Here is a 72,089-nt window from a genome sequence, read left to right on the forward strand (position 1 = left end):
TGTGGATTCCGTGGCCTCTGTCGTCTTCCGTCCGAGCCGCGTGTCCAACCCAGTGTAGTCGCTTGCTTCTGACGATGAGGACGATAACGTCTATAGCGCCTGGTTTGCTTCTGATGATTCCTGCTAATTGGCATCTCGATACAGTTCATGTAGCTCATCGTTGCGTCTGAGCCTCTAGTCACTCGTTTTTGAGTCCAACATCGTACCAAAGATCTTCTGCAACACTTATTTCGCAAATACGAGGAGTTTATGAAAGCCCTGCTTTCGGACACTCCATGTGTCACAGCCACATACGAAAGTTGTCCAGAAAGTAATGCACGACATTTTTTCTCAGCCGAAAACGATGCAACGAATGCGAAACGTTACGTATGTATTATTGGAAGCCTCCGGAGTGAGCGCACCAAGTTTCCGTCACTTCCGACAGATAGCGTATCTGTAAGACAGTTTCAAAATGCCGTTTGCAGGTGATGTACGTAACAAGTAACGTGCCGTCATTGAATTTCTCACTGCAGAAAAAGAAACTGTGGGGAACATTCACAAACGCTTGTGAAAAGAATATGGAGCATCTGCTGACGACAGAAGTACAGGGTGAGGTCATCAGTAGGCGGTTCGGCGGAGCTCTACGATTTGCAGCGGTTGGGGATACCATCCACGGCTGTCACATCTGATATGTTGCACCGAGCTGATGTTGTCATTCGCGAGGACAGACGCATTACGACTCGGCAGTTGGCGCTGCATCTATCAATCAGCAAAGGAAGTTCACTCAGTGAAGCACTGGCTCCGCCACTAGGACAAGGATTGATACCGACAGGGCATATACGCCCTTGTTTCACGCTGGAGGTAGGCCTTAGAACGGGATTCAGATTATAAGGAAAAATAGGGTGTGTAGGTAAAACACCATTCTTTCTTATGTGTAATTCTCATTATGTTCAGTAAAGAATTGTTGAAGAAAAAGATGCGGTGTATTACTTTCTGGGGAACCCACGGAGTACCACGGGTTGGATCAGAGGTTTATATAAGCTTATTTATTTTACGAACGTAAATTAAAATTTCAATTCCACTCTTAGTATTAACCTCCCCGTTAGAAGTGTTCAATGTGGCTATTCTCACAGAAACTACAATTAATTGCAACAGGTTAGAGTATCTAAGGTACCTAAGACTCAGTAAAGAAAACTAACTACTCGTATTATTACAACAAATGAATTACACAGGTTACATCTGGGCCGTATTAGATATCTCCTACTTTTCGTCGTTTAGTTGTTCAGTACTTCCACACCACAATAGTTGCGCAGATTTAGTTGCAGCTGTAATAACGAGCAAACGAACTTTCCAAGGATGTATAATAAATAGTAGGTTACATACAAATTATTCCAAATGTTTGAGAGTCATACTCTTAATAGCTGGTCAAACGTAGCACTCGAAAGCAAGAACACGAAATGGAAGGAAACGAATGGCAGCTGAAACGCGTTACTAATGCTGTTGAGTGCTTATTAGCAGAATGTTCAATGAGTGCTGCCACCTTCCATACGTTCAGTGTTACGAGCAATGGGCCTTATTTAAGACTAGTCCTTTTTTGATACACCTACCTTATAACACTTGTGATAGAGTAAGTGAAGTCTTGCATCTCGTGGTCGTGCGGTAGCGTTCTCGCTTCCCACGCCCGGGTTCCCGGGTTCGATTCCCGGCGGGGTCAGGGATTTTCTCTGCCTCGTGATGGCTGGGTGTTGTGTGCTGTCCTTAGGTTAGTTAGGTTTAAGTAGTTCTAAGTTCTAGGGGACTTATGACCACAGCAGTTGAGTCCCATAGTGCTCAGAGCCATTTGAACCATTTTTTTGAAGTCTTCTCAATAGACTTTGTTCTGAATACTTTGTCCGTAAGCGACGACATAATGAGGGCTGTGCCTGCGACTGTTGGTAAATACAAATAAAACATTTTTCAACTATGCGTTTCGATGGTTCACACCATCACCTTCAGGTGGTGAATTTTTTATTTACATGGCTGGTGTTTTTGAAGAGTACAGACGTCTTTTCACAGTAGCAGACTAAGGGCTGTGTAGGTTATTTCGCTTCTTTTGAGGGGCGGTAGAGTTGTAAAAAGTCTGTTCTTTTTCACCCACTGGCTTTTTTGAGGCCTGGAGGAGTGCTCGGATGGCCTAATGGTGAAGATAGTGTTCACGAAAAGCCTTACATCTGGGTTTATGTCCCAGTCCGGAATAAATCTTGGTTGGTCATAACATATTTACAACACTGGTTCACCATTAATGAACGGATGTCACTGAGACGATTGTATCGCCATTGATTACATTCCCAGCGATTCATTCACTTCATTATATCGAAGTTGGTATTGTTATATGCACTGATCATCCAGAACGTTATGACCAACGACCTATTATCGATATAAACCCATACAGACGATAGCAGCGATACCTGGCGAGGAATGAACGCTAGTCAGACATATGCAAGGTGCATGTACTATCATTGAGCGTGTTGTCCGTGTGTAGAATGGGGAAGGCGTACTATGTATCTGAGTTTGACCAAGGGCATACTGTGATGGCCTATAGGCTCGGCACGACCATTTCGGAAACTGCACAACTTGTCTGGTATTCGAGTAGTGCTGTGGTGTGTGTTTTCAACACTTGGCGAAACCAAGGTGAAACCACGTCCAGACGTTGAGGGGTTGGGCAGCCACCCCTCATTACAGATGTCGAACATCGTAGCTAGGCAGACTGGTAAAAAAGGACAGGCGGCAAACTGTGACGGAATTGACACCAGACTTTAATACTGGGCAGCGCACAAGTGTGTCTGAATGCACAGTGAACCGAACACTCCTAAAGATTGGTCTCCGCCGTCGACGACCCATGCATGTGCCATTGTTAACACCACGACATCGGAAACTACGACTGATATGGGCACGTGACCATCACTGGACATTGATACAGTGGTAGAGCGTTGCATGGTCTGACGAATCCCGATACCTTCTTCATCATGCCGATGTGAGGGCGCGAACCCGTCGTCTTCCAGGGGAACAGCTCCTTGACACCGCTACTGCGGGGTGGAGACAAGCTGGCGGCGGCTCCATTCTGGCCTGGGGAACATTCAAGTGCCGGCCGGAGTGGCCGAGCGGTTCTAGGCGCTACAGTCTAGAACCGCGCGGCCGCTACGGTCACAGGTTCGAATCCTGCCTCGGGCGTAGATGTGTTTGATGTCCTTAGGTTAATTAGGTTTAAGTAGTTCTAAGTTCTAGCGGACTGATGACCAAAGAAGTTAAGTCCCACAGTGCTCAGAGCCATTTGAACCATTTGAACATTCAAGTGGGCACCCACGGGTGCAGTGGAGCTCACGGAAGGCACCATGACGGCCAAGGAGTTGCAGACCACGTACACCCCTTCATGACCAACATGTTCCCCGACGGCAGTGGCATTTTCAACAAGATAATGTGCCAGGCGTGTGATGGAGTGGTTCGAGGAGCACAGTGGCGAGTTCCAGTTCATACGCTGACAACCCTGCTCGCCAGATCTGTACCCGACCGAAAGCATCTGGGATGTGATTGAATGTGCTCATCGCCCCCTGCCCGGAATTGACTGGTATTATGTGATTTGTGTATGCAGATTTGGTGTCAGATCCCTCCAGCGAACTCTCAGGGCCTCACTGCTTCCATGCCATGACGCGTCGCCGCTGTTATCCGTGCCAAATGTGGCCATATGGGCTATTAGGTAGGTATTCATAATGTTCTAGCTGATCAAAGTATTACTACCCAGTATAACTAGGTGTAATTACTGAGTAATCTAAGTGTGGAAATCTGGATCCTTAATTGGAGTATTTGTCTGTTTACAGAAATCTAGTTTCTCAAATCGCCGAGGTCCTGGAAGTTGGCAAGGGGGAAGAAAGTTAAAGCCTTCATATGTCCGGCTGTTGACTGCAGAATAAATATTCTCGCTCTAATGAAGGCGAGATGCTCTTAAGCAAAGAAGATGCCCAACATTTCAGCACAGAGTAGTACGCCGTGAACTCTAATTTTCCACTGCAGAAGAAGTTAATCCACACTCCGGTGAAGGGGCTAGATTTCGTTCAGAAAAGCTTAGCGCTCGCTGCTTTTTTCCAATTTCATCCCTGGCGTCTCCTGAGACGCGAGATAACGGAATCTCTAGAACCTAAGATCCGTTCTACACGTAGCTGTGCTAGTATTCAGCTTCCTTCTCATCAGATTCGAGTACCGCGCTCTCCCGACACGATACGATTTTTAGTGCTTGTTGGACATTGAAATATATTACCAAATCAAAGTGCATTAATAAGAAGACGTGCTGAAAAGTAATGCCTCCTGATTTTTATGTGAAAACTCGTAAAGCTTTTTAGACAAAACAAAATTTATTAACATTCTACATCTTTATTCGTAATATCTACATATTTATTCCTCAACAAAGTCACCATGGCGACGAACACTTTTCTCCCGGCGAGAGACTAGTTAGTTAATACCGTCACTGTAGATTGTGTGACTTTTTTTAACGGAGCCACAACCTCACATCTACTTGCACCGCTTCATCGCTGTCGAAGTCCACCAAGGTGCTCTTTAGGTTTCGGAAACAGATGAAAATCGGATGGGGTCAAGTCGGGATTGTATGGATGATGATCGATGACAGTTAATCCAAGACGTCGGGTTGTTGAGGGAGACGCAGGGCACGTTTGTGATCTGGCATTGTCACGCTCTAGGAGAGGCTGCCCTGTGTCAGGACGAACTGTTCCAGTTCGTGCTTTCAGTTTTCTGAGGGTCCCCCACGCAGCAACGTAGCTACACTACACACCGCCTCGTTACACGTTACAATTCGGAGCCGTCTAGTGGCAGAGGGTTGCAACTTGAGTCAGCGGAGCTCGGCGTCGACCGAGTAGTACGTATGACATGTAATACCTCAGCCGTTATTGAGAACAGGATAAAAAATTCGGGCACTTCACTTGTAGCACCCCATCGTAATTCAGTCGTTAGCGGACACACTCTAAGTTTGTGGTTTGGATGGTTAGTTCCACGTGTCATCATCATCACTATCATCAACATTTTAAAACTGTTCTGCTTCACTATGTGTTAGTCTTTCCATTTTCATTGATAAGAGTAATATTGTTATATTAAATTTACGTTAACCTTACTCATATGTAAGTCAAAGGCCTCGCCGCAGTGGTAACACCTGTTCCTGTCGGATCTCCGAAGTTAGGGGCTGTCGGGCTTCGCTAGCACTTGCCTGGGTGAACGTCCAGGCCTGGCAAACACTGTTGGCCACCAGGATGCACTCAGCACTTGTGAGGCCAATCGAGGAGCTATTTGATTAAGAAGTATCGGTTTCGGTCACGAAAAGTGACAGCAGCTGGGAGTGTGGTGTGCTAATCACTTGCCCTTCCATATGTGCGTCCAGTGACGTCTGTGAGTTGTGGGTGACACGGTGGTCGGTCGGTACGGTTGGGCCTCTTCGGACGGAGTTTAGTAGTTATTCGTATCTAGTTACAGAATCATATAGCAAATACATATACAAATAATGTGTGCTTATAGTGAGCAAGATTCAAATGCTAGTACATCCTTTCTATCAAATAAAAAAATAAAAAAATACTATAGTTGAAAAAGAAACTTTGTAATGCTTCCATTAACTACTTGATAGTGGTACGGATTGCAAGTAAGTGTTTACATAACCTTGGCACCTCAACATACGTTAGGTTATCTTTCATGAATTATGTCAAAATGGTTCAAATGGCTCTGAGCACTATGGGACTCAACTGCTGAGGTCATTAGTCCCCTAGAACTTAGAACTAGTTAAACCTAACTAACCTAAGGACATCACAAACATCCATGCCCGAGGCAGGATTCGAACCTGCGACCGTAGCGGGCTTGCGGTTCCAGACTGCAGCGCCTTTAACCGCACGGCCACTTCGGCCGGCTAATTATGTCAAAAAACCATCTTATTTCCACCCGCCATTCATCACAGAATAAATCGACGATTTGACTCCCAAGTACGTTAGTAGAAAACAATATCTTAATATCAAACTGCTTGTGTACACTGAAGCGCCAAAGAAACTGGTGTACGTATCCGTATTCAAATACAGAGATAAGTAAATAGGCAGAGACAAAAAGTGTCTGGCGCAGTTGTTAGATCTGGTTATCGAGATTTAAGTGAGTTTGAACGTGGTGTAACAGCTGGCGCACGAGCCGTGGGCACAGCATCTCCGAGGTAGCGATGAAGTGGGCATTTTCCCGAACGACGATTTCACGAGTGTATCGTGAATATCAGGAATCCGTTAAAACATCAAATCTCCGACATCACTGCGGCCGGAAAAAGATCCTGTAAGACTAACGACGACTGAAGAGAATCGTTAACGTGACAGAAGTGCAACCCTTCCGCAAATTGCTGCAGTTTTCAATGCTGGGCCTTCAACAAGTGTCAGCGTGCGAACCATTCAACTAAACATCATCGATATGGGTTTCCAGAGACGAAGGCCCACTCGCGTAGTCTTAATGACTGCGCGACATAAAGCTTTACGCCTCGCCTGGGCCCGTCAACACCGACACTGGACTGTTGATGACTGGACACATGTTGCCTGGTCGGACGAGTTTGTTACAAGTTGTATCGAGCGGATGAACGTGTACGGGTATGGAGACAACCTCATGAATCCATGGACCTTGCATTTCAGCAGGGGACTGTTCAAGCTGGTGGAGGCTCTGTAATGGTGTGGGACGTGTGCAGTTGGAGTGACATGGAACCTCTGATACGTCTAGATACGACTCTGACAGGTGACAGGTGCGTAATCATCCTATCTAATCACCTGCATTCATTCATGTTCATTGTACATTCCGACAGACTTTGGCAATTCCAACAGGACAGTGTGACACCCCACACGTCCAGAATTCCTACAGAGTGGCTCCAGGAACACGGTTCTGAGTTTAAACATTTCCACTGGCCACCAAACTCCCCAGACATGAACATTAATGAGCATATCTGGAATGCTATGCAAGTGCTGTTCAGAAGAGATTCCCACCCCCCGCCCCCTGGTACTCTTACGGATTTATCGACAGCCCTGCAGGATTCATGTTGTCAGGTCACTACAACACTACTTCAGTCATTAGTCGAGTCCATGCCACGTCGTGTTGCGGCACTTTTGTTTGCTCGAGGGGCCCTACACGTTATTGTACAGTTATTCAATTTCTTTCTCTCTTCAGCGTATTAAATATAGTCTCCGATACTGGAGGTGAGTTGACTATAAGTCGGCGTGATGTTGTTTACCATATAAAGAAATGGTCAAAATAATCACTGGCCGTTTGACCAAGTATGGCGTTCTGGTCTTCGTTTCAAACTACACCAACTTCCAATCAATTATAAAAATCATTCGATCACGGCATAATAGCCTAGAACATTTCAGTAAGCTTGACGTTTCCGGCCATGAACGTTAACGTTTTACTACGACTGAATTAATATTTGTTTTCAAAACGTAGTTTTCAGTATTTTTTTCAATGTTACTCAATAATTGTTTAGTCCGCTTCCCCGCCTTCTGCTGGAGTTCTGCTTTTATTCACCCCACCTCCCTCCCCTGCTTGTACCTTCAACGAAGGAATTGCAGTTACAATTCCGACTACTCATGGACGTGCAACATATATGTTTGTTTGTATATACATTTTACTGAAACTTTATGACGAGTTGTTATGCAACATTATGCAACATATTTTGAATAGTCGCACTCGTCATCTAGCGATACAGCGGGGGCTTGCAAACTGAACGGACAGCGGATCGAATTCCGGGCAGACCAAGTAGTTTTCCACTGTACATTAAACCTAGCATTAATCTCTCAATGATGTGAAGGTTCGCCAGAAACGACACGTGGTTCAGATTCCACGTTAACTGTAGGTCACCTTTCTCCAGTTGGATAACTATGGTATGTTAGAGACATGCAAATCGCCGTAGTGGCGTTCAGTTGAAAGACTTGCACCAGACCACTGAGCCACATGAAAATGTTAAGAGCAACTGATTACGGACCACTTGAAAGCTGCCTTGCGGTCGAATCAGTTATGACACTATATATACACGCTTTATTGAAATTGTAATATTCTCTGTAGCCCTTGTTTCATTCAAGCTGTAATTCAGTTACGTCAAGCAGTTCGTTCATGGCAGCCGGCCATAGTTAGTGTAACAAACTGTCATGTGTAATACTTACATATTATTACAAAGAGCAATGAACAAATATTAAACTAAAATGTTGTATTTATTATGAAACGGACCAGTCCAATTAATTCAGAATGTAGGGAAATCGTAAAAACTAAACGTGAATTATCGGCTGCCAGGTATTACTTAAGGACAGAATAACTGACTGTAGTCTGATTAAAGTTACTTGATAGTAGGCACTTCACTTGTTGGAGGTGTCTTCAACGCCAGAACTGTTAGCCGTTGGCACATCGCCACAGCAAATGGTCAGTTCACTTCCAGTTCCTTTTTTTTTTTTTTTTCTTGTCGCGTTTCGATCCTGAATCCTAGGTTCGGCACTTCTATTTCACATTTCATCACACTTGATAAACACACCCAAAACAACATACACAGAACGATGGCAACGAAATAACGCACATTTTGTACACACCACTAGACAAAGACTACTGAATTCCTTCGCACAAGACGCGATTTGGCTTCATTGTACAGGGTGGTCCATTGATCGTGAACGGGCCAAATATCTCACGAAATAAGCGTCAAACCAAAAAGCTACAAAGAACGAAATTTGTCTAGTTTGAAGGGGGAAACCAGATGGCGCTATGATTGGCCCTCTAGATGGCGCTGCCATAGGTCAAACGGATATCAACTGCGTTTTTTAAAAATAGGAACCCCCAATTTTTATTACATATTTGTGTAGTACGTAACTAAATATGAATGTTTTAGTTGGACCACTTTTTTCGCTTTGTGATAGATGGCGCTGTAATAGTCACAAACATATGGCTCACAATTTTAGACGAACAGTTGGTAACAGGTAGGTTTTTTAAATTAAACTACAGAACGTAGGTACGTTTGAACATTTTATTTCGGTTGTTCCAGTGTGATACATGTACCTTTGTGAACTTATCATTTCTGAGAACGCATCCTGTTACAGTGTGATTACTTGTAAATACCACATTAATGTAATAAATGCTCACAATGATGTCCGTCAACCCCAGTGCATTTGGCAATACGTGTAACGACATTCCTCTCAACAGCGAGTAGTTCGCCTTCCGTAATGTTCGCACATGCATTGACAATGCGCTGACGCATGTTGTCAGGCGTTGTCGGTGGATCATGATAGCAAATATCCTTCAACTTTCCCCACAGAAAGAAATCCGGCGACGTCAGATCCGGTGAACGTGCGGGCCATGGTATGGTGCTGCGACGACCAATCCACCTGTCATGAAATATGCTATTCAATGCCGCTTCAACCGCACGCAAGCTATGTGCCGGAAATCCATCATGTTGGAAGTACATCGCCATTCTGCCATGCAGTGAAACATCTTGTAGTAACATCGGTAGAACATTACGTAGGAAATCATCATACATTGCACCATTTAGATTGCCATCGATAAAATGGGGGCCAATTATCCTTCCTCCTATAATGCCGCACCATACATTAACCCGCCAAGGTCGCTGATGTTCCACTTGTCGCATCCATTGTGGATTTTCCGTTGCCCAATAGTGCAAATTATGCCGGTTTACGATACCGCTGTTGGTGAATGACGCTCGTTGCTAAATAGAACGCGTGCAAAAAATCCGTCATCGTCCCTTAATTTCTCTTGTGCCCAGTGGCAGAACTGTACATGACGTTCAAAGTCGTCGCCATACAATTCCTGGTGCATAGAAATGTGGTTGATGTACCATTCTCAATACCGACGTTTTTGAGATTCCCGTTTCTCGCGCAGTTTGTCTGCTACTAATGTGCGGATTAGCCGCGACAGCAGCTAAAACACCTACTTGGGCATCATCATTTGTTGCAGGTCGTGGCTGACGTTTCACATGTGGCTGAGCACTTCCTGTTTCCTTAAATAACGTAACTATCCGGCGAACGGTCCGGACACTTGGATGATGTCGTCCCGTTGGGCATTTTGATCACAATAGCCATACATCAACACGATATCGACCTTTTCCGCAATTGGTAAACGGTCCAATTTAACACGGGTAATGTATCACGAATCAAATACCGTCCGCACTGGCGGAATGTTACGTGATATCACGTACTTATACGTTTGCAACTATTACAGCGCCATCTGTCACAAAGCTAAAAAAGTGGTCCAACTAAAACAGTCTTATTTATTTACGTAGTACACGAATATGTAATAAAAATGGGGGTTCCTATTTAAAAAAAAACGCAGTTGATATCCGTTTGACCTATGGCAGCGCCATCTAGCGGGCCAACCATAACGCCATCTGGTTTCCCCTTCAAGCTAGACGAGTTTCGTTCTTTGTAGTTTTTTCGTTTGATGCTTATTTCATGATATACTCGGCCCGGTCACTATCAATGGACCACTCTGTATATTCAGTCAGTATCATCACAGAGACACAGAAGGTAAACTTAATACGATATGATACGAAACCAAATTTCTTGAAGGTAGCGTAGTAGTACAGTAACAGCTTGAAATACAGAAGGTCGTGGGGTTGAAACCCCTAACGTGATACTTTTTTTGTTTTTAAATATTTAGCAAAATGACTCTGATTACTATTACTTTTAATTAATTGATTTCAAAGCAGTTTTTTATTTTTAATCTTTTGTCGCATCGTTTTCATCAGCATATTGGCTTTATTTTCTCTTTTTTCCCCCTATCATTCCTTTTTCTTTTGGAATCTGTCGCCTATAGCTGTGTATGAGTTCCAACTAGGACTGCTCATCGATCGGGATCGCATCAGTTCGCATAGCAAAAGCGAGAAGTTACAGTTCGCTTTTTGCGCTGGAACTGAATTTTCTGTGTCTTGAGATTGCTTGTGTAGATAAGCCTTAATCGCCGTGATCAAAGCGAGCGTGATTAATAGTACTCGCATTCGGGAGGACGACGGTTCAATCCCGCGTCCGGCCATCCTGATTTAGGTTTTCCGTGATTTCCCTAAATCACTCCAGGCAAATGCCGGGATGGTTCCTCTGAAAGGGCACGGCCGGCTTCCTTCCCCATCCTTCCCTAATCCGATGAGACCGATGACCACGCTGTCTGGTCTCCTTCCCCAAAACCAACCAACCATTTGAACCATTAATAGTACTGCCGCAGGTCGCTGACGGCCGTTTTCTCGGATACATTGCACATCAAGAGGTTGTGGCTAGTGTGTAAATTCAGGGCTAGAGAACGCATTGTCTGCCTCAGTTCGGTCATTGGTCATCTAAAATCTGCTGTGGACAGAGCATCTCGCGTTCCCGCCAAACGTGACGTCAGCAGCTTTCAGCATCGCTCCGCATTACATGAACACCATTTCAGCACATCTGAAGTAATTTGCCATGCTTGCGTGTTGCCTTTAACTGAGCGGTAGTCGATGTGGCAACACTGAAGCGCCAAGTGACAGACGTCAGCTATCAAGTAATTTTAAATGGACTATAGTTTGTAGGTGATTGAGTGAGGAGCAACAGATACACTGTCTATCAAATGTCTGTCTGCCAACTGTAATATTTAGATTATGTAACTCAGGAGCTTGTTACATTCCTTGATTCATTGAAATAAGTCTTCATTAATTACAGACAACTATATTATAATTACATGAAAACGCAGCGATGTTCACTCTTAAATTTACATATTTCTGCCCGTAGTGCTGTGTGCACTGTGGGTTATACTCCAGTTAAAATTTCTTTGTGATTGACAAAGTGCAGTCGTGGGGAGCGGCATTGCCGGCTCGTACACATGTTACGTGCTCATGCGATCGATAGCTATGTGGTCACCACAAAGTAGTGCGGAAGGCACTAGTGGGGTCACTGCTTCTGTGTGTACGGCTGTGCGAGAAGGACAGGCTGCGGCGCATACGTCGCGAGGGTAGGCCTGTGGTCGCTCGCTCGCTCAGTTCAGCAGAGGAACTGCGTTTAACTTGTAAATACGTATTTACGATAAACCAGAATTGCATCTTCTACTGGAAGTCGCTATTATAGTGTCTTACTGATTGCTTGTACTACAACAACCGGATATCTATGGACTACTACTAATTTGTTATGGTTACACTAGGTACAATAGTCCACTCCGATAGCTGAGTGTTCAGCGCGACGGATTGCCGTCCTACGGGCCCGGGTTCGATTCCCGGCTGGGTCGGGATTTTCTCCGCTCAGGGACTGGATGTTGTGTTGTCTTCATCATTTCATCCCCATCCGGCGCGAAAGTCGCCCAATTTGGCGTCGAACGTAATAAGACCTGCACCAAGGCGGCCGGACATGCCCCGTAAGGGGCCTCCGGGCCAATGATGCCAAACGCTCATTTCATTTCCATTAGGTACAATAAAACTAAAATCATGCCAAAATGATCATTAGTTGAATGAGGCACTATACCTTGCGTGAAATGAGGACTGTTAAGCAGGAGGACTGAATGCTGTAAAGAAGCCGTTATACCATTTATGTCGAGGATAGATCTTAAAATTATAGCGTACAGCAAAGTTGTGTGTTTCGTTGTAGTGTTCAAAAAAATATTCGAATGTGTGTGGATTCCTAAGGGACCAAAGTGGTGAGGTCATCGGTCCCTAGGTTTACACACTACTTAAACTAAGTTGCACTAACTTATGCTACGAACAACACACACACACACACACACACACACAAACACACATACATCCATGCCGAGGGATGACTCGAACCTCCGGCGGGAGGGGCCGCGCATTCCGTCACATGACGCCTCAAACCGCGCGGCCGTTATAGTGGTTGTAATGAGTAAGACTCCATAGTAGCTGATTCCAGTAGAAGATACAATCCTCGTTTGTACGTAAATACTCAGTTTCGAGTTAACAGATTTAGAAACGCAGTTCGTCTGCTGGGCTCAAATGATTCTGAGCATTATGGGACTTAACTTCTGAGGTAATCAGTCCCCTAGAACTTAGAACTACTTAAACCTAACTAACCTAAGGACATCACACACATCCATGCCCGAGGCAGGATTCGACCCTGCGACCGTAGCGGTCGCGCGATTCCAGACTGTAACGCCTAAAACCGCTCAGCATACACGGCCGGCTAATAACTGCAGCAAGACGAGCATTCACTCACACTCAAGGGGTGAGAATAACTGAAGTTTTGATAACACACTATGCCAATAACGGATGCACTCCAGTTATATCTGAACCACTTTCACTACCGTTTGTGTCCGCTGCTCGTGGTCTAGTGGCTAGCGTTGCTACCTCTGGATCACTCGGTCTCGGTTTCGATTCCCGGCCGGCTTGGGATTTTCTCTTCCCGGGGACTGGGTGTTTGTGAAAAAATTGGTACTTTGTACGGGTGCTGATTACCGCGCAGCTAAGCGCCCCACAAATCAAACATAATTATCAACTATCGTATGTCTAGTTACTAGAACTGCTGTCACAATTCATTGAAATATTTTGTTTTATGTTATTTTCCACCACGCATTCATTTCCCATGATTTCATTATTATTTCTTTCGTGTGTCTTACTACGAGGTGCATTCAAGTTCTAAGGCCTCCGATTTTTTTTCTCCGGACTGGAAAGAGATTGAAACATGCGCATTGTTTTAAAATGAGGCTGCGTTCATTGTCAATACGTCCCAGAGATGGCAGCACCGTACGGCAGATGGAATTTTACCGCCAGCGGCGAGAATGAGAATTGTTTTAAATACTTAAAATGACGACGTTTTCTTTACTTGAACAGCGTGCAATCATTCGTTTTCTGAATTTGCGTGGTGTGAAACCAATTGAAATTCATCGACAGTTGGAGACATGTGGTGATGGAGTTATGGATGTGTCGAAAGTGCGTTCGTGGGTGCGACAGTTTAATGAAGGCAGAACATCGTGTGACAACAAACCGAAACAACCTCAGGCTCGCACAAGCCGGTCTGACGACATGATCGAGAAAGTGGAGAGAATTGTTTTGGGGGATCGCCAAATGACTGTTGAACAGATCGCCTCCAGAGTTGGCATTTCTGTGGGTTCTGTGCACACAATCCTGCATGACGACCTGAAAATGCGAAAAGTGTCATCCAGGCGGGTGCCACGAATGCTGATGGACGACCAAACGGCTGCCCATGTGGCATGTTGCCAAGCAATGTTGACGCGCAACGACAGCATGAATGGGACTTTCTTTTCGTCGGTTGTGACAATGGATGAGACGTGGATGCCATTTTTGAATTCAGAAACAAAGCGCCAGTCAGCTCAATGAAAGCACACAGATTCACCGCCACCAAAAAAATTTCGGGTAACCGCCAGTGCTGAAAAACTGATGGTGTTCATGTTCTGGGACAGCGAGGGCGTAATCCTTACCCATTGCGTTCCAAAGGGCACTACGGTAACAGGTGCATCCTACGAAAATGTTTTGAAGAACAAATTCCTTCCTGCACTGCAACAAAAACGTCCGGGAAGGGCTGCGCGTGTGCTGTTTCACCAAGACAACGCACCCGCACATCGAGCTAACGTTACGCAACAGTTTCTTCGTGATAACAACTTTGAAGTGATTCCTCATGCTCCCTACTCACCTGACCTGGCTCCTGGTGACTTTTGGCTTTTTCCAACAATGGAAGACACTCTCCGTGGCCGCACATTCACCAGCCGTGCTGCTATTGCCTCAGCGATTTTCCAGTGGTCAAAACAGCCTCCTAAAGAAGCCTTCGCCGCTGCCATGGAATCATGGCGTCAGCGTTGTGAAAAATGTGTACGTCTGCAGGGCGATTACTTCGAGAAGTAACGCCAGTTTCATCGATTTCGGGTGAGTAGTTAATTAGAAAAAAAATCGGAGGCCTTAGAACTTGAATGTACCTCGTACATTATGTCAATCTGAAGACGAAGTCTGGTTTATAGCGCCTTTAGTCAGTCTTTCCATTTATGCCAGTGTAGTTTAGTTGTTGTTCCTTTGTCATATAACCCTTAACTTGAGCCCGTATGAGTTGAGTAGAATAGAAATGGCTGTGATGTCATGATAGCCAGAGGACCTACGGCCATATTTCTTCTGCCAGTTCATCTATAACATACAGAAGTAAATGCGGTTTGTTCTCAGCCACATGATCGAGTAATTCAGCCTTTCTATGGTCGTTTAGTACGGTTTTTTTATTTTTGTAGCAAATCGATAGTTTCTTGTTTTCTGGAACTTACTGTTTGCTCAAGTTTTTGATGACTCTTTAATATCAACAAGAGATACAGAACGGTTCACAGATTTCAGTTCCGTATACCTTTGTTGAGAAATATCCAGTGCATTTTAATACACCGATCAACATCTAAAACAAAGGAATAATGGTTTATATAAATTCTTAGCTTTTTATTTTAAAGGATGTAGAAATAATATAACAAAAGTTTATTACTTTAATAAAAGTATAAATAATAATTAAATTCAGAGCTTTTTACTTTATGACCGCATTACTACGAGAACGTAGTTTTCTTAGAGAAATTGACAGTAAGGTAACAAAATTGTTTGTTTTGACCAAGCGAAACTACTTTCGTCCAGCCACAACTATGACTTCATTGACTGCTCTGGGAGAAGGCTCCCGAAGCTAGAACTCAAAAATATGTGTTCACTTTATTACATAAATGACAACTGTTATTGACTATTACAGCATCACTTGGTGCACAATTCAACAAACTGTTCTGTTGCGGTACAATGTTCAACGTTTAATTGGAAAAGTCCATCAGAAACTTTGCCTGTCACGTTGGTTCTCTGCTATGGCGTTGGCTCCTTCAGAATAGGTCACGAACTGGGCTGAGCTCTGGCATGCTCAACACTATATTGACCTCAACGTGAGGGTGCTGTTGTTGCTGAGAGAGGCGTAATGTTTTGGAGCGCCTCCAATACGTCGTTGTGGATTGCAGGGAGCCCTCGCTAATGTCTGTGGTACCGACTTGCGTTGCCAACTTCCGATCTCTATGCGGTACCACAAGGTTGAATGTGTATGTCAACAGTTGCATTAACTGCCCAGTGCTTTGCTTTTATACTAATGTGTCACAGTTTCGTTTCATTTGCTATTGTTACATTACACTATAACTCTAACGCCCACTTAGATTGCGGATGTGACTGATGTGATAAATTGTATGAGAAACAGAAATGCGAAACATGAATTTGGCATACTGCACGAGAACAACTTTGACTGTGGCACACAGTGGTGTACTTTGAATACATAAATTATATTTTACCCCATATTGTAGTGAGATATGGATCTCCTTCCAGAAACACGAAACCTGAATTTGGCATATTGCACATGAACAGCTGTGACAACTGTGGCACACAGTGGCGTACTTTGAGTATGTAAATTATATTGTACCCCTGATTGTAGTGAGATTTGGATCTCCTTCCACCCTTGAAAACCATTTCGGTACGATGGCTGCATTTCGTGTATAGTAACACATGACCTGAAGTCCATTTAACGTAAAACGACCACATTTTTCACTGCAAGCTCTCCAAATTAACTGCTGTAGGATTCTTTATTGCATTATTATTATTATTATTATCATTCTCATTATTGTTATTATTCTCATGTCAGAAACACACACATTATATCCAGTTATGGCTATATCACTTTTGCCCAAAACTTGTTCACTCCCAATGCATTTTGTGTTCCTTGATGACGTTCCTCTTCTGTGCAGGAGGCTGGACACAATCGTCATTGAAGCATATGTACAATATTGTCTTCTTCACAGTCATTCTGAATATCATTTTGATTAGTGTAGCCCTATCTTATCAAATTAACCTTTGATGTGCCAAATCCAGATCTCTCTACTCAGGGACTTGCAATTCGTCCATTTCTCGTTATAGCCAGGAGGTAAGGATTCAGAAACTCCTTTCCAGCCAGGTGGAAGACAGGTCAGAGCCCTCCATAATTGCAACTCAGCTGTTTCAGCGATGGTTCTAAGTACCGTCGATGTTCTAAGGAATCGGAAGCAGTGAACCGTCTAGAAACTAAGTGAGTATGTATATTAAGTCCCACATAATCAACGGAACATTTTTCTTCTACATTGTTATCCTGTTGTCTGTTAATTAAAAATAACAGTATATATAAAACATTGATAGTTTCAATGTTATCATTGATAGTTTCAATTTTGCTATATATATGGAGGCGATGTTTTATGTGTTTTTGTTTTGCGTTGTTTCCTTTTCTTTACCTTTTTCTGAGGAAACTATTTTCTAGCGCTGTATGATAAACCTATATTGTTTTTTTATTCTTACAACATCCCTGTGTTTCACATTAAAAATCAACAATTTTTGATTTTAACCTGAAAAAAACATTGATAGTTAGCAAAATTGAAACTATCAATGTTTTATTCAGGTTAAAATCGAATATATATAGCAAAATTGAAACTATCAATGTTTTATTCAGGTTAAAATCGAAAATTGTTTATTTGTAATGTGAAACACAGGGATGTTGTAAGAATAAAAAATCAATATAGGTTTATCATACAGCGCTAGAAAATAGTCTCAGAAAAAGGTAAAGAAAAGGAAATAACGCAAAACAAAAACACATAAAACATCGCTTCCGTACTTCGTCGAGAATATATGGAACAAGGTTCTGTTATTCACAAACAATATCCACATTTACCAATAATAATAGGAAATTGTAGCCTAGCTATTCTATTGAGGACAAAATAACAGTAATTACAGGGTGACAATTATCAAGCTATATGAAAAAACATAAATTAGTTCCAAACTACGGCGTGCACACACTTTATTCAACATGTAAACGTCACTATAGATATTTGGATTTAGGCTATGACTTGTTCGATATGCCTGCCATCATTGGCGATGATGTGACGCAGACGAATAGCGAAATTCTGTATGACCCGCTTAAGTTTCGAAACATCGATGCTGTGGATGACCTCCTGAATGGCTGTTTGCAGCTCAGCAATGGTTTCAAGGTTGTTGCTGTGCACCTTGTCTTTAATACAGCCCGACAAAAAGGAGTTGCATGTGTTCAGATACGGAGAATATGGCGGCTAATCGAGGCCCATGCCAGTGGCCTCTGGGAACCTCAGCACCAGAACGCAGTCCCCAAAGTGCTTCTCCAGGACATCAGACGCTCTCCTGCTTTGATGGGGTCGAGCTCCATCTTGTGGAAATCGGGGGTCACATTGGATAATGGGGATGAAATCACCTTCCAAAACCTTCCGTTCGGTAGTCACCGCGCCATAAATGAATATCGCACCCATTATTCCGTGACTGGACATTGCACACCACACAGTCACCCGTTGAGGGTGAAGAGGCTTCTCGATCGCGAAATGTGGATTCTCAGTCCTCCAGATGTTCCAAGTTTGCTTATTGACAAAGCCTCCCAACTGAAAGTGGGCTTCGTCACTAAACCAAACAATATTCACATCAAGGTGCTGTTCGTCAGTTCTGCGGACAATAGTATTGGCGAAACAAAACCACTCTTCCATGGCCCTGGTGCTTAATGGCTGATCGGTTTCAGTTTTGTATGGGAAGAGATGCAGGCCTTCAACAACAATTTGTCGCAGTGTCTCCCGGTTAATTCCCACCTGTTGTGCAGCTCGTCTGATAGATGGGGCTGGTTTGAAATACAGCGCGTGTCTTCTCGATAATTTCAGGCGTTTTCACCCTTTTTGCACGACCAAAATTACCAGCAATGTCCACACTAAAACTGCCCGTTCTCTCAAACTTGCGAATGAAATTCTTGATTGATAGCACACTTGGAGCGGTTGTCTTCAGCTTGAACCCGATTGCAAACGCAATTGGGCTGTTATTACTCTCATAGTATGCCTTCACAAGCGCTCTACGCTCAGGCACGCTGTACCGTGACATTTTCACGTGCAAATGGCCGACAACAACCAGGCGCGTGCGCATATGGATACTAATTCCCATCACGCCCCGTGGCCAGCAGTGCAGTTTGAGCGTCCTAAAGCAAACCGTTTAGACGTTATGACGATTTTATTTCATATACTCGTAGTTCAATAATTGTCGCCCTGTTTATAGCTTTTTTATGTTCATGCATGTAAACCGTATTTGTATCACAAGTAATTGCTTCGGTTACACAAAGGCGCATAAGTTACTCGATCAACTAATTTTTGTTACTTATAAATTGCGATTTATATTTCGTAAAGATACCAAATACACAGTGGACTACCACAGAACGATGTGCGGTTCAGATTATGTGCGGAACAGACAGAATCACAAACAAATAAAAAACAAAGAAACGTTGTCGACTTCCAGTTTGTCTTCACACATTCATTTACGTTTCTTTCTCTACCAGTGCTACCAAAACTAGCGGGATTCCTACCATTTACTACGTCACTTATCTACTGTAACAAAACTACCGAAGTGTAGTTTTGGTGGAGCGCAACTCTACTTGGCAGTTATACTACGATGTGCAGTGGTCTTAGATAATTATTTAGGCGTCTCAGAAGCCTTCAAGCTTTGTAGATGCTGTCTTCAAATCCAAGTTTTCTTAATTTCAAAACATAATAGTAACTATGACCACTAAAGGCAATCTCTGCAGTGAGACTACAGGAACTGAAGCTTTTAACAATATTGTTTATTTATAGTCATGTGATAAAGATCGTGAATTGGACATTTTTCTTTTCTATACTTTTGTATACAAACTAAAACGTTTACCAAAGTCTAATTTCAACAGTAGGTATAATTTCGCCTTATTCCATAAAAATATTTAAACAGGGTGATAGGCAGCCCCTACTGTTGTAAAAGAAAAGAAAAAAAGTACAAAAGTGATATTCACTCGCACCTCCTACCCCACACTCATCCATCACCAGTCAGGATTTCTAGTACCTTGTTAGTGGCATTCCCTCCTACTACCGTAAAAATTTTCAGACTACACGAACTGTTCCCGAACTTCGACGGTTTCTGCTCTCTACTGATTGGGCTCTTACGCAACCAGTATAGTCGGCTCTTTCGTTAACATTACTAATTTAAATTCCGTGGGGGTAACGAGAGAAAAACGACTTTTGTAAACGTTGCGCTTATACTGATTACGTTGACAATTCGATCGGTCCTACAAGCGTAGTAGTTTCGTAGTCACAAGACCTGACGAATACAACGATGTAATTTTTTATTTTATGACGTTAAAATTTACAAAATTGTTAAGTAAAATTTACCCAAAGGTCAGTCTTACAATTTTTAAGTGCTCGACTAAGCCGGTGGTGTAGTAAGGCCAGTCAACGAAGAATAAAAAAGGTCGAATGTGGGAAGTAATTCGTGCAGTTGCAAATTTTTGTACAGTGACTGTAGGGAGTGCCATGAGCATTCTGGAAATCCAGACTGGTGGGGCCTGAGTGTGGCAGTGGGGGTGCGTTTGAAGGTCACTTTCATACGTTTTTCTTGAATAACTCGAAAACTACGATGTCTAGCGAACATGTATCCCAACACGAAATGTAACTACATTGACATTAAATTCCCTACAAATAGGCCCTCTTCATTTTTTCTGCGGAACTAATAATTTGCGTGTAGCGAGTGCATGGTTTTTGAAGGCCAGATACAACATTGCGGGTTGCATAAAACGACATCGGTAGGGGCAGCTGAATCACCATGTATAGTGGCGCAACGCGAAAATTACTGGGTGTATGGCGGTCTTTTCCCTCCCCTCCCGCGCTTCCTGCTTGTCCCTCATGGACCCCTCCAAGCCCTTGTAAGCGCGTCCACGTCGCCTGGCAAGGTTTATGTCCAAAGAACACGCAACACAGCGCACACGTGGAGTCCGAGAAACAGCCGCGAGTGACTGACGCTCCTACCACTCGACTCACTGAAACATCAGTCGCAAAATAACTTTAATCGGAACGTCGCTAGCTGGTGTGGTGCGGGTCGCCTATTAAAATCCATTCATCGCCAAATATTTATAATTAAGAATTTATCATTTCTAGAAGGTTCTAGAAATTTATGTTCGTGATGTTTACATATAACCTAATATTCACTGTTTGTATAAATAGTAGAACTCTTCTTCCAGGAGGGAATAATATTGTGTTTGAACGTTGGTATCAATAAAAGTGCTTTCAGTGGTAAGTATTGTATTTCATTGACGACCCTGTTTTCGGATTTACATTTGACTGATTATGAATTGATTGCCTAATAATAACTTGTGCATGTGTCTGGTCGCCATAGCTGTTCTCAGTACTAAGAACTGCATGAGACTAAACCACCACCAAACTCTTCACAATCTTTGGTATTCTTGAAGTACCAAATCAGTCAGAAATAATTTTCGTCAGTAAGAACAAACCAATTTTGAAACTTCTTACTTCATTAATATGTTTGGAATTATCAGGTCTCCCCTATTCAGAGTAATTTCACCATTCACTATCCTGGAGTATTCCGTCGAATCTCATACCAGTATTTCAAGAAATGGTTCAAATTGCTCTAAGCACTATGGGACTTAACATCTGAGGTCATCAGTCCCCTAGACATAGAACTACTTAAACCTAACTAACCTAAGGACATCACACACATCCATGCCCGAGGCAGGATTCGAACCTGCGACCGTAGCAGCAGCGCGGTTCCGGACTGAAGCGCCTAGAACCGCTCGGACACATCGGCCGGCTATTACAAGAGATGAGGCCATAAAAGCATAGCATTTTGTTGTCAGTTATATTTAATTCAATGGCTCAAGTATTCTGATGAAATCCATTCTGTTTTCTGTGATACATTTCTTTGCACACACTATTACCAGTAGTATCACAAAGAGATCAGAGAACAATTCCACAGACTTTTTGAACGACGTAGTGTCAAATTCATTGACTAAAAGTAACATACTGAGAAAATAGTGGCAAAGAAGAAAGAAGCAATTTACAAAGCTCGCAGTTCCTTAAGCATCCTCCCGTTTGTGTGTTTCACCAACATAATCTACATCACTGTATGTAGACGTTCTATTTACGACTGTTGCAAATATTTGTTGACGATGCAGTTTCGACATTTTGTCATTTTCAAGCATAGTGTGGTGTTACAGCGTTAAATCCTGTGGTGTTGGTACATAGATTGATCAGCCAGAAATTATGGACACCTACTAATAGCTGGTATGTCCATCTTTGGCACAGATAATAGCGGCGACGTGTCGTGGCATGGAAGCAATGATGCCTTGGTAGGTCGCTAGAGAGTTTGCACCACATATGCAGACACAAGTTACGTAATTCACGTCAATCCCGGGGAGGGGGGCGATGAGCTCTGACGCCATCATCATATGCCTAACGCCACGTTCAATCACATCCCAGATGTGTTCGATGGGCTTCAGATCTGGCGAGTTATGGGGCCAGCACATCAATTAGAACTCTCCACTGGGTTCCTCGAACCATACCGTGACAGTCCTGGCCTTGTGACATGGCGCATTATCTTGCTGAAAATGTCACTGCCGTTGGGGAACGTGATCGTCATGAAGGGCGTACATGGTCTGCAACCAGTGTACGATGCTCCTTGGTCGTCATCGTGCGTTTCATGAACTGCACTGGACCCAAGGACGACAACGTTAATATTCCCAGTGCATAATAGAGCCGCTGCCAGTTTGTCTCCGCCCCGCAATACGTGTGTGAAGGAGCTGCTCCCCTGGAAGACAATGGATTCGCGCCGACCCATCGGCATGATGAAGAAGGTGTCAGGATTCATCAGACCATGCAAAGCTCTGCCACTGCGCGAACGTCCACTGCCGATGGTCACGTGCTCATTTCAGTCGTAGTTGCCGATGTCATGGTGTTAACATTGACACATGCACGGGTAGTCGACTGCAAAGGACTATCGTTTGGAGTGTTCGGTGCACTGTGTGTTCAGACACGCTTGTACTCTGCCCAGCATTAAAGTCTCACGTTAATTCCGCCACAGTTCGTCGCCTGTCCGTTTTACCAGTCTGCCCAGCCTACGACGTCCAACATCTGTAACGAAGTGTGGCGGCCCAATCCCACCACGTCTGGACGTAGTTTGAGCTTGGTTTCGCCACGTATTGAAGATACTCACCACAGCACTCCTCGAACAGCTGACAAGTCGTGCAGTTACCGAAATGTTCGTGCCGAGTCTCCGGGCCCTCACAATCTGCCCTTGGTCAAGCTCAAATAGATCGCACGCCTTCCCCATTTTACACACGGACAACACGCTCACTGACTGATACTAACTACATGCACCCACAGTGCGTGTATTTGACTAGCAGTCATTCCTCAGTAGGTGACGCTGCTACCGCCTGGACGGGTTTATACCGATAGTAGGTCGGTGGTCATACTGTTATAGCTGATCAAGGTAGTTCGCAGCAGTCTGAATGTGTTTACGCCTGGTGGTGTAAGTATACCCCTGTAATAAATAGTTTGAACATCGAGAATGACTGTATTTAATAATTAAGCAGAGACTCATTAAAATTTTACAATCTACACTAATAAGACTTTCCAAGGCAACACATGTTAGCCTGAAAATACCTCCTTTGCTATAGCAAGATGGACACGAGTCACCATCATAACATCTGCATTAAGGTTGCACATCATCTACAATTACAATTACAATTACAATTAGAGTATTCTCATCGGAAATGGGACTGGCCGTGGTTCCCGGCATCAGTGATGCTTTTTACGGATTTATTGTTAAAACTCGTACTGGCAACATGTTACAGTAGGGCTGTGGTAAGAGCCATTGATAGTTAAATTAATTGATTGTATTACACGAATTTATGAGTTCCAGTTGATTCATCTTTACGTTAAACGTATATTTTCGACATTATCCTTCACAGTTTATTTCCTTATACTATTTATTTAGGTAATCTGACAATCTTGCTGCGAAAATGTGAACAAACTGGGTGTTGAAAAATTATCTTCAGCATAATATACGTAGTTCCTCGTGCTGCCTGTAGAAGTCTTTAGCGTATAGCGTCTTACCTACATTCCACTTGCTAGATGGCTTAGCGGTATTAATCGTCACCGGTGCTTACAACTCCCCTCCCAGTTATTTTCACTTCACAAGCATTTTTTGTTCTTGACGTGTCAGACTTTATCAACACAAACTGCTAATTTATGTGCACAAAAGAAAGTTTGATTATCTACCCCCATGAGAAACACTGCAATTGGCAACCCAAAGTGTAAACCTTTGCCTTCAGTAATTATGTAAATTAGTGTATTAAAGTTTCTTTGAGATCGATATGTTTTGATAATACCTTTTTTATGTTATTTAGTTTTTATGTTACACTCTCTCAGCGCTGGAGTATTGTTGAGAGAGGAGTGGTGTGGTTCCAGTTGCCGTGTCCAAAAATTGAAAAGCCGTATTTGGCGTTATATTTAACGAGAGTAGGACTACCAATGGAAAAAAGAAATAGTCCACTGGATAGTTTCAGTTCTTTATTAATACTGAATTAAAGTCAGTTTCTGTGGACTCAGCCTTAAAAGTGCTTAAACTAAAGAATCATAAAACAGCCTTATAATGTGGCAATTATGATAGAAATTAAGTGTTCAGTCCTCTTTATTCCTGTCTTGTTTTTAATATAATCTTGTGTCAATATACATTGGTTAAAGATTCTTCATCAAGCAATGTAAACTCTTAGCTATTCTTCTGAATCGGAAAAGGAAAAAATATTCAATAACTTTGATCATTTGAATTAGACTTACATAACAATAACAATATTCTCTGGTTGAGTATCAATATTTCTCCTTTGAGCCCACTTTTTCAAGAATGTTGTGTTTCTTGGAAATAGTTTTGTGGAACTCTTGACAGGATAATTTTAAATTGTACAAAAACATCATCATCTTATGTACTTGTGTCAGTTTGCAATTCAATGCGTTCCTTTGGCGTTTATAAAAGGAAACACCATTTCAACGTTCACATTATGGCCTGTAGATGCAAAGTAATATTCTACCAGTTTCGGTCATTCCAAATAAAATTCTTCGTTCTTCCTTATACGTATTCTTCGCGCTTACGTCATTAGCTAGGAAAAGTGGAACAGGGTCCTTTTATATATTTGGCCGGACACGACCGTAGAAGTCCGGACATGTCTAGCTAAAGCTGGACACCTAGCAACCCTAGGCGTGAGAGAGAGAGAGAGAGAGAGAGAGAGAGAGAGAGAGCAAAGAGAAAGAGAGAGAGAGGGGGGTTCAAATAGTGAAGAGAATGTAACCTCGAGCTCCCATAAGTGAATAATTTTCTAATTTTCTTACACAAGGAGTATTGTTTCGTATGTATTATCCTCTCAAGTTGCGTGTAACAGCCGTACAGGAGAATGCAGCTGAATGAAACTAACGTTAAACTGCTGGAAGGTAAACTGTCGAAAAGAAGTGCAACTATTAGCCCGTGTGAACAATGGAACGAACGCGCGCTGCTATTTTCTTCATGCGATCCTTGTTTCTCTGGTTTTAATATAGTTCAATTAGTCTTCCTTGGTAATACTGTGACAGATGGGGGAGACGTCAAAAGTATATATAACTGCAATAAAAAACGCAAGCAAATGAAGTTGTAGCTGAAAGAATAACGAGGACTACGAAGCAATAACGAACCCGTCAAACGAGCACAGCTGGCGGCTCTTTGTGAGTAATAAGCATTCGCCGGCTGTGGGACTGCAGTCCGCTTCTGCAGCCGTTCGCCCGCGCAGACAAAGCTGAGGGATAATTACGGCCACGGCCGTACTCAACATGCAAAGACGTCTTCCCCTCATCGCTAGCTGATGTCGCTCATTACGCGCCAAAGCCATAAATTCACGCGTGTGTGTACTTCTGCGGTTTTTATTTATTTACAGAAGCACATGCGATGCTACTTTACGGTACAGTACACTTGCTGACTCTGTTTTAAGTCTTGAACGAAACATTCGGAAGACACACTTCGCCTCTGAACAAACTGCATCTATGTTCAAACGAAATGGGTAAATTGGTGTGTATCTTTTGGGGAGCGGAATGGGGTGGGGATTGGGGGTATGGATATGCTGTATCTAACATGAAAACTTCAACTACTAATCATCATACAGAAAATCCACAACAGACCAAAACTACTAATATTCAGAATTCAGTCGTCTGTATCCTCCACACATACATAACTTCGATCTCCTAAGCTGATGTTGCCCAGATATACGCTCCGCCAAATTTCTGTCGCTCCCCCTCGAATGCCACGCACTGTGCATTACTTTCCTCCATTCTTTATCCTGTCAACATAATCCCATCCCTCCTGGCTCACACTGAATACTCACACAGACAGCAAATTCTACTCCAGCAACCCCATTGTCCATTGTTTCCCCCGTAATTTCTAACACTACTACGCTACCGCCTCTAAACCGATACATCCCACCATATCTACACTTACATCCACTCCATATCATCTCCCAACAAAACTTCAGACAAACCCCTCTATATACTGTAAAATTCAACTCTTTCTTCCCTGTCCCACCCCACGTCAGAGGACCCCACCCCCTCTTCACGTTTCTCTACTCATTTTCTCTTCACGCCATGTCCCAACTGGAACCCCTTCTCCTTACTCCATTTGTGTCTCCCACCCATGACACTCACCTACTCTCGTCTCCACAGTTACAGCCCACTGGACCAGTTTGTTTATACCCATCCGCAATGACTGTACATACCCTCTATCCTTTCCCATGTAGGTCCCATAACTTACAGTGAATATCTTTTAAATGATAAATGCAACAAATATATAGGAATTCCAATCATAAACAACTTAAATTGGAACAATTGCGTTGAAAATGACGTGGGTAAAGCGAACGAAAGACTGTATTTTATTGGTGACACACTTAAAAGGTGCAACAGATCTGCTAAAGAGACAGCCTATACTAAGCATGTTGTAGCAGCACTGTAGTTTAAGATAGGGAAGTTAGATTTGGTGCAGTATTTCAGAGTGCACAAGTTAAAGCTGGGTGCAGGCTGGATTGCAGTAAGTTACGCTGACCAGCGGTTGCGAAGTGGAATGGAGGCCACTGGGGCCATCGAACCACTGAAAAGCATAAACGCAGCGATTCGCATGTTGCAAGCTGTAGGAATAAGGGCCCCAGACTCAGAGCGATGCATTAGCGAAACAGAGCCACGAAGCCGAGTATAAATAGGTGTGGTTTTGTAACAAGATTAATTTAAGTGTGGCAGCTCTCCTGGACGGTGGGGCGTGTCACACTACCAGCGACACATGTCAACAGATGGGGTGACAGCGTCCCAGCCCATGGCGGGTCATTGGTTCGACCCTCTGAGGCCGACGCAGGATCCGCAGCCAGCCAGGGTGAGCCACTCTTCGGCTCGCTACCACGGACAGTCGTCTCGGCTCCCGACACACGGCGGAGACTTACAAGGCGAGGGGCGCAGGTTCGGACGCCGAAATGGGAGCGGTCATTGCTGCCGCATTCCCAGCTATGCTAGCCGAGGAAGAAGCAGCAGCGCAGCTGGTCTACGGTTCCCGGCGGAGCAGTGCGTAGTCAACGGGGACGGTGGCCACTGAGTCGGCTGCTAGCGCAGCCATCCTGACGTAATTGGAGCTCTGCAGCTGGCGTACAACACCGGCTCGACACAGTGCGTTGCACAGGCCGCTGGGGTGCTACCTCAGCAATGCGGGGCCTGTGACGCGGACCGATGTCAACGAAGCTCTGTGGTGGAAAAAGTAAATCATTTGAAAAGCTCGGACGAGTTTTAATATGGCACCTCCTGGCACCCATCCACTACAATGTCCACTCTCTTCAGGAGTAGACTTACTACTACGTTGTGGCATCCTTACCAGATACACTATCTGACCAGAAGTATCCAGAAACGTATTAGTGGACATTAATATGAGATGTATTCACCATTCACTTTTGTGATGGCTTCAGCTGTCCTGGGGACACTCTTAATGAGGTGTCTGAATGTGTGTCGAGTAATGGAAGCCCATTATTCCTCAAGAGCTGAAACCGGAGGAGGTAGTAGTGCTGAACGCTGGAGTATGGAGCGAAGTCAACGTTCTAACTCACCCCAAATGTTTTTCATTGGGTCAGGTTGGGACTAAGTACAGGTCAGTCCATATGAGGAATGATACTGCCTATAAACCTTTCCCTCACGGATGCTGCTTTGTTACAAGATGCACTCTCATGATGATACAATCAATCATATTTGAACTGTTTCTCTATTGTAGGCAGTACACAGTGCTGTAATATGTGTTCATATCCCTCAGCATTTGGCGTTTTCTTAAGCTCACTAAGTGGAACCACACACTAACCACGAAAAACATCCCTGTACCATAACACCATCTCCTTTATACTGAACTGTTGGAATTGCACTTGATGACAGGTAATGTTCTCCAGTCATTTGCCAAACCCAAACGCTACCATAGGATTGCCACAGGGTATAGCATGATTCATCACTCTAAATAATTCATTTCTAGTCATTCACTGTCCAGTGGTGTCACTCTTTACACCACCTCAAGTGTTGTTTAGTACTGATTATAGAAACGTGTGGCTTATGACGAGCTGTTCAATCATTGTACCCCATTCTTTTTAGCTCCGTATGTACAGTCAGTGGGGTAGCTTGACTGCTGGTAACACCTTTGAAATCACAAGCGATTCTTTCTGCTGATTTCATCCAATTTTTGACAGCCACCCTTCGCAGCACTCGACGGTTCCTATCTGTCAGTGCATGAAGTCTGCTTGGTGTTGCTTTGGCTGTGGTTGTTCCTTTGCGTTTCCACTTAACAATCACATCGCTAACAGTCGACTTGGGCGTCTTTAGAAAGGTTGAAATGTCCCTGATGAATTTGTTACTCATATGATATCTACGGACCAGTCCGCATTCGAAGTCACTGCTCTCCTGACCGACCCATTCTGGTGTTAGAGCTCCGCTGCTACCCACGGGTGTGAAACTCATATAGGGACTTCCGATAACACGACGTTGGTTCACTACCAGGCCAGTTGGAGCGCTACAAGTTTATCAGTTCATCATCTCGCTTTCTTATGGCTGATTTTCGTCTTTCATGTTCTCGTTTCGGTTTTGTATTTAACAGGAGCCAGTTTCACCACATTGTGCTTCTGATTATCACTTCTCGTGTGTATTGCACTCTTTAATTTGCTTTGTGAATATTTTGCTCGTATTATGATTTGGGTTCCGCTCGCATCGGTAATATTGGGTGGAGCAAATGATTCCATATTTGGTTTTGTTTCATGTAAAACGGAAGCTGGTTTCGTCACGTAGCGTTCTGTGGAATTTTGTGTATTTGTTGCTGCTTACGAATCACTGTGTAAACTGCACGATTAGTATACTGTTTTTATTCTACTTTATATTTGTTTCCATCCAGACTCTATACTTTCTAGCAATTAATGGCGAGATCCCTGTTAGCAGGTTTTGACAGTTTTGTTATTGAACTTTATTACTTTTTGTCACGGAACGCGTATGTAATCCTACTTTGAATAGTGTTTCTTCTTACCACTGAGTGGCATACATTTCACAGTTGCTTGCAGGATATGGATGTAGTAGATGAGTATGCTTTGTAGTTTTGGTGACTAGAGAATTCTTCTTTGCAAATGCTAAAAATGCGACAGTATTTACGCAAATGTCTTCACGCGTTATTAACAGGTACTACGAGCAGTACATTTTAGCAGAAGTCAGGAAAATTTCAGTGGCCTGCATTAAATGTGAGAGTACGAAAAACGGATGTCAACAAAAATACCGTCGAGTAGGAGTGATATACTTACAATGCATTTAAATCGAGCAGTTCACACATGTATTCTTAAGCAGTAACAAACGAACTTGAGTCCACAGAATACCTTGCGAATAAACCAGCTTCTGTTTCATGTGGAACAGAAAACAAACATATAAGAATTTATCCCACCGAATATAACGACTGAGGATACACACAGGAACGTCGTAAATTTGGAACATAAATTTTACTTGATAACAACCACGCGGTTGAAATTTCAGTATTCGGTTTTAGAGATCACTACACTTTCCAGCCAGATGCCAGACCCACCTACAAAATAAAAATGAAAAATATTATCAACTAGTACTCGTATTTTGCAAAGCAAGAATGCAGATTATCACGCCATATTTTCCCGAATTCGAAGTTCATTGCCAGGCCACTAGGAGTGCTACTGTCGGTCTGTGTTTCCGTCTTGTAATATGCAAAGAGCCATACATAATCAACATGGAGAGGTTGTCTCTGCGTTACAGCGCTCTGGATGGCAGCAACAAGCAACACTGGCCGCCATATTTTGTAACGTGAGGCAAACCGAACATATCAGCTGGACAGATGCAGCAGATCCGGAAAATCCCATGTTTTTGTGATCGAAATATGAATTAAAATTATTTTGTTGATCATAAAGCAAGTCTATTGTATGTGCAGTGTACAACTGCATTAATCGTAATAATGATATTGCTGGAATGTCGAACTTTAGCTAGGTACTAGCATATTTTCTCATGTAATATATCTGAAACGTAACTGTCGTAATTGCCAAGTTTCTAAATGATATTACTGGATGTTTATGGTCCTTTGGAATGTCAGGCAGCTGACTTTATTGAAGTACCCTCCCGCCCCTACTGCATTTAGCGTGTCTTGGTGTATCGACAATATATCTGTTTTTGTAGATTAAAATTACGTGTTAAACAATAACTACAACAGGAATATGGGCTATGCTTGTATATAAACTCTAAGCTGTTCTTCATTTTTTATGCAGAATTCCTTTGAAAAACATCGAGCTAATACAATACTGGGTAAACAAAATAAGGCGGAACCAAGTGCCGGCCTACTCAGTATAGTTACTTACGCTCTTCTCATCGTAGAGCTTCTGATAAATGCTCGTTATCGAGATACAAAAATCGTAACGCAATGTTAGATGAAACATGACAGTCCTGTCTTTCATCAGAGCTGCTGGAAGCCACACAAAAAACATGACGCTAGAACAAAAAACTCTAGTCCACATTTCTGAAATTTTCCTCGACGGCAACGATAATTAAGCCTTCGAATTGCGTATTAAACTGTTTATTTACAACTACTATAGACTGCTTCCTCTATTAATACCAAAGAATTATATAAATCTATTTCTTTGATAGACATGGAAGACAGAACTTCCTAGTGTCAAACACGCTAAACGTCCACCAAGTCAAAGATGTAATAACTAAGTGACGTACCGAAATTCGTCAGCTTCTCTTGGGTAAGATACATCGGTAATTACAGAAACGCACGTGTTTAAATTAAAGTAACCAGAGTAACGCAGCAGCTCGCACATCGCAAACGTTACGCTTGACATTGCCATAGCACACGAAAAGTGCACATCATATTTAGGAATTATTTCTTGAAAGAAAAAATCATGATTAGTGGTAGTATTACAAACAAAACCACATGATTCCGTGCTAGCAGACGATTACATCACTTAACAAGACGTAACAAAAGATGGCTAAGTTTCCAGTTAGCTTGGCCACTCTATGTTGCTTATGTAGGTCGTCGGTAACATGGGCCTTGCACTTCTGATATTTTGGTGCTACTGAGAACGCAATACTCCCCACGTTCTTTTACACTATCGAATCCTCCGCTCGTGCCATCTAGCGGTCGATTCCGTATTACAGAGGGGTGACAGGGTGCTTTTGATCACATAGTGTAGGATTGACGAAGGACATCGAAAAAGTTCAAAGAAGGACAACTCGTTTTGTATTATCGCGAAATGGGGGAGAGAATGTCACGGATACGATAAATGTATGTGCATGTCAGCCATTACAAACATTATAAAAAATACACGTTTTTCGTTGCGGCAAAATCTTTTCACCAAATTTCAATCAACTTTCTCCTCCACATGCCTAAATATTTTGCTAACTCCTACAAACAAAGGGGCAAATGACTATCGTGATAACGTACTTAATAGCAGAGCTTGCACGGTAATATTTAGGTATACTATTTTCCCACGTGCTGTTAGAGTGTGAAACAACAGAGAAATATGCTCATAGTGATTGTACAAATCACTGAAGTGTGAATTATAGAGTAATCATGTATATTTAGATGTAGATGTAGAATTTTCAGTGAGCCACTCGAAGGTTTTAACTTTCCTACGCCCAGTTTTTATTTTCAATTAATTTTTTGTGTAAATTTTTTATTTATAGACGAAATAAGGAAATGATTTATTTCTTAGTACCTTCAGTGAAAATGATCTTTTTAATAATTTTAAAACAATATGTAAATGACTTGCGTTTTCAGAATATTATTTCAATTTTATGTACACTGATGGAAACAAAATCGCAGCACCAAAAATAATTAATATAAGGTAATGAAATTTAGAGAATACATTTGTCTAGGTAACATGTTTTAGTTATTAACATTGCAAGGTCACAGGTTAATGTAAGTACGAGATAAGCCATTGAAAAAGTGAAATGCTGGTACATTAATAACACGTTAGTTTGTGGGATTGAGTTCGACGCCTCTAGCACTTGGTCGGTCAATACAGGGACAGTTAATGCTGGTTATGTTGGCGATCAAGCAGACCAATCCAATATGTCGACACTCTGTGGAGCATGTTGGGTTACAAGAGGGGTATATGGGCGAGCGTTATACTGTTGCAAAAACACTCCCAGGAAAGCTGGTCCTGAATGGCAGCAAAGCATGTTGTTTCAACAGATTGACGTACAAATTTACAGTCGGTGTGCGTGGGATAACCACGAGAGTGCTCAGCTGTCATATGAAATCGCACCACAGACCAGAAATCCATTGTCTCTACCAAGCAGAAAGGTTGGTTGCAGGCCCTCAAGTGGCGTCGTCCTAACCAACACACGGCCATCACTGGCACCGAGGCAGAACCAGTCTTCATTAGAAAACACAACAGACCTCCACCCTGCCCTCCAATGAGCTCTCGTTTGACACCACTGAATTCACAAATGGAGTTGGTTTGGGATCAATGGAGTGCAATCTACAGGCAGTCTGGCTCGGAGCTGTACTTGAAGTAATCGATGTGTAACAGTTTGTTGTGTCACTGTGGTGCCAACTGCTACTCAGACAGCTGCTGTCGATGTAGTACGATGCGCCAGATCCATACGCAGTACGCGATGGTCTTTGGTCTCGGTAGTGTCACGTGGCCGTCCGGAGCCCGGTAGATTATTGTATTAATGTTAGGGTTGAAAGACTAACGTTGGATAGTAGTGCTAATAAGAAATTTTTTGAAGAACAAGGTAATATGGAGAAAGTTAAGCTGTGTAGTAGTAATAAGCTTGGTAAATTTAGTATTCAAGGATTTGATTCAGCTGGTGTTCCTTGGAGGAAGTATACTGATAAAAATTCAAATCGTTTTGTGACGTATAGTCGTCCAGAGAAATCTGTTCTTGTTAGTAAAGTTAGTGATTGGACAAGTATTGAAAAAGAGTGTGGTGCCAGAAATACTGTTTTTCAGACTAGTCCATTTTATGTAGGTGTTCTTGTAAGTGGTAGTGAGCCTAAAGCTGATGATAATATTCAGTGCGAGGTGAAATATGTATGTATGATGGTTAAGAACATTGTAACACTAACATTTTGTAAGAGGAAAGGCAATATAACATTTTAAATAAAAGCATATTGTTCTATCTCATGTCGGCGTTATTATTTTTTTACGAACACTGGGAACACATCAGACATTATCCTGATAGTCTCCGGCTGGCTTTCCTGGTTCCTGATACCGACGCTCGAATCGACAAACTTGCAAGGACATATTATGGAAACAAAGTAAATGTATCAGCAGCTCTTATTGTATTACAGGAGTTGTTGTATCATAAACCTAATTTGGGGAACCTGTAAAGGAAATTTAGAGAAGCGTATAGAGAATATATGTTTATGCCAAATGGTATAAGATGTGGTAGTAGTTACTACGATTTCAGTCATGGTGTTATAGACCTTTGTGGTATACGTATTAGAACCTTAATAAAGCTGTACCTCAGAAGTCATGCCACAGACGCACAACCTCAGGCCATCCTAGAAAATTGCCTCGTGGTTAAGGAGGGTGAGAGGAAGTAGTTTAGTGTTTAACGACCCGGTGACAACGAGGTCATTAGAGATGGAGCACAAGCTCGGATTTCGGAAGGATTGAGAAGGAAAGTTTCCGTTCCCTTTCGAAGGAACCATCTCAGCATTTGCCTTAGGCGATTTAGGGAAATCGTGAAAAACCTAAATCAGGATGGCTGGATGGGGGTTTGAACCATCGTCCTCCCGAATGCGAGTCCAGTGTGCGAACCACTGCGCTATCCCGTTCGCTGCCAACCTGGGCTTATATTTCAGCAAGGCAATGCCCACCCACACAGGGTGAGAGTTTTTACTGCCTGTTTTCATGCTTGCCAAACCCCACCTTGGCCATCAATTTCGTCAGATCTCTCCCCAAATGAAAAGTTTGCAGCATTGTGAGCAGGATGTTGACGATCTAACGCGCCAGTTGGACAGAATTTGGCACGATATCCCTCAGGAGGACAAAAAACAACTCTGTCAATCAATGCCAACCTGAATAACTTCTTGCATAAGGGCCAGAAGTCGAATACGCATTATTGACTTGCTCAATTTGTGAAGCATTTTCTCTTGAACAAATTGTCCCATTTTTCTGAAATTTTAGTCACGTTTTGTCTGTACAGGTTCATCACATCTACCGATTTCCGTCGCAACGTGGATAAATCCTTCGTGGTGCACCTTTTTTGTGTTATCGTGCATATTATAACTAAATTAAAAATACGGTCTAATCCTAATCTATTTTAATATAATTACGTTGTCTATGGTAAGTTGTATATGTTTATGACATTATAAAGACTCTCTGATTTTTGTTTTCTAGTACTGTTCTACAAAATTTCTATGTTTATTTAACCCTGTCTCTCACACGTGAGGGGCGTTTATGGCTCAAATGGCTCTGAGCACTATGGGACTTAACATCTATGGTCATCAGTCCCCTAGAACTTAGAACTACTTAAACCTAACTAACCTAAGGACAGCACACAACACCCAGTCATCACGAGGCAGAGAAAATCCCTGACCCCGCCGGGAATCTAACCCGGGAATCCAAGCGCGGGAAGAGGGGCGTTTAAAGGTATGTCTGTTACTACACCCCTCAGGCTGTACCAGCTCCTAGCCAGATGACATTGTCTCAGTCTCTGCGTGTTGTACTGTTGCGCTGCACTGTGAGACGATTAGATGAGGTTATGTACACTCCTGGAAATTGAAATAAGAACACCGTGAATTCATTGTCCCAGGAAGGGGAAACTTTATTTACACATTCCTGGGGTCAGATACATCACACGATCACACCGACAGAACCACAGGCACATAGACACAGGCAACAGAGCATGCACAATGTCGGCACTAGTACAGTGTATATCCACCTTTCGCAGCAATGCAGGCTGCTATTCTCCCATGGAGACGATCGTAGAGATGCTGGATGTAGTCCTGTGGAACGGCTTGCCATGCCATTTCCACCTGGCGCCTCAGTTGGACCAGCGTTCGTGCTGGACGTGCAGACCGCGTGAGACAACGCTTCATCCAGTCCCAAACATGCTCAATGGGGGACAGATCCGAAGATCTTGCTGGCCAGGGTAGTTGACTTACACCTTCTAGAGCACGTTGGGTGGCACGGGATACATGCGGACGTGCATTGTCCTGTTGGAACAGCAAGTTCCCTTGCCGGTCTAGGAATGGTAGAACGATGGGTTCGATGACGGTTTGGATGTACCGTGCACTATTCAGTGTCCCCTCGACGATCACCAGTGGTGTACGGCCAGTGTAGGAGATCGCTCCCCACACCATGATGCCGGGTGTTGGCCCTGTGTGCCTCGGTCGTATGCAGTCCTGATTGTGGCGCTCACCTGCACGGCGCCAAACACGCATACGACCATCATTGGCACCAAGGCAGAAGCGACTCTCATCGCTGAAGACGACACGTCTCCATTCGTCCCTCCATTCACGCCTGTCGCGACACCACTGGAGGCGGGCTGCACGATGTTGGGGCGTGAGCGGAAGACGGCCTAACGGTGTGCGGGACCGTAGCCCAGCTTCATGGAGACGGTTGCGAATGGTCCTCGCCGATACCGCAGGAGCAACAGTGTCCCTAATTTGCTGGGAAGTGGCGGTGCGGTCCCCTACGGCACTGCGTAGGATCCTACGGTCTTGGCGTGCATCCGTGCGTCGCTGCGGTCCGGTCCCAGGTCGACGGGCACGTGCACCTTCCGCCGACCACTGGCGACAACATCGATGTACTGTGGAGACCTCACGCCCCACGTGTTGAGCAATTCGGCGGTACGTCCACCCGGCCTCCCGCATGCCCACTATACGCCCTCGCTCAAAGTCCGTCAACTGCACATACGGTTCACTTCCACGCTGTCGCGGCATGCTACCAGTGTTAAAGACTGCGATGGAGCTCCGTATGCCACGGCAAACTGGCTGACACTGACGGCGGCGGTGCACAAATGCTGCGCAGCTAGCGCCATTCGACGGCCAACACCGCGGTTCCTGGTGTGTCCGCTGTGCCGTGCGTGTGATCATTGCTTGTACAGCCCTCTCGCAGTGTCCGGAGCAAGTATGGTGGGTCTGACACACCGGTGTCAATGTGTTCTTTTTTCCATTTCCAGGAGTGTATATCGGCTCAGAGCCAGGAATCTCCATCCACACTTTCTTTCCTCGCAGCGCTCCGTTTCATTGCCAGTTCGTCCTAAGCTACCTCATTGTGTTGCCATGATCTCCATTTCCTTATGCTTCGAGGACACATTATCTGATAGAAAATAAATGGCTCCGAGCACTATGGGACTTAACATCTGAGGTCATAAGTCCCCTAGAACTTAGAACTACTTAATCCTAACTAACCTAAGGACACCACACACATCCATGCCAGAGGCAGGATTCGAACCTTCGACCGTAGCGGTCGCTCGGTTCCAGAATGAAGCGCCTAGAACCGCTCGGCCACGCCGGCTGGGTGTCTGAGAGAAGTCAAGGACTTAGTTGGGTGATCGTAGCAAAGTTGCAACGTCACGTTCTTGACATAGTCAGTCCTTCGAGAGCGAGAGTCAGTAAGGAAACCAATCAGTGACCCAAAACCAGAAGCAAGTAGTGCATAGTGGCTGACGCAGGAAGTGCGGCACTGTACTGTAAATAACATTGCATGCAGAGCTGGCTGGCTGACCTCGGTAGTGGTGTCACAAACAGCGAAGAGTGAACTTTGCTCTGTCCATCTTAAGATAATCATGGAAATCAGCGCCGCACATTTTTACTAATGTTATTGAATTTTCTTTCAAACACGAAGTTAACCATACAAGTTCGAGTTAAGTGGTGTAATATACTAAGTACACAGGACAAAAAATTAACAACCTCGCAGGAGACACCGTACTAATGTCGTCTAATATCGCCTGTAGCCTTGATAATGACCTCAGTTTGTCGAGGAAGAGAATCCACAAGTTTCCTCAGGTACACCATATCAAGCCGAAGCCACTCAGTGGTGATTACCATCTGTAATGACAAAACTGTCGGCGGGACGTCAGACTCTAATTTTCCTTCTTTCCTTCGTTGATTAGATCCAGCAGAGTTATCAGATTTCGGGGGTACTGACTGCTACGTTTCATGCGCACTTCCAAATAGTCCTACACATTTGGTATGGGGGTCAGGACAGAGTGATTTAGCATACCAATAGTGATGTGATAAGATGTCCGAGGGTTGGTCAAAGAAGAAGACAGCTATTGTCATCTTGGAAGACAGAAGTATCCACAACACACTCATCATGAAAATCTAGTTGAAAGGGCAACGCGTGATCACAGAGAATGTTGAAGTAAACATCGTCGTGAACGTTTTGTTTTTGAACTTGAATTATGAATTTAAGAGAATGTTTGTAAGGTAGAACTTAATGTGACTTGAAATAGATGTTATCTAAATACACTGAGTTTATTTCTTGATAAAGACTGAACTCTAATTATAAATTTTGTTATGAATTTACCGTCTGAGAATTACGCCCTGAAACTGATATCTTTTAAGTTAGCTATGTGATTATGCACAATGGATATCATGCATACCTGTCTCGCATCTCGTGAACTCATACAATAAAGAACTTCCTCCATACACTGAAATAAAATATATTTGTATTGCTTCTTGTGGTATGTGTAGCGTTAAGTGTTGCAAACGTTTGTAATTACGACCTTGGGGTACCATGGAGAGCGATATGCGGATAATTATTGTTTTAGGTTTGAAGGAGCCACTAAGAAGTATTGTAAATCTCTATATTGTGAGCAAAATTGTCAAAATCAGTGGGGATTCAAATTACAGATGCTAATTATGTACACACGGCTAGGAGCTGAAGCCACACAATGTTTGACCACATGTCACTAAGATACACCAAGTTATACGTCAGCTGTGGTCACAAAATGCACCGAGTAAACACATAGAGGGAAAGTACAAGATGTTATAAAAAATACAAGAAATGAGGATGTCCACATGGATCTAAACACGTGTTGAATTACCAGCCGGCGCTAAGCAAAATACGATTCATATACATAACTCCAACCAATTGCAATTTTAGCACCATGGACTCGGATTCGGGAGGACGACAGTGTAAATCCGCTTTCTGCCATCCAGATTACGATTTTTTGTAATTTAATAAATCGCTCCACTGAATCGTTCCGAGCTTGTGTTCGATCTCTAATGATCTTGTTTCGACGGGACGTTAAAACCAAATCTTTGTTCCTCCCTTTTTAATTGCAATTCCGCAATCATAATACGGCCGAATATTGGCTTTCGTTATAATTGATAACTAACACAAAGAGTGACAGTGGTCAAGGAAGATAGTGGGCCTACGAAACAAACGTATTTCCGCAGTACAGGCCCACGTGCTTGCTGTGAAGCATTTAGAACAGTGATCCTCAAACATCTGTTCAGAAGAGCCAATACCGACATTGAGGGGCGGCATCGAGGACCGTATATACACCGATGTTGTTATTAATTGGTAGCCTACAGAACTTAGTATATTTTGAGCTCACCAGTAGAGTAGCTGTAGCAAGGGTGCAATAAGCTGGCCGCCGCCCCCAAGTACTGATCGTTAAAAGTAGGCACCATTATAAACGTTTCGTGTCGACTATTCCGTGTTTCAGACTGCTGCCACCCTCAGTGGTTCAAATGGCTCTGAGCACTATGCGACTTAACTTTTGAGGTCATCAGTCGCCTAGAACTTAACTACTTAAACCTAACTAACCTAAGGACATCACACACATCCATGCCCGAGGCAGTATTCGAACCTGCGACCGTAGCGGTCGCTCGGTTCCAGACTGTAGTGCCTAGAACCGCACGGCAACTCCGGCCGGCCCACCCTCAGTGACCCCAAATTTTTGACGCTGTAATTGCCTGACGAAATGCTGTGTTGTCTGTTTGAGCGGTCGTTAATTGATTAATAACTGTAATTGTGCTTATATTTAGATGCGTTATGAGACACAATCACAAATGATTACTAAAAGTTTTGAATCTGATTTTTCTTCTAGTCATTGTATTGTATTACAACAGCCTTAATTAATTTAATGTTGCTTGCTACAAATACGTACCACATTTGAAGATGACCGTATCCGTAGTGCACATTCACGAATCCATGTTACTTCCTTGTCAACATTTATACCATAGAAGCTGGTCAGAGCGAGTCACTTGATTTGTCGGTAAGGGGAGACAAACAATAAAAACTTTCTCTACTTGCCTCCTCTATCGCTCCAGAGACGGCGCAATTTACCCCTTTGTCGCTGAGGTAAGAGTCCTACTTTAACTCACTTCACGGCCGAATTCACCAGCATCAATTAAAATTAAACAAGTCTTAATATATTACTGTCACTGCAAGTATTTTTGTTTGTTAATGAATAGGAAAGCTGCACTCTTACGAAGCTTGCCATTTTGGATTTGCCTGTCAGTCGCTACATGCATGTTGTTATAAAATACGACAGAGAACCGCGAGCCACACGAATACTTGATTCGGGCCCCATGCGGGCCGCGGGCCGCAGTTTGACGACCATTGGTCTAGAATGACTTGAGTGACTGTGCTTTCGTATAGCAAAAATTGCAACATTTTCGCAGGTCGGAGTGGCCGAGCGGTTCTAGGCGCTACAGTCTGGAACCGCGCGACCGCTATCGCAGGTTCGAATCCTGCCTCGGGCATGGATGTGTGTGATGTCTTTAGGTTAGTTAGGTTTAAATAGTTCTAAGTTGTAGGGGGCTGATGACCTCAGATGTTAAGTACCATAGTGTTCAGAGCCATTTGAACCATTTTTTTTTTGCAACATTTGCATCCTCCCATTTAATGAGCCGTAGGCTACAGGCTTTCTACAGGTTTTCGTTACAGCTGCACAGCTCGCACCTCGATCCATCTAAATATCTAGGGACAGGTCCGTTCTCTCCAGGGGCCACCAAAAGGACAAGATCCTGTTCACACAAATCGTTTGCTTGCGACCAGCTTCACAGAAGAAAACCAGAAGTCTAATGCAGGCATGACCGATGTACAAACACTTTTCTGCTTCAGTTGTATCAATGTTTAAGAGTACGTTTTGTCTGCTGAAGTAGTAAGGTCAGAATGGTGGCAGTTTATGTATATCTATATTGCTACGTAAAGAAAAGTCCTAAAAAAGTCCTAAAGTTCTTGATCATTTACTTCCAATTTTTACTTCCAATTTCGGGCATAAAAGGGAAACGTTGTTAGCAGAAATCTCTTAAAGTTCTTGAGCAATTTACTTCAAAATTTTACATGATACTCTAATAAAGATTGAGACGGACATAGGCTATATATATTTTTTAAAAAACAGTGTGCAGATACTCAGCTAAAACAAACTGAGAGAAGAGAATGCTGTGCTGTGTTGCGAAAATGTGTGATTCTGTTAACTTTCGACAGGAAAACGTGTAAAGCATTGGACAAATGGTTTCTCTCAATTATATTCTTCCTCTCTATACAAAGTTTTGTAAGATGGCAAGAACTATGCCCCTTACATGAAGTTATTAAAAATCACCTAACTCACGTTGAGCGAACAGTAGGGCTGAACAAAAATGACTTTGCATCTTGTAGAGGGTATAGTATAGACGTATTGGAATAATTAATGTCGGGTGATGGTTATAAAGTAATTCGCATGACATGAAAACTTTGTGAAAACGTTTCGATTTACTGGAGGCTAGTTTACCCCAGGGAAGTATTCGAGTTGACCACCGTGGCCGGCGGTGGAGCGGCGAAAGGAAGCGACAATAGGCAGCTTAGGGCGGCTCAAACTCTTGAGAAGGCGGTAACAGTGCGCGGCCTCCAGCCGGCTTAAGATGAGTGACAGTGAGGGGGTGGTTGACTCCGACTCCATGCTGGTGTACTGGGAAACAGACAGAGAACTTGTATGCCTGTTGATAAATGTCCGTCGTCCCGTTTCGTGTGAAACATGCGAGAAAGCCGTGCAAAGCTACGGTGGAGCAGTCAACAGAGGTCAAAATATGCGTGTTCGTGACTATAGCAACTTCACGCTGAATTCACGGTCGGCAAAGTCTGAAGTAAATCAGGTGAAGAGCGACAGAATGAAATACGCCGGCCTCCGATGGGAATGTAGGACCAAGGAATTTGAAGCACTCTCCTGGGAGTGAGACTTCTGGAAAACTTGGTGTTGGTGCAGACGCTAACCTTGATGGGTGGCCTGAGGGGAGCTAAATAGAAGAAGTTGAGAGGAAGCGAAATTTTGTGGGAATTTGTTTACTTCCCAGAGCAGGCATTGGTCGGCGCTGGGAAGCGATGCATAATTAACGCGACTTGCGCTGCAATTGGCGTAAGTGATTTTGCTGGAGGGGAAACCGAGGCAAAGAGCGGACTGGCAGAAGTCGCGGTAGAGGTCTTCCATTCCCAGCTTGCCAAGAGTGTGGACGTGGCGTTCTTTACTCAGCTTGCCTGAGAAAGAGTGAGCATCTCTGCAGTTTAGGACTTAGCAAATGGAACCATTGAGCTTGGAGATAGAAAGTTTTGGTTCAGCTATTTACTGAGCAAGATAGCTAGGAGTGAATAGACGAGCACAGCCTTGCAGCACCACGAGGTCGGCCGACGTCCACACAACGTCGCCGCTCCGCCATGCTGTATTCGGTGATATTGCGCCCGCTCTGGCCACTGATTAATTTGTTGTATCACATCGGCAAAGTTTCCACGAGGGGTTTCATGGGCTGTGTACTGTAGAATTCTTCTCGCACTTCGCATTACGCCTCGGTCAGTCGATAGGAATTACTTTTGATTTATCGCGCTTTACTCCACGCAAACGCAATTTATTACCACTGCCTGTTAGGAGAGTCATGTAATGTGATGATTGAAGGTCGTGAGTTAAAGTAAATCTGTGCTAATCGACTCCATCTGTTTTCAATCAAGGAGTTGAAATCCCAAGTCACTTTCTTAATTAATTTTATGTTCACATTTGCATCTGGTGTTCAATAGCTGAATATAACATCAATGTGCACCCCTTTTTAATTAAAAAGGGATCAATTCTGAACCAATTAATGTCAACACTGCCACCGCAGTTCAATCAGGAGTTACAGGGCCATATTACTTTTTTGCGTTATCCGATATTGCGGCAGTTTTGCACTCTCTGTTGACTGTTAGTCAATTAGTTAGGGTGAACACACGCCAAAACGAGCTAAGTGATGGTATAAAAAACACCTACAAACCTATGTTTCAAACAAAAATTGTATACACAACAACATGCTGTTTTGTTTTCTTCTTCTTCGCAGGCAGTTTCAACAGAAAATAGGAAAGTAGTATTTACTGCTTATTGTCTAATGATTAGAATACAGGAAACAGAATCTGAATCGTCCGAAACATTGTAATTATACCCATTCGCAGATTATAAAAATGCGAAATACTATCCTTACAAACCAGGGAGCTGGAGAGGTCTCCTTCATACCGCGTGTACCAGTTATACCAAACGATTTTCCTAATCATTTTAAGCGACGTCATCTCCTAATCAAGGTTTCGTTGACAATAACAATAAACAAGGCTCAGGGTCAGTGGGAAGGTGGAAAGGAGATGTGCAGAGAAGGGAAGGTGGGGTAGGAAATGGACAGAGAGAAATGGGTCTAGCAGATGGACAGAGAGGAGGGGGACAGAAGGAGATTAAGACGTATATCCAGTTCACACACATATTTAGCAATTGCAAAGCATTGACAGGTTCGCTAGTTATCTTACATAGCGCCACCTTTCACTGGTTAATGCTCTTGGTAACCTGATAGAGTTGTTCCAAATCATGGTATAAAAAACACCTACAAACCACCATAGAACAACCTCCGTCCTGAACTAAGTCGTCCATACATCCCGGGTTAAATGCCTCATAGGATCGTCGGTGCAGTCAACGCCTAGCATTATCTGAAAATAGAGACCATCGCTACTTGTTGGACGACAGTATACAAAAACAGAGACCATCGTGACTTGTTTGACGACAGCACACAAACCAGTTAGCTACTGCCCATATTCTATGTTGCTTGGCATACTGAAGAGCAGGACGGAGTGGCCGAGCGGTTCTAGGGGCTACAGTCTGGAGCCGCGCGACCGCTACGGTCGAAGGTTCGAATCCTGCCTCAGGCATGGATGTGTGTGATGTCCTTAGGTTAGTTAGGTTTAAATAGTACTAAGTTCTAGGGCACTGATGACCTCAGAAGTTAAGTCCCATAGTGCTCAGAGCCATTTCAACCACACTGAAGATTTGCAGCTCATGTGTCGCTGTGAACATTGGAATTTTGCGAGGTACTTGACTCGAAATGTCCATTGCATACAGTTCCTTTCGCAATATTCTATCGTAAACTTGTCGAGATGGGTCTGCATACACTAACAGCAGCAAATGCTTTCGAGTTTAAAACCGGCTGTCAGAGACAAGGTGTGACACGTGTCTCCGATCCCTGTGGATTAGGAACGTTTTACGACCACTGTTCTTCTGCCATGTTACATGTCTGAGAATGATGAAATTTTCCTTATAGAAAGGGTGAATTGTCTACAATGATACACGAACAAACTGGGCAACTTCATTCGCAACGTAGCCACGAGTATGTGCAAATACGATAGCTCATTTTTGCCATAGTGGTATGTCTCCACATCCATCATTTCTGCGTTTATTCGATACAACCAGCAGGCACATACTCACCACCTTATAGCCATAACTTACGTCAGTGGTGGAGTGTCACATGTCCGCCTCGTAATAGTTCATCATCTACAGGGCTCAAAAGCGAACAGTGCGTATTTTTATGGTTGTGACTGATATTTTATCCAGTAAGCTTATAAAAGTGAATTGTAACACGTCTTTAATTCCAGCAAACAATATCGTGAAACACGGGCGAGCAACCGGCGGCTCGCAGGCCGGATGCGGCCGGCGAATTGTTTCAGTCCCGTTTGCGGAAGAAACTCGTGGAAGAGAGCGAGGGGTTCGCATTGTACTCCTCCTGGGACGCATTTTTGATATTTCTGTCAACGCTTAGCTCGCCATTGGTCTACAACTCATGACGTAATTTGAATTTCGGCTTAACTTGCGCACGCTCAATGCCCTTGGATTTTGACGACAAAGAGAAAATAACTTCCCAGTCGGCGCGCGAACTTACCGGCTATGTATTCATGTGCGTGCGAAGAGTGGGAGAAACAGTTCACTGCTTTGAAGGGGTGCTGGGAGAAGTATTTTCGCCTCTGGATCAATCCTGAAAACACACACAGTTATTTACTGCTTACAGCCTACGTCTGTGATACACACCAATAGATTACGAATGATTGTGGTAGGCGACAATCCAGGGAAATTACGGACTACTCGCAAATTTTACCGATTTGAATAACGGCAGTAGGGGCCATAACTTGGTGAAAAAATTAGTTATCGCTTGTCAGTTCATTCGTAAAGTTTTGTGCTACTTGTTTGTTGATTTTGTGAAAGTTTTTTGGTACCTCATTACTGAGTTCATTCCAGAAAGTCTGGCATTAAGATGAGAAAACTAGATTTCGAATGTCGTCAATTCAAGGAGAAACGGACAGAGGATTATTTGTTTACCATGTACAAAGGTAAACCTGTTTTCTTGTTGTGTAGTGAACACTATCTGTTGTGAAGAGATATAATATGAATAGCTATTTTTGTACCAAACATTTCTCAACAACAGCTTGCAGGACAATATTACAGAAAGGCGAAGTTAAAATACCAATTTCCAATTGTGACGCGGAACAGCAAATGTTTGCCAAAACGAGGACACAGTGTAACCACTCGTTTTAAGCTTGCTTCATAATAAGTAGAGAAATTTGCAGATCGTTAAAGCGAAAGATAATTCGTAAAAGAGTACCTCTGGGCAAACGCAGATGTGTTACGTCCCGATAAAGAAACAAAGAGAGTTCAAACAAATAAGTTTATTGAGATGAACAGTTGTTCGACAAACTGCTATGATGGCCGATGACACAAAAAGTTTGTGTAACGTACTACCACATTCGAAATATTTGTGATCGCTTTGGACGACAGCACTGACTCGTCAGATACAGCTCAGTTAGACATTTTTGTTGGTGGTGGAGATGTGGAGTGCAATATAACGGAGAAATTATTAACATTACAGCCATTGAAAGGAACCACTACTGGTGAAAATATTCTTGATGAAATAAAAAAAAACTCATCGAAACTTTGAATATGCAGTCGAGTCAACTCGCTGGAGTTGGTTCTGATGGAGCACCTGGGACGGTCTGTTCGCGAAAAAGTTTTATTAGCATATTTAAAAAAATGTGCTGAAATAAATATTGAGAAACCCAATTTAACAATTCTTCACTATACAGCGTTATTGATCAACAAAGTTTGTGTGCGACCGGCGAGCCTAGGTAAGAATGCGAATAAGGCTCATGGGTCACCAGAGGTTGCCGATGCCTGGACTACCGCGAAAAGTTCCATAACAGGAAATCGAATATTTACAGAACTGGAAACTACGTTTAAAAAAGTCAAATTCTTTGTTAAAGACATCAATCGAAAACACAGAGAAATAAAGAACTCGTTCGATGTTCAGATCGTTATCAAAGCCACTCATTCCGGATGTCTCAAAGAGTCAAGTTGCGCACCTGGACTCAAATTTGGGAGGAAGGCGGTTCATACCTAGGTCCCGCTACCAAGATTTAGAGTTTCAGTGATTTCCCTAAATCACTCGACCAAATGCCGATTGGTTTCTTTGAAAGATCACGCCGATTTCCTTCCCCATCCTTGAAACAATGCGAGTATGTGCTCCATCTGTAATGACCTCGTTGTTAATGGAACCTTAGACCCTAATCTTTCTTCCTTTATGGAATGAGCATCTCGATTCTCCATTACGATTCTTGTTGAGAAGAATGCCTTCGCTGCCGTTGGCGATATACTGCTATTGGTGTTTGCTGGTGCCATGTAATCTCCGTCCAATAACTCAGGTACAGCGGATATAAGCTACTTACACTCCCAGGGCGATTCTCATTATATGTCACAAATCCTGTATCGAGAATCCTCAAGGTCTGAGGATTTCTAACTGCAGCTTTCCCTTACAGTCGCAGGTCTTGGGCTATGATAAGGGTGCAGGGAAGCAATACTGTGTGGAAATATATTGAACCACAGACTTCAGGTGGGAAATCTCTAAATTACTTCGGATTTTTCGAAAATATCCGTTTTATTTCATCGCGCTCTGTGGAGAAACTTGATGTGAGCAAATTTTACATTGTCGGAAAAGTGGAGGAAAATTATGCTTGTTATACAAGAATGTCATGTATTAGTGCACAGAAAGCTTAGCTTTTTATGCCATAATTTAGAACATACCATCTATCATACTACAACAGATAGAATTTAGAAGCAATGTGACCTATTGCTAAGATTTTTTTCAGTATGAAGCTACTGTCTTAGATACATCTTCTGGAACTATTAACAACAGGTTACGTCAAGTGCAAACAGGAGATGGTAGTAGATGTGAATTGCCAGAACAGCCCAAAATTTTGGGGCAGTCAGCAATTTTGATCTACTACTGCTGAAAACCTTTTGGTTCGAAAAGTGGGGCCATTAAACTTAATTAATTAATTAAAATTTAACCGAATTTCATGAAATAAAACGTCAGAAAATGTATAAATTTTAACTGATGTGAAAATGATTGAAAAATTTCAAAATCTCACACATGAAACATTAAAATTTTTAATTTTTAATATTTTCAGGAACTAATAATTTTTTATTTCGCAGTTTTTGAAAACTAATAATTTTTTATTGTCATTTTTAAATGTCTCATACCTTACTCATTTTTAATAATCTTATAAATTATAACAAATAAAAATATGACTAAAAGATGGGATTAGTAATTAAAAAAATATTTTTGGTGAAAAAATAATAAGCCAAGAGGGAAAGAAGTTAAATGTCATATCTGCAAATATTATTTTAAACCACTTTTAATTATAGTATGTTTGAAAAGTAGAGAACTTAATGATGTACTGCAAATTTTAAATACTTTTATGGTGAAGATACATGTGAATTTGAATTCTAGAGTTATAATAAAAATTGTTAGAAATATAGGAAGAAACCGAAAAACCACTCTCTTCCTTTTTTTATAACTTCAAAAAAATTTGTGAACTATTATGTAAATACATATATAGATGAAAAATATTATTTTAGTTTGATGAAATATTTACCAAAAGTATTACAAGATTATATTTTTTCCTGTATTGTTTTTAAAATATTCTTCTTTAATAACTGAAGGAATATAAATATTTTTAAAAATTCTTCATTAAAATTCTATGCTAACACTGTAAGTTAAATTCTTTTTCCATAAAAATTATATAAGGAAAACTATCATTAGGAATTTTATTATTAAAAGTAGCACATAATTTCATAGTTGTTTTTTGATATGCCATAATATTTTTTGAGTCATATTAGCTACATAAATGTGATAATTTCTAACAAAATTATTTGGATATATATCAGTATCTCCCTTTAATTGTGTTACACATTTAATATCACCAAATGAAATCTGTGATTTTAAAAAAATTATGTGACAGGTCCTTATTCCACATTTCTTGAGGAAAAATTTCATTTCTTCCATTTTGTAGATAAATATTCTATAATTTAACATTATCAAATAATGAAGAATCAAACTGATGATTTTACCTTTTCTGTAAAAAAACAACAAAAATAAAATTAGGCATATGAAATTATACTGAATTACTATTATTTCTTATATCTATCTCAAAAAAATTTTTATTGCTCAATCTTTAGATTTACATAGGCTGTAATTCAAAGAAAGATACTGGCATATCTGGATTTTTTAATCTTTCTTGTTCAAGTTCATAAGTGGGATCACGTTTAACAATAGCAATTCTAATTTTCATATTTTCGATACCAATTTTTCCTTGATTTGGTGATGTATATTTATTTTTACTCCATCATCATTTTTATCAGACCATTTAAGAACATCATCTCCAGCACTAGAACTTAAAGTGTAAATAACAATTAAATTTCTTTCCCATATAATGTCTTTATATTCTTTAAGAAAACTGCCAAGCATTTCAAACGGATACAGTACTTAATTTTCTTTGGTTTCTATTTTACCATTATTAAGTATATGTCTTTCCATATAAATTGTATCAGAAAATGATGAATTACATTTAATAAAATTGATGAAGAAATAAAAGGATTTCTATTCTTCATAAAATATTTCCATTCTTTATAGTTACAGATAAAACAATTCTGCAACGTAATTGCCAATTAACTTTGTATTAGATTTGCAACGTATATAGGGTAAACTCGTCCATTAGTTTGCCGGCCGGTGTGGCCGTGCGGTTCTAGGCGCTTCAGTCTGGAACCGTGTGACCGCTACGGTCGCAGGTTCGAATCCTGCCTCAGGTATGGATGCGTGTGATGTCCTTCGGTTAGTTAGGTTTAAGTAGTTCTAAGTTCTAGGGGACTGATGACCACAGATGTTAAGTCCCATAGTGCTCAGAGCCATTTGAGCCGTCCATTAGTTTGAACGATTTTAAAATTCATATACAATTGAGCATGATCTGGAAGAACCTAATCATCTCCCATATTTATATTAATTTCTATATTTTTATTAGGTATATTTAAATTATCTTTACTTTTTTCATTAACAAGAAAGGAATAAACCTTATAGCACTCAACTTCGTTCATTTACATAGATAAAATAATTTATAATAATTTCATAAAAATTCAAAAAAATTAAATCGAACGTCTTATTAATAAGCTCCAACCATGCCAATGGCCTTGCCGCAGTGGTAACACCGGTTTGCATCAGATCACCAAAGTTAAACACTGTTTGGCTGGGCTAGCACTTGCCTGGGTGACCATCTGGTCTGCCAAGCACTGTTGGCAAGGGGGCGGTGCACTCAGCCCTTGTGAGGTAAACAGAGGAGCTACTTGATTGAGATGTAACGGCTCCACTCTTGGAAACTAGCATATGGCCGCGAGAGTGGTGTGCGCACCGCATGCCCTTCTATATACACATCCAGTGAGGCTTGTGGCCTGAGGATGGCACGGCTGCCGGTTGTTACTGTTGGGCCTTCATTGCCTGTTCGAGGGGAGTTTAGTTTATAATCCCCAACCATTATCATCAAGGCCTATTCCTCATTTTTGTTTTCGATACATTATTCGTCTAACTATGTTGCTGCAAATTTTTCACAAAATTAAGCATCTACTGCATACATTCTTTCTTTTCCCATTAATTGCATTTGTTTATCTGCTTCATATCTTTTTTTCTAAATCTTTATCAACTCTATACGCAGTATCACATTTCTAACAAGTTTCGTCTAATGTATTTGTTCCTATATCACATCTAGCTTATATTTCTTCTAATTTTGTTCCTGGGCCACAACAATTATAGCCAGAAATATGCATTTCAGAAAGCAGTTTGTTAATTAAAATATTAACTTATACTTATCCATACTATTCTGGTTTCCAAACTGTGTGAGGTAAATTATTCACAAATCTAATTAAATCAGGTATTCCTTTTGGATCATTTATAATAAAACCACTAAATATATTTGTAAACATTTTTGTTATTCCAACATTTTCTTTATAATAATATTTATTCCAGTTAGTTATTCTCCTTGAATGATTGTTAATCTATCAATTAAATCTCCAACGTTATTCATCTTAATATATACAATTTGTTTTTCCATTTATTTCATGATTAACCATTCACCAATAATTTCATCTTCTCTTGAATCAAAATATACTGATAATTAAAAAAAACTTCAATGGTTTTATCAAATATTTGTATTCATTACCTGTACTTGATTTTCTTTTATTTGGTTTATTATCAAAACATAATGCACATAAATGAAATAATATAGCTGTATAATTCGATAAATCAACTGGACATGTCATCGATATTAATTTATTTATTAGTTGATAGATTCATTAATCTGTCTGTTTCTCCATATGTTTTATCACCAACTGTTAATTTACCACCATTAAATTTTACTGGTATTTTGCCAACAAATTTAAATGTACTGACAGGTCTTAATCTAAAATCTGAACCTTCACTATTATTGATACACTATGTGTTCCAAAGTATCCAAATACCTTTCTGAAACTAACATACATGTTCAATGTACCCTCCATCGGTAATGCTGGAAGTAAATATGGTGTTGGCCCACCCTTAGCCTTGATGACAGCTTCCACTCTAACAGGCAGACGATCAATCAGGTGTTGAAGGTTTCTTGGGGAATGGCACATCATTTTTTATGGAGTGCTGCACTGAGGAGAGGTATCAATGTCCACCAGTGAGGCCTCACAAGAAGTCGGCGATCCAAAACATCCCAATGGTGTTCTATAGGATTCAGGTCGCAACTCTGTGCAACTCAGTCCATTACAGGGATGTTATTGTCGTGAACATGTCCGCCATTGGCTGTGCATTATAAACAGGTCCTCAATCGTGTTGAAAGATGCAATCGCCATCCCAGAATTGCCCTTCAACAGTGGGAAACAAGCAGGTGTCTAAAACATTAATGTAGGCTTGTTCTGTGCTATTGCGGCACTAAACAACAATTGTTGCAAGCCCCCTCCGTGAAAAACACGACCACACCATAACACCATCACCTCTGAATTTTACCGTTGGCACTACACTCGTTAGCAGATGACGTTCGCCTGGTATTCGCCATACCCACACCATGCCATCGGATCGCTACATTGTGTACCCTGATTTGTCACTCCATGCAACGTTTTCCAATGCTCAATCGTCCAATGTTTACGATCCTTACATCAAACAAGGCGCTGTTTGACAGTTACCCGCGTGATGTGTGGCTAATGAGCAGCCGCTCGACCATGAAATCCAAGTTTCATCACCTTCTGCCTAACTGTCATAATATTTGCAGTCGATCCTGATGCGATTTGGAATTCCTGTGTGATGGTCTGGATAGATGTCAGTCTATTACACATTACAATGCTCTTCAACTGTTGGTGGTCTCTGTCAGTCAACAGATAAGGTCGGCTGGTAGGCTTTTATGCTGTACGTGTCACTTCATGTTTCCACTTCACTATCACATTGGGAACAGTGGACCTAGGGATGTTTAGGAGTGTGGAAATCTTGCGTACAGACGTATGACACAAGTGACACTCAATCACCTGACCATGTTCGAAGTCCGCAAATTCAGCAGAGCACCCTATTCTGCTCTCTCACCATGTCTAATGACTACTGAGGTCCCTAATATGTGGTACCTGGTAGTAGGTGGCAGCACAATGCACCTAATATGAAAGACATATGTTTTTGGCCTTCCCCCATGAACCATGGACCTTGCCGTTGGTGGGGAGGCTTGCGTGCCTCAGCGATACAGATGGCCGTACCGTAGGTGCAACCACAACGGAGGGGTATCTGTTGAGAGGCCAGACAAACATGTGGTTCCTGAAGAGGGGCAGCAGCCTTTTCAGTAGTTGCAGGGGCAACAGTCCGGATGATTAACTGATCTGGCCTTGTAACATTAACCAAAACGGCCTTGCTGTGCTGGTACTGCGAACGGCTGAAAGCAAGGGGAAACTACAGCCGTAATTTTTCCCGAGGACATGCAGCTTTACTGTATGATTAAATGATGATGGCGTCCTCTTGGGTAAAGTATTCCGGAGGTAAAATAGTCCCCCATTCGGATCTCCGGGCGGGGACTACTCAAGAGGATGTCGTTATCAGGAGAAAGAAAACTGGCATTCTACGGATCGGAGCGTGGAATGTCAGATCCCTTAATCAGGCAGGAACGTTAGAAAATTTAAAAAGGGAAGTGGATAGGTTAAAGTTAGATATAGTGGGAATTAGTGAAGTTCGGTGGCAGGAGGAACAAGACTTTTGGTCAGGTGATTACAGGGTTATAAATACAAAATCAAATAGGGGTAATGCAGGAGTAGGTTTAATAATGAATAAAAAAATAGGAGTGCAGGTTAGCTACTACAAACAGCATAGTGAACGCATTATTGTGGCCAAGATAGACACAAAGCCCATGCCTACTACAGTAGTACAAGTTTATATGCCAACTAGCTCTGCAGATGATGAAGAAATTGATGAAATGTATGACGAGATAACAGAAATTATTCAGGTAGTGAAGGGAGACGAAAATTTAATAGTCATGGGTGACTGGAATTCGTCAGTAGGAAAAGGGAGAGAAGGAAACATAGTAGGTGAATATGGATTGGGGGGAAGAAATGAAAGAGGAAGCCGCCTAGTAGAATTTTGCACAGAGCATAACTTAATCATAGCTAACACTTGGTTCAAGAATCATAAAAGAAGGTTGTATACCTGGAAGAATCCTGGAGATACTAATAGGTATCAGATAGATTATATAATGGTAAGACAGAGATTTAGGAACCAGGTTTTAAATTGTAAGACATTTCCAGGGGCAGATGTGGATTCTGACCACAATCTATTGGTTATGAACTGCAGATTGAAACTGAAGAAACTGCAAAAAGGTGGGAATTTAAGGAGATGGGACTTGGATAAACTGAAAGAACCAGAGGTTGTAGAGAGTTTCAGGGAGAGCATAAGGGAACAATTGACAGGAATGGGGGAAAGAAATACAGTAGAAGAGCAATGGGTAGCTCTGAGGGATGAAGTAGTGAAGGCAGCAGAGGATCAAGTAGGTAAAAAGACGAGGGCTAATAGAAATCCTTGGGTAACAGAAGAAATATTGAATTTAATTGATGAAAGGAGAAAATATAAAAATGCAGTAAATGAAGCAGGCAAAAGGGAATACAAACGTCTTAAAAATGAGATCGACAGAAAGTGCAAAATGGCTAAGCAGGGATGGCTAGAGGACAAATGTAAGGATGTAGAGGCTTGTCTCACTAGGGGTAAGATAGATACTGCCTACAGGAAAATTAAAGAGACCTTTGGAGAGAAGAGAACCACTTGTATGAATATCAAGAGCGCAGATGGCAACCCAGTTCTAAGCAAAGAAGGGGCGGCAGAAAGGTGGAAGGAGTATATAGAAGGTTTATACAAGGGCGATGTATTTGAGGACAATATTATGGAAATGGAAGAGGATGTAGATGAAGATTAAATGCGAGATAAGATACTGCGTGAAGAGTTTGACAGAGCACTGAAAGACCTGAGTCGAAACAAGGCCCCGGGAGTAGACAACATTCCATTAGAACTACTGATGGCCTTGGGAGAGCCAGTCATGACAAAACTCTACCATCTGGTGAGCAAGATGTATGAGACAGGCGAAATACCCTCAGACTTCAAGAAGAATATAGTAATTCCAATACCAAAGAAAGCAGGTGTTGACAGATGTGGAAATTACCGAACTATCAGTTTAATAAGTCACAGCTGCAAAATACTAACGCGAATTCTTTACAGACGAATGGAAAAACTGGTAGAAGCGGACCTCGGGGAAGATCAGTTTGGATTCCGTAGAAATGTTGGAACACGTGAGGCAATACTAACCTTATGACTTATCTTAGAAGAAAGATTAAGAAAAGGCAAACCTACGTTTCTAGCATTTGTAGACTTGGAGAAAGCTTTTGACAACGTTAACTGGAATACTCTCTTTCAAATTCTGAAGGTGGCAGGGGTAAAATACAGGGAGCGAAAGGCTATTTACAATTTGTACAGAAACCAGATGGCAGTTATAAGAGTCGAGGGGCATGAAAGGGAAGCAGTGGTTGGGAAAGGAGTGAGACAGGGTTGTAGCCTCTCCCCGATGTTATTCAATCTGTATATTGAGCAAGCAGTAAAGGAAACAAAAGAAAAATTCGGAGTAGGTATTAAAATTCATGGAGAAGAAGTAAAAACTTTGAGGTTCGCCGATGACATTGTAATTCTGTCAGAGACAGCAAAGGACTTGGAAGAGCAGTTGAACGGAATGGACAGTGTCTTGAAAGGGGGATATAAGATGAACATCAACAAAAGCAAAACGAGGATAATGGAATGTAGTCAAATTAAATCGGGTGATGCTGAGGGGATTAAACTAGGAAATGAGACACTTAAAGTAGTAAAGGAGTTTTGCTATTTAGGGAGTAAAATAACTAATGATGGTCGAAGTAGAGAGGATATAAAATGTAGACTGGCAATGGCAAGGAAAGCGTTTCTCAAGAAGAGAAATTTGTTAACATCAAGTATAGATTTAAGTGTCAGGAAGTCATTTCTGAAAGTATTTGTATGGAGTGTAACCATGTATGGAAGTGAAACATGGACGATAACTAGTTTGGACAAGAAGAGAATAGAAGCATTCGAAATGTGGTGCTACAGAAGAATGCTGAAGATAAGATGGGTAGATCACGTAACTAATGAGGCGGTACTGAATAGGATTGGGGAGAAGAGAAGTTTGTGGCACAACTTGACTAGAAGAAGGGATCGGTTGGTAGGACATGTTTTGAGGCATCAAGGGATCACAAATTTAGCATTGGAGGGCAGCGTGGAGGGTAAAAATCGTAGAGGGAGACCAAGAGATGAATACACTAAGCAGATTCAGAAGGATGTTGGTTGCAGTAGGTACTGGGAGATGAAGAAGCTTGCACAGGATAGAGTAGCATGGAGAGCTGCATCAAACCAGTCTCAGGACTGAAGACCACAACAACAACATGTTTTTGGCGATGTTCGGATATTTTTGATCATATAGTTTATATTCTGGCATGGTTTCACTTATATTTATTTTTGAATACTTGACACTTGTTCTTTATCTTCTAACTTTTTCCTGTCTTTAGTCTCTTCTTCATATTATTCAATGATTCTTGTATTTCTTTTTCACCTAAATTATAATCTCTATCATATTGTTTGACTGTTGGTATGTCATATTTTTGTAGGTAATGGCATTGAAGATAATAAGGAACAATTTGTTTTGCAATTTCTTTATATTCTTTAATAGTGCTTAATACTTCATCTCCTGTATCTTCGATTGTATCAGTAACAGGTTCATCTTCTTTTTTATATTTTCATATTTGGTTCTAATGTGTTTTTTCATTTTAAATTCTTCTTTTCAATGTACCTTTATTTTTCAATTTCGCTTTGTGTTTTAACAGCTACTGAGTCATGTTTTGCAAACATTTATTAAGGATATTACACATAATAATATTATTTTTGACACTTATGTTTAACATTAGTTTTAATATTTAACATTTATGTTAATCATTTAAGTTTTTGTTTTTTTTAAATCTTTAATTTTATAGCTATATTTTCCTTCATTAATTCTGCTTCTTATGTATTTTGTAATAAATCCAAATTTACCATTATTCCAACTAATAGTACACATTTCTTTAAAAGCATCTAATTTTAAATCGCCACGAAAAATTTCACTTTATAAAAAAAGTTATTTTGTATCATTTTGTCTTAAAATATTTAAAAAATTGATATTACCTGTTTCTAATTGTTGTGGTATCTTCGAATATATTTGTTTTTATTTACCCCACTCTATTTCATTATTTCTTACTCTTTAACATATTGTTTAACAATAGCTTGATTTTCAAGAACAAAATCATCAAATAAAACAAATTAATTATCCTCACATTAATCTATCGATTCAATTTCTTCATTACTTTCAATAAAAGTAGCAACTTTTTCATTTTCTGTTTTTCAGTTTATTACACATTTTTATAAATTCCGAGTAGCTAAGTTCATCCAAACCTTCACAATAAATAACTAAATCATTTATTTGATCCTATTTTGACCATCCTGGTGCATATATATAATTATCAAGCATTAATGTTGTTTTTCCATGTCCAGTTAGAACAATTTCTGCAAATTGAATAGCGTGTGGTAAAAATTTGTCATGTTTAACTTCTGTATTTTGAATTCATATTTTTACTTTACAATCTATTTTTTATCTCTTTTATTCTAATAAAAATTTATTATATATAAATGAATCATCTAATTCAAATAAGTGATTTTTTATGAATTCACCTATAGAAGACAACAACACTAAAAATTGGCTATGATTGGTTTTTATATAACCTCATTAACTCCTAATGTTACATCACTAAATTAAAAGTTATATTTTAAAGGAAAAACAATAGATATTCCTGTTCCCATAGTGAGATTTTCAATTTGCAGTGGACAGTGCACTAATATGAAACGCCCTGGCAGATTAAAACTATGTGTCAGACTGAGACTCGAACTTCAGACCTTAATATTCTTGTTCATCAACAGTAATTAAAAAAAATTAGGAACAGTAATTCCTACTAAGAAACCTAATACATATATCAAAAAAAGATAAATTTTGAATAAAGATGTTATTGAAGGTGATTTTAAATTACATATTGATATAAAATTCAGTATTGGAGGATTTTAGACCTTAATAATCAAACTATTATGGCTAAAGCAAAAAGTTATTGCTAGTAATTTCCCACAAATGATACATTTCGACATAATTAATATTAATTTTAATTTAGGTAGATGAATATTCGTAAAATATAACGATAATTCTTACTGAGAAACAGGTATAATTACTTCTTTTAACCCAGAACTATTATTTGGCGCTTCTATAATTTACAAAGCTTATTTTCCTTCATTTGTTCCTAGTTATATAAAATAACAAGATTTAGAAATAACTGTAACTGTGACAATAGTAATTAGATCGATTTCAGTTTTGCTACTTTTACACTTAGAAATGAAGTAAGACAATTTTCAACATTTTTAAAACAAATTTGTTTTTTAAGATTAAAAAAATTAATTTTATTTAAAATTTATAAACTTTTAATCTAAATATATGAGTTATTTCATTATAGGTAAAGCTTTGCTGGCAATGGTAAAACTGGACCTGAAGCACTTAAAATAAAATGCAGCTTTAAATAGTATTGACAATTTTTTATCTGATGCACAAAAGGAAAACGACGTTAAAACTGTAGGAAATTTACATATTTCATTAGGTAAGACAGTTATAAAAAAGTTATTGAGGTTCTTAAAAAAACCAGTTTCTGGGTTAACAAAATATGAAACTTGATAACTACCACTATTATTTGCTGTATTACCATATGTAGCTACTGTTGGCACAATAGCTAGTGGAGTAGTTGGTGTACCAAAAATAATAATAGATAAAATCAAAAAGACAAAGAAATAGAAGACCAAAGAGATATAATTTAGCAAATGAGAAAAGGAACTAGCGTAAAAAATATCTAAAAATATTTAAAAAATAATAAACTTCGATTGAAAACCACTTGCTAAAAAATTGAAAATTACATATTTTAGAGACTTTTTTATACTTAATGAACTACCTAATGAATAACATTTTTGATATTTTGAAAAAATAATTTGTACTATATATCTGAAGGAATAAACAGGTAGATGAATTTACTTTGGTCATATATGTTTATTTTTTATTTAAACTGTTATCAGATATTTATAAAGATCAAGACATCTGAAATATAAACAATGCCCATTTTTGGAAATAACATAAAAATTATATATTGAATTAGAAAAATCTTATAACAAAAAATTATTAGAAAGGTTTAGAAGAATTTGATTAAATGTTAATATTAAAACTGGTAAATATGAGTTGAAGAAAATGAAAAAGACATAGATTGAAATTAGCAAAAATTAGTCAATTGTGTAATCGAAACAAAAGCTAATCCAAAAAAGAATGAATTTGGATTAGGAGAAATAGAATAAAAATATAATATAAAATTTATACAAATGAACTGGTAAAAAAATTTACCTACATAGGTTTGGATTGAATTATGTAGAATTTTTCATCACACTAAGACTTATATTTCTTTTAAAAATATATTGTTAATGCAAGTGGACAATACAATAAGTGCTTATGTCGCTCTTAGCAAACAATGTGTAGAAAAGTAATTACAATATTTTTAGAAATTTTTGTAAATGGAGTACAATTTATGATAGCTCTACAGATGATTATCATAAAACAAAAATAATTTCAATTTTACACTTAATTATTCTTTGGATGAATTTAATTGACTAAAAAAAAGTATATGATAAACAAATGATTGCATTTACATTTACAATAAGAAATGAATAAAATAATCATAATTCGTCTAATATAATTTTACTCATAAAAAAGAGTTTGGCATTGATAAGAATTTAAATGTATGTTTTTCTTTTAATGTTAATCATTTTGATATTTTGCTAAGTGTTTTTGGTAATCTATGCAAAGTAACAACTGCTAGCCATTAAATAAAATCTGTATGTAAACCAATTTATTATGTATGAGACTAGATGTTTAAAGTCAAAACTGTTCCAGTAAGAGTATAATTTATGTTACTTTGTCAAATTTAATTGTATATAATCAGGTCAGTACATAACAAATTCAAAAATGGCATCTTAAAATGTTAAAAATATTATTGAACTAGAATTAAATATGTATATAATATTACAAGATGTCAATATTTTAATAACAGATATGATCAATAAATTAGGTTGTAACTGAATAATCTATTTTTAGTTATTTTGGGAAATAAGCATAATAAATGTAATAATGGATATTAGAAAAATGAAAAAATTAAAATAATGTATTTCACTATATAGAATTCATGAAGTATTATATTTCCTTCATTTAATAAATTGTGTGTAACGAACTAATTTTAAGCAATTGCTAGTAATTTTTCCTTAGAAATAAATATGCAAATAACAACCTTTTTTAAAAGTATAATTGATCTACAACTAAATTTTTTGGTAATCTTAGTGACAATGAATATATTAATACTAAATATAGTAAAATAATTTGACAAAAGATATAATAAACTAATTGATGCATATGGGTTTCTTACTTTTATAAAGAGGCAGATACTAAACTACAAAGGAATACTAAATAATAAGTTTTACAATTGCGAAGTCACAAGTATAATCAATGCTCTTACATTTTTTAATTTTATTGAAAATATTTCACTGTACATGAACTTAATGATTATTGTGAATTTGAAAGTTCAGTTATAAATTTATTAAAAAAAGTAATTATATATATAATTAATCTCTTAATATAAAAGAAAAATCTAAAGAAGAAATTGGAACTTATTACCTTATTCTTAAATTTAAAGTGATGTAATCCCCCAAGAAATTTTCCAAACAATGTAAGTTTTTTCTTTTCTTTAAAGGATCTTTAGAAAGGAAAAACATTAATGATATTCAGAAATTAGATTTAAAATTAATATAACTATAAATGATTTTCCTTTCAATGAAAAATAGAAATGATATTCACTGAAAAATAACAAATCCTAAGAAAGAGAATCATAGTTATTCAACATATTTTTAAAAGAAAGTAATTCACACTACTGTTGGTTAACAAAGGTATCTAAACTTGTTTCATGTCATATCAATAAAAACAGGCATTGCAGATTTATTTGTGATTTATGTTTATTCCACATTAATAATAAAGATAAATTATTTGTCTACCAAATAACTGTCTAATTAATAAACTACTAAATCTATAAGTGAGAAAAAAGATCAGAACAGAAAATTAAAAAATTGTCAACTTATCCAATATATATATATATATATATATATATATATATATATATATATATATATATATGTGTGTGTGTGTGTAATTGAGAATTACACGAATTGATTGTAGAGGACCCAATTGGGGAAATTTATTTTGAAATGGTATAATGAAATGGTTAAGTTGTGAAGAGGAAACAATACGTAATAAATCCAAACATGAGCTTTGTGTAGAAAAATTTATACAAAAAATATTTAAAAAGTTTGTCATCACCATCATTTGACTGGGAACTGTATAAGGCCAATATGTAATACTGTTTACTTACAATTAAAACATCCTAATTCCTTACCAAATATGTTTACGTAATTAATAAGGCCATGTCCACCTTTTTGTGAAAGAACTTGTTTATGTTGGAAAAGAAATATATGTAACACCAAATAATGAAGATAATTGTAGTACTTTTGGTAAAAAAAAAACAGAAAATGCTACATTTAGATTTGTGGCTTCAAGCTTTGATAAATTTTCTTTATATTTAATAAAGAAGGAAATGAAAAATGTTACTAAATTTCTTCAGATGAAATAATAAATTTAGTTACTAAGATGGACATTTGTCCCTGTGATTATATAATATAAGTAATTGCTAGAAAGTCGAAGAAACACACTTTCGAGAAAAAAAGGAATTTTACAATAAACTGAATAAATGTAAAATATATGATGTAGGTTCTAAACATACACAATTAGTTTTGAAACACAAAATATCTTAGTACATATAATGATTTATATCTTAAATTTTATTGAATTGTATTGTATGGAACAGGGGCATAAAAATAATGAAGAGGCTGCCTCCCCACCACAGATTGCATTGGTACACAACCCCACAAAATGATACAGCAGTCTACTCACCCACACCCGCTCTGAACTTATTGGTATTGTGCGGTTCGAACCCCATTGGATCTCCCAGGAACGTCTCACACCAGACAAGTGTTACCCCAATGTTTGTGTGGTAGAGTAATTGTGGTGTACGCGTATGTGGAGAAAGTGTTTGCACAGCAATAATCAACATAGTGTATCTGAAGAGGAATAAGGGCAACCAGCCTGCATTCGCTGATGCAGATCGTTAAACCGCCTTAAAAACCATCCACAGACTGGCCAGCACACCGGAACTCGACATTAATCTGCCAGGTGGATTTGTGCTGGTTACAGGCATGCCTTCCCATCTGGAAAGCTATGCATTAGACTGCACGGCTATCCGTGTGGGCTTATAGCTTAAAAGTGATGTTTTATAATAAACTTTTTTTTTGAAAATTTTAGAAAAATATGTGTCAAAGCATATAATTTAGAACCATCTAGGTATTACACAGCTTGTAGTTTATGATTTGACACTATGTTAAAAATTACTGATGAACCAATTATATTATTAGAGGGTTATCATATGATTTTTATGATTGAATGTTGTAAAAGATGTGTTTATGCAATTAACAAATATGTCAAAAATTATGAAAAAAATTATATCGAGCTTTTTAATATATTTAGATACAAATAATCTGTATCTTATGCTATGAGCCAATATTTACCATATGGTGGATTTGAATAGTATGAAGTGAACTATTTTCAATTTTAAAAAATAACTGACATTTCACACACTACTAGACTAGGTTATATTTTTGAAATAGATTTGGAATACCTAAAATATTTATATGATTAACATAAAGATTTGCCTGTTGCCCCTAAGAATAAAATAGGTCTGGTATCTGATGAAAAAATTATTTACTTGTTCCGATAATAAATATAAATATGTTGTTGTTATGGAATTCATAGATTAGGTTTATCTTCAGGAATGAAAATAACAACAATAAATAAAGTTTTAAAATTTATACATTCTAATTAGTTGAAAAAGTGTATAGATTCGAATACAGAAATGAGAACTGCAGGAAAAAATATTTTGAAAATGATTTAGACAAATTGATGAAAAGTCAGTATTTGGGAAATGTAAGGAACATAGTGCATCTATTGTTAATCTCAGATTCATATAGTTATGATAAATTTATAGGTAAACAAAATTTAATAAATGTAACAATATTTGATGAAAATTAAGATCCTATCCACATGAAAAGAACTAAAACTTATTTAATAAACTGTTTATATCTGGATGGCTCTATTTGATTTATTAATAAATGATTTTCACTATAAATTATGGAACCAGTATGTTGAGATAATATCGAACTTTGTTATCATGATACTGACAGTTCTATGGGCAATATAAAATCGAAAATTCTTTTGAAAATCTAAAGTAAATGACGGATAATTTTGGTATGAGTGATTATCCAGAAAATTATATTTACAGTTTACCTCAAGTAAGTAAAAAAGTATTCGGACAAATGGAAGATTAATGTAATACAACCATAATGGAAGAATTTTGTGGTGTATGAGAGAAACTGTATGCTTATAAAGTTGGTGATAAGTGTGGGAAGAATGAAGAGGAGTAAACAAATGTGTTATTAAAAAGTTTACAGAATTTTCAGATTTGACAATAAAGAACATTAGAGAACAGTACAGAACTACTCGTATATGTTTCATACTAAATGGAAAACATGAAATGTAGTCAGTTTAAATCAATAAAAATTATTGAACCTATGAGACAATAACATATACAGGGTGTTACAAAATGGTACGGTCAAACTTTCAGGAAACATTCCTCACACACAAAGAAAGAAAATATGTTATGTGGACATGTGTCCGGAAACGCTTACTTTCCATGTTAGAACTCATTTTATTACTTCTCTTCAAATCACATTAATCATGGAATGGAAACACACAGCAACAGAACGTACCAGCGTGACTTCAAACACTTTGTTACAGGAAATGTTCAGAATGTCCTCCGTTAGCAAGGATACATGCATCCACCCTCTGTCGCATGGAATCGCTGATGCGCTGATGCAGCCCTGGAGAATGGCGTATTGTATCACAGCCGTCCACAATACGAGCACGAAGAGTCTACATTTGGTACTGGGATTGCGTAGAAAAGAGTTTTCAAATGCCCCAATAAATGAAAGTCAAGAGGGTTGAGGTCAGGAGAGCGTGGAGGCCATGGAATTGGTCCGCCTCTACCAATCCATCGGTCACCGAATCTGCTGTTGAGAAGCGTACGAACACTTCGACTGAAATGTGCAGGAGCTCCATCGTGCATGAACCACATGTTGTGTCGTACTTGTAAAGGCACATGTTCTAGCAGCACAGGTAGAGTATCCCGTATGAATTCATGATAACGTGCTCCATTGAGCGTAGGTGGAAGAACATGGGGCCCAATCAAGACATCAACAACAATTCCTGCCCAAACTTTCACAGAAAATCTGTGTTGATGACGTGATTGCACAATTGAGTGCGGATTCTCGTCAGCCCAGACATGTTGATTGTGAAAATTTACAATTTGATCACGTTGGAATGAAGCCTCATCCGTAAAGAGAACATTTGCACTGATATGAGGATTGACACATTGTTGGATGAACCATTCGCAAAAGTGTACCCGTGGAGGCCAATCAGCTGCTGATAGTGCCTGCACACGCTGTACATGGTACGGAAACAACTGGTTCTCCTGTAGCACTCTCCGTACAGTGACGTGGTCAACGTTACCTTGTACAGCAGCAACTTCTCTGACGCTGACATTAGGGTTATCGTCAACTGCACGAAGAACTGCCTCGTCCATTGCAGGTGTTCTCGTCGTTCTAGGTCTTCCCCAGTCGCGAGTCATAGGCTGGAATGTTCCGTGCTCCCTAAGACGCCGATCAATTGCTTCGAACGTCTTCCTGTCGGGACACCTTCGTTCTGGAAATCTGTCTCGATAAAAACGTACCGCGCCACGGCTATTGCCCCGTGCTAATCCATACATCAAATGGGCATCTGCCAACTCCGCATTTGTAAACATTGCACTGACTGCAAAACCACGTTCGTGATGAACACTAACCTGTTGATGGTACGTACTGATGTGCTTGATGCTAGTACTGTAGAGCAATGAGTCTCTTGTCAACACAAGCACCGAAGTCAACATTATCTTCCTTCAATTGGGCCAGCTGGTGGTGAATCGAGGAAGTACAGTACATACTGACGAAACTAAAATGAGCTCTATCATGGAAATTAAGCATTTCCGGACACATGTCCACATAACATCTTATTTTATTTGTGTGTGGGGAATGTTTCCTGAAAGTCTGGCCGTACCTATTTGTAACACCCTGTATATTTTAGAAAATAAAATACATACATCATCATTTGTCCATAATTTAATGACAAATTCTTAAAATTTTTGTATTTAAAAAGTTATATAATTATTTTATTTAAAATTGTATAAATAATTTCACTATATATGAAGAATAACGTTAATCAAAGTTCAGACAATTATATTTGATTTCTATAATTTAGAAATTTTATTGATACTCATCACCCAAATAATTAAACAACAAGCAATTGAAGGTAATGGTTTACAACATATTGATATTCGAGACGAAATAGTTAATGAATTACATAAATCACTCAGAAAAATTTATAAAAGTACATGTATTGAAAGTTAACAACACCACAAAACTTAGTGGGGGGACTTGCCTAATGTTGTCTGAGCTAGTCATAATAATACTATCAATTAGAATAGGGTTCTTTTGATTGTCAATAAGGAAGTAGTTAATGGACACCATATTTATAATTTGTAACTCTACTTTTACAGTCATTCATTCCTTCTACAGTGTATTTACTTTTCTTATAGTATTTCTGATATGATCAGTCCAGGGTAAAGGTTGACTTTTTATTGGTTGATTGTTGTCATATAACATGTGGCAGTTTCGATGTTTCTGCGGTTGTTTTATGTCGTTTTTTCTTCACTGGTCGCTGCAGACTAATAGGACACAATACTACTGTTTAACAACAGCAGAACATATTAAGAGAGTGAAATAGAATTGAATGTAGTTATTGCGAAATTTGTTTACAGATAAACAAGAAGCATTGAAGGAGAAGGTAAGAGTATTTGTTTCGTTTAGATATGATGGCAAGATAAAAATAAGTAAGTTTTGTATGCCATGCAAATAGCTATGTGAGCATCAGTTATTTATCATTATAATTCATTTTCTTTTGAATACAGGAAAGATTTATTTGTCACTGAGACACTAGGGGTAGGACTGACTTTTTGAAAGCACTTATATAGTGGTTTAGGATAAAAACTGGTTCTCCCAGTTTCACACTGTGAAGCCATCCACCCTGATGCACCATCATTTGTGAAATTATGGCGAAAATATTTTCTCGTTGCACACTGAACCATTGAACATAACATGAGTTTACCCAATTGCTCCGCTAAGGTTCTCAGCTAATAATCTAAAGGTTGTATGTTCAACACATACAGAATGGCAACTTTTTAAAAAATCCATAGCAAAATGGTTCTGATCTTTATTTTTATTCTTTTGATTTGGTTTTAAACATAATTATTTTTTTTTAAATTTCGCTTTCGATCCTTGTATGCCTCAGTTTAGTCATTGTATTAACTTTACTATTTTGTGCAAATTTAATGAAATTTATATAAAAGTTTGTATAAAAATGTGACTCTGGTAAGGAAGCATTTATTTTTTCTCATGGTGCGGAAATAATTTTAAATGTTTTTATGATGATAACCACCCAAAAAATAGACCCACCGTTTTGAGACTAATGTGTGCCAAATATACAGTCTGTAAAACTTTTGGTGAACAATTCCACTCTAGTTTCTTTCAGCAGATGTCAGAAGAATTCGATAGATATGGTGTCTTTTCCCACTGCTGCCAGTCTTTGCATAATTGAAGTATACACATATTCAGTGTAATTTCCCATTCATTATTATAATTAAGTATCACTTATGAACATGAGCGTCTTTCTAATGAGCATTCACAAAACTTTGTAGCTTCCATGTGACATTTCTACCATAGCATATGATCTTTACAAAACACATGTTATCAGCCCTGAAGCAACTGCTACCAACCCATAGCGCCCATCAACCCAGGGATCTTTATGTACACTCCCCAGCATATCCCTGTGGGCAAGACTTATTAACAGATTGTAAATACAACGTTTCATCTGCTATGTTGAATCGTTAGAATTTTTAAAAAATTTAAATATTATGATAGATAATAAAAATATCGGAATTACAATGGCATGAGCAAAGATTTCAAAGAAAAAAAAAAGACTGAGGAAAGAAAAGAAACTTCATATGATGATTAAAATGATATGGCAATGATTCGAAACGAAATAAAAAACAATTATATTTAAAACCAAATTAAGACCAAAGTCATTTCTATTGAGATTATAAAAAAAATAGCAAGCCACTGGAATGTAACCCAGAACCTGCAGTTTACGATCTAGAGCTTTGGTCACTTTTTGAAGTGAAACTTCTTTGGGTATGTGTAATATTTCAAGGTCGTTAGGTTTTGTGTCACGAATGTTGCATGTAAGGTGGGTCACATAACTAATAAACAGAAAAATGGTGATTGTGTGTGAACTGTACAAGACATTTATATGCCCTCACGGACTGTTATATAAATTTAGTTACAATGTGGTACCTCAGGGAACACAACAGATATCCTGTGTCGATGTAATTGAATTAATTTGGAGTAAATTTTGCCATCTGTGCACTATTTTACAATATGGTGGCTAAAGCATAACAATTACATGAAAATGATGTAGGACTATAATTTAGATCCCAAAAACATATACATAAAACACCAGGATAGCACATGCATATCTTATATGGTTCACCTGCAATCACTAGATTAGTATTTTGTATTTGCTCTGTACAGCGACTTCAAACGACGAAAATGATGATTGTGGGTAATCCTTAAAATAACAACAAGTGTTATCATGGTATTTTATGTACAGTACATGTTTTTGCGTACTCATCAACACAGTTATCGCTCTAATAGAACATTCCAAGCAGTGAGTGAGTTTTATTTTCACATGTAAAAGAAGTAAATCAACAAATTAATTGTTGAAAGGTTTTTTGTAATTTTTTTTGAAAAAATTACTGACGCTTGTTCTCATACCTTCGAATGCTTTGTTCTGTTGTCGAGAACTTTGCTGATACTTGTCCCTGTTAGCGACTGGCATTATCTGCTTTCTATGCAAGGATGTTGTTCAATGAACGTAATGGTCGGGCAATTTCCCCGTAGTGTACTGTCGGCACGAAATGAATGAGAGCGGGTGTCTGGGACCCAACGTCAGACCACTGTATAGGTGGTTTTGGAAAGTCGATTTCACCCATCTGGTCATTCTCTGTGAAAGTTTATTCACTCTTACGCAGGCAGTCGGAACTGACTTTTGTACAATGTGAATGTAAATTATAACTGCAACGCCATCCAGTTATATAATAGAACTCCATTTTATTTTGCAATTTATTTTTCCTTCTATGCAGAGTGAGATAGTCAACATGAGGAGCAGACCTACAGATACAGGCCGACACTATGCAGCTGGAATTGCAAAACACGACGAAAACCTGTTGTATCAGAAACTCATAAGTTATCTCACTTTTTTTTTAATTTTCAGAAAGAATTGTAATGCAGAATCTAAAGAAATGAAGGAATTGAAGCAGAAAATATAGTAGTTACACCTCGCTGTACAGATAATGGCAGTAGATTTATTTAGATTGTTATATAAATGCATACGTATATACGTATCTGTTCTTTCGAGAACAGTTACTAAGTCTTCATATATAGTTAAATGGCTACCCGGCCATTGACCTTTGTCTGTGTGAATGCGTACAGGTTGCCCTAACTCTTACGGGAATCGTCACCTTAGTGTGCGCAAGTAATGAGTGGATGGGCAAATATCTATTGCGTACATTACGTATGTAGATTGTAGACAGTTGGGATTGTGGGTCTCACGGGAAGCGTGCAAGGGATAAGTCCCTGCAGTCCCACTATTCATCTGTGTCCTCGGTGGCTCAGATGAATGGAGCGTCTGCCATGTAAGCAGGAGATCACGGGTTCGGGTCCCGGTCGCGGCACACATTTTCAGCTGTCCCCATCGAGGTATATCAACTACACCTGTCGGCAGCTGAGGGTTTCAATTAATTATCATTTATCGGCAGTCATATTGTTTTTCAGTGAGCAAATATTTTCTTTAATACAGATATATTATCAAAATAAATGTGTGTACACATATACACTCCTGGAAATGGAAAAAAGAACACATTGACACCGGTGTGTCAGACCCACCATACTTGCTCCGGACACTGCGAGAGGGCTGTACAAGCAATGATCACACGCACGGCACAGCGGACACACCAGGAACCGCGGTGTTGGCCGTCGAATGGCGCTAGCTGCGCAGCATTTGTGCACCGCCGCCGTCAGTGTCAGCCAGTTTGCCGTGGCATACGGAGCTCCATCGCAGTCTTTAACACTGGTAGCATGCCGCGACAGCGTGGACGTGAACCGTATGTGCAGTTGACGGACTTTGAGCGAGGGCGTATAGTGGGCATGCGGGAGGCCGGGTGGACGTACCGCCGAATTGCTCAACACGTGGGACGTGAGGTCTCCACAGTACATCGATGTTGTCGCCAGTGGTCGGCGGAAGGTGCACGTGCCCGTCGACCTGGGACCGGACCGCAGCGACGCACGGATGCACGCCAAGACCGTAGGATCCTACGCAGTGCCGTAGGGGACCGCACCGCCACTTCCCAGCAAATTAGGCACACTGTTGCTCCTGCGGTATCGGCGAGGACCATTCGCAACCGTCTCCATGAAGCTGGGCTACGGTCCCGCACACCGTTAGGCCGTCTTCCGCTCACGCCCCAACATCGTGCAGCCCGCCTCCAGTGGTGTCGCGACAGGCGTGAATGGAGGGACGAATGGAGACGTGTCGTCTTCAGCGATGAGAGTCGCTTCTGCCTTGGTGCCAATGATGGTCGTATGCGTGTTTGGCGCCGTGCAGGTGAGCGCCACAATCAGGACTGCATACGACCGAGGCACACAGGGCCAACACCCGGCATCATGGTGTGGGGAGCGATCTCCTACACTGGCCGTACACCACTGGTGATCGTCGAGGGGACACTGAATAGTGCACGGTACATCCAAACCGTCATCGAACCCATCGTTCTACCATTCCTAGACCGGCAAGGGAACTTGCTGTTCCAACAGGACAATGCACGTCCGCATGTATCCCGTGCCACCCAACGTGCTCTAGAAGGTGTAAGTCAACTACCCTGGCCAGCAAGATCTCCGGATCTGTCCCCCATTTATCATGTTTGGGACTGGATGAAGCGTCGTCTCACGCGGTCTGCACGTCCAGCACGAACGCTGGTCCAACTGAGGCGCCAGGTGGAAATGGCATGGCAAGCCGTTGCATAGGACTACATCCAGCATCTCTACGATCGTCTCCATGGGAGAATAGCAGCCTGCATTGCTGCGAAAGGTGGATATACACTGTACTAGTGCCGACATTGTGCATGCTCTGTTGCCTGTGTCTATGTGCCTGTGGTTCTGTCAGTGTGATCATGTGATGTATCTGACCCCAGGAATGTGTCAATAAAGTTTCCCCTTCCTGGGACAATGAATTCACGGTGTTCTTATTTCAATTTCCAGGAGTGTATGTATGTACCACAATGAAAAATCCTCCTATTGTAGCACAAGGAAAAAAAACCACGAATATGCCCTGGGAAGAGTTATGGATGTAAAAGGAGGGAACAACCTTTTGACTTATCTGGCAACTTCAAATAGATTTAAATCAAAACATAATAACGTAATTGGGCTTTTATACTTTTTAGTATTAGTACCCATGTCGTGTAATATAACGCATCGTGTCAAGCAAAGTAAGATGATAAATGATGTCATGTTTTATATCATGACACATGCTATCATATCATCCAGCATGGCATTTGTCATGTCGTGCAATATGACACAACGTATCATTGTCATGCATCCCCCCTCTGGGAAACTTCCTATTACTGATGCGCCCACTCTCGGATACGTCCAATCTTAGATGATCCCACTCTCAAGAAGCACATAAATTTGTGTCTATTTGTTGTTACTCCCCTCATCATACGTTTAACAAGGGGTGGGTCTAAGAGAGCTCATTGAGCTGAGGAAGTAGGGTTAACTCGTTATAAAGCGAGAATATGCCAAGCTGTTTTCATTTACATGTCTTTGAAGTTTCCAGATAAGTCGAAAAGCGAGTTCCCTTATTTTACGTCCCTAAATCTGCCCAGGACACATTCGCCTGCGGCAAGCGTAAAAAGACACAAATTATTATTTTTTTTGCACGTAATATCTTAATGAAGCTAGCTTTTTGAAGGCGTTTCCAATTTTATCATAGGAATGCATTTTTTTATTTATTTGTGTCACTTAAAACCGTTCCTCGTATTCAATTCACGGAAGAACGGATTTTACATGCTACATTTGGCTCGATTTTAGCCGACGTATCTCGACAACGCATAAAGATTATTGGATAAAATGAATTTCGTTTTGATTTTATCCATTTATGTACCTTAGTGCTAAGTTCTTCGAATTCGTACAAGTTTAAAGTATAGACGTAGCTGGCCTTAAAAACCTCCCGGGAAAACGTGTTTTTTGCTCGTGAACTACAAACAAAACAAACAGTTAAAGCTTACCTTAGGGCAAGGTGGACAAAATTTGAACCATGTCTCGCTCCAGTCCGGAGTTATTTCAGGGTTACTGTTCTTGCACTTAAAATCCGACAGTGCACATTCAGCCCAATTAATCTTTCGAGAAAGCGAATTAATCGATTCGCACAATATGCCTGAGCGCCACCTCCGGTTCGTCGTTCAAACCTTGCTTAATATACTGTAACATAGCCACAGTAAGACAGATGTCCGAATGGCTATACAAATGGCCGCTGGGGTAAGAACTAGATACCTATCAAAGGGGCGAGTGTGAGGGTGAAAAAGAAGTGTAGCTCACCACGCGCGAATTCCCAGATGTTATTCGTCCGTTATTTGAGAATGAGAATACTTACACATAAATTCAAACTTTTACGAAACTTTTCTCGCTTATAACCCCCGCAAAATGATGAAAGAAAAAATTTTTATCGCTTTCTACAATTTCGCTGCTAAAGCAGTAGAACTGCCTCTTCAGGCAAGACGTATTAGTTCATTGCTTCTTTACTATTAAATTTATTAATGACACATTTTTCATACAGTATTTACATATACCACTGAATGTACCTGCAAAATTATACGGTTGTACAACACATGCTTCAGGTGATATGGCGTCATAAACACTGAGACGCGTGAAAAACGGCCGTATGGAGTTGGTAGGCGTGTTTCTACATCTGAAAGATGATGCCTACTCAAATTTCGGGCCATTCGCGTAAGAGTGGCGTTAGTAGCGCCACTATGAGGATGCAATGAGGTTTGCTTTAAGTACACGCTGTAACGGTCGTGAGCGTTAGTTACCTTTGAGATTGGAAATGGTGAGTTGATGTTAGTTAAGTATGCCTTTGAGGCGACAAACACATTATCAACATCTCACTGAGTTTGAACGAGGTCTTGTAATACAGCTACGACAAGCTGGAAGTTCCTTCTGCGATTCTGCAGAAAGACTTAGCAGGAAAAGTAACCAGTGCTCATGATCGCTTGCAGCGATGATCACGAGAATGTACTGTCGCGGGCATAGCGGACTACGGACGGCCACGTGTCACTACCAACATGTTCGGCGTATGGTTCTGGTGCATCGTACTTCATCTGCAGCAGTAATTTAAGGAGCAGTTGGTACCACAGTGACACAAAGAACTGTTAAAAATCGGTTACTTCAAGGACACCTCCGAGCCATACGCCCTGTAGTGTGCACTCCACTGACCACCGCCAAAAGCGACTTCAGTGGTGTCAAGCGAGACCTCATTGGAGGGCAGGGTGGGGGACTGTTGCGTTTTATGATGAAACTTGGTTCTGCTTCAGCGCCAGTGATGGCCGTGTGTTGGTTAGAAGGAGGCCATTTGAGGGCCTCCAGTCAACCTGTCTGCTTCCGAGACACACTGGTCCTACACCTGGAGCTATGGTCTGGGCTGCAAATTCGTATGACAGCAGGGCACTCTCGTGGTTATTCCATGTACTCATACTGAAAAATTGTACGTCAGTCAGGTGATTCGGCATGTTGTGTTGCCATTCATGAAAGGTATTTGAGGAGGTGGTTTCCAACAGACGCTTGGCCACATACCGCTACTGTAGCCCTCCCCCCTCCCTGTTCTACAGAGTGTGAACATACTGCGTTGGCCTACTCGATCATCAGATCTGTCTCCAATCGAGCACATATGGAACGTCATCGGACGAGAACTACAGCGTTATCCACAAACAGCAAACATTCCTGTGTTGACCAACCAATTGCACCAGGCGTGGAACTCCGT

The sequence above is a fragment of the Schistocerca nitens genome, chromosome 3, assembly GCF_023898315.1.
Source record: "Schistocerca nitens isolate TAMUIC-IGC-003100 chromosome 3, iqSchNite1.1, whole genome shotgun sequence".
NCBI classification, from domain to species: Eukaryota; Metazoa; Arthropoda; class Insecta; order Orthoptera; family Acrididae; genus Schistocerca; species Schistocerca nitens.